This window comes from Haemaphysalis longicornis, unplaced genomic scaffold (assembly GCF_048455015.1).
Source record: "Haemaphysalis longicornis isolate Haplotype H1 unplaced genomic scaffold, Haemaphysalis longicornis Haplotype H1 scaffold_12, whole genome shotgun sequence".
Lineage (NCBI taxonomy): Eukaryota > Metazoa > Arthropoda > Arachnida > Ixodida > Ixodidae > Haemaphysalis > Haemaphysalis longicornis.
In genome coordinates, this window is record NW_027526225.1 from 11342599 (window position 1) to 11414687 (window position 72089).

General features: G+C 48.8%; 5 non-coding genes across 5 annotated transcripts; 3 read left to right on the top strand and 2 right to left on the bottom strand.

Annotated features, from left to right (window-relative positions):
* Positions 1–36381: 36381 nt before the first annotated feature.
* Positions 36382–36454, bottom strand: Trnat-ggu (transfer RNA threonine (anticodon GGU)). The gene has a single exon. It is a non-coding gene; the product is annotated as a tRNA-Thr (tRNA).
* Positions 36455–36849: 395 nt separating this feature from the next.
* Positions 36850–36922, bottom strand: Trnat-ggu (transfer RNA threonine (anticodon GGU)). Its single transcript has one exon. It is a non-coding gene; the product is annotated as a tRNA-Thr (tRNA).
* Positions 36923–37015: 93 nt separating this feature from the next.
* On the top strand, positions 37016–37088 carry Trnat-ggu (transfer RNA threonine (anticodon GGU)). The gene has a single exon. It is a non-coding gene; the product is annotated as a tRNA-Thr (tRNA).
* Positions 37089–37483: 395 nt separating this feature from the next.
* Positions 37484–37556, top strand: Trnat-ggu (transfer RNA threonine (anticodon GGU)). The gene has a single exon. It is a non-coding gene; the product is annotated as a tRNA-Thr (tRNA).
* A 395-nt stretch (positions 37557–37951) lies between these two features.
* Positions 37952–38024, top strand: Trnat-ggu (transfer RNA threonine (anticodon GGU)). The gene has a single exon. It is a non-coding gene; the product is annotated as a tRNA-Thr (tRNA).
* The last annotated feature ends 34065 nt before the right edge of the window (positions 38025–72089 follow it).

Genomic DNA, 72089 nt, shown 5'->3' on the forward strand with positions numbered 1-72089 from the left:
CCATGGGACCTCTGGGGCAATGCAAAGGCGCCCGCGTCCCGATGTTGTCCCTGTGGTTTTCCTGAAGCCTTACTTCACAAGGTGAAATACTTTTTATTGTTTGGGTGGCCTTTATTACGGGGTCGATGTTTGGTCTGCATTCTAGCATAGTGACGATACCCTCTTAGAGCGGGCGGGGTAAGGACGCAAACCACGCCTTGTGTTGAGTTTACTTCTGTGTTGTCGCACGTGTCTCTCTGTGATAAGCCATGTTATCTAAGATAAAAGTGAAACCCGTTTTCATCGTTCTTGGGTATGCAGCGCCTGTGATACCTGATTTGTTAGGGAGAGTGTATCACCCTGTCATCACTTGGGCAGAATGTTCGTCTTTGATCGCAGATGATCCGGCACTGGATTGTTCTCGAAGCATGAAAGCCTCGATGTTTGTTTTTTTACGTTTATTGAGGAGCACAAATTCGCTGCAATAAACTTTATTTATCCAACAACCTGTTTCTACCTCGGATTTTTGGCAATATCGTTAACCCAGGCCTGCGGCCAAATTTATATTTTGGAAGACTTGTTCGATTCCCCGACGTGAAACTATGTTAGACCACTTCGATCGTTGCCTCATCACGTTCAGCGATTTTGATGCGGCGGAATTATGGGACAAATTGAGGAACATTTGCTCCTACTGCCCTGACGTAGTATCCCTAACCAATAAAACATGAACGAAAAACAGATTCCTGGATAACGCGTAAAATTTTGCATATCAAAAGAAAAATGAAATGACTTAAACGAAGAGTGGCCATTTGCTCACACTGCCCTGAGGTATTATCCCTAACAAAATTAAACATGGACGGAAAACAGCTCCCTGGATAACGCGTGAAATGTGGCATATCAAAACAAAAATGAAATGACTTAAACGAAGAGCGGCAGAGCGTGGCACCGTTTATGCCATCCCCAACCTTCTAACCCTGCTGTTGCAAGATCAAAGCGTTGGTTCTTTAAAAAAATTTGCTAAACGTTATTTAACATGTGCCACAGAAGTATTGGCCTTTTTTGTCAAGTAAGAAAAGTAATAAAACAACTTGTAGGCGGCCGATGAGGCGCAGCGGCCGAGCCCTGGTTTATTACGGTTGCGTTGTCTGCGCCATGGACATGACGAGGCGCGTAGAACGAGGGTGCCGTTCCCGAGGTGTGCCGGGTGCCGAGTCTCTTCCGAGCCCGCTCGCCAATCTGTTGATGATGATGGTGGCGCTTAAGAAGATGATGATGGTGGCGCTACAAACTTATTCAAGGTGGCATGCTCCTTGCCGATTCTCTTCATATTGCTGACCATTATTAGTGCTGACAATTTTAAAGTATTTTTAAAATCGAATGATTGCAAGCCTACCTACAGCCGATGTTTCTTCGGCTCCTGATGACGACTTCATATTGGCAGCTGGTGTTGTTTGCTTGCTGCTCAATCTAAAATCAAGATCATGCCGAGGTCACGATAATTTTTCCAGTGACGTTTCTACGTCTTTATGCCGAGAGGCTATCGCAATTTCTGGTTCTACGGCTCAGTGCATTACTTTCTTGGGGATATGCGTTTTACGACTGGTACCTAGAACGCTTAGCACCTCTCTAAATAGGTGATCCTGCATTCCCTAATAATTACCGACCACGTTCAGTGACACCATCGTGTGGCAAACGTTTTCAGCACCATGCGCGAGCCGTGCATTATGTTTGTTTACGTCTCGACTTTTTTTGTACCATGGAGCCGCATTTGCCTGGGTTATTTGTGTTTCACGCGAAGTCGGCACATTCTTTTGTGCTCTGTATGCCGCTTGGACTATCTTCTTTGATAGGGAGAGTGTTTCGCACTGACTGCGCTGGTTGAGAAAAATCTTTGACCTCCAGTGTTCTCAATATACTTCGTGGGTTCGAGAAACAATCCCGCCGAAAGATAAAGGCTCTCAGGGCAGACGCCACGGCATTTGATTCGCCGACACTCTCCTGCGCAGGTGGTTTTGCTAACTACTACTTTGCCGTTTGTGTAATATCTGTGTTCGTATTGGAGCACAAGTTTGCTCCAATAAAATTTGTTCCTGGAAGATACGTGCGTCGCCTTTGCTTACGTGACGATATTATGTCTAACCGTAATTTGCTCTCTTCCTTTCAACGCGGCTTCAAAAAGATTTTTCTGCAATAACGCGAAGAACGTCGGTTTTTCACTGTTTTGCCACTATTTCTGGCAAGAGGTGTCGAGTAGATGCAGATTTTCTGAAATTCACTCTAATTATAAAGCTCACTCTAAAGCTCATTATAAATTCTAAAGCTCCTCACCACTGGTCTTCCTGCGTTTGCAATTACCTGGATATATTTGTACCGGAGTAACCGCACGCAATTTGTTCCTACCAATAGTGACTCCTCACAGTCCCTCCCTGTGTCATCTGGCATTCCGCAAGGAGCGTCTTAGTACTCTTGTTGTTTCATATATATGTTAATAATATTGTGGATGCATTTGCTGGCTCAGTAAAAATTACACCCGAATATGCTTTATTTAATGAAATATCATGCAGCGACGAAGATGCAGTATTGAATTCTACTATATGTATTATTAACGAAAGGTGCGTTAACCTAAATTCCAACAAATTCATTTTTATGAGAATCAGCAACATACAAAATTGTTGTTTTTCTTTGCAACCTTCCAGGAGAACCTCTGAAGGAAGTTTTTGAATACAAGAACGTTGGTGTTACAATAACAAACAGTTTAGGTTGAAACAAACAAATTTTAAACATCTGTTCTTCATCTTTGTGTAAAATCTGTCCATGCGGCTCCAACTGTAAAAATGCTTGCGTAAACATTTATCGTAACAACAAGATTGGAGTTTGGGCTCTTCACGTCCTTATACAAAAACTAACATTAGTGCACTCGAGATGATTAAGGGTAAAGCTCTTTGGTTCATTTTTTTCAATAGTCTTCCAGCGAATCACCAACCCTGCGTATGAGAGAGCATAATCTCCCAGCATTTCAATTGAGATTAAAAATGTAACAAAAAATGTCTTTATCTTCTCAAAAATAGAAAATTCTCAGTCAGTCCAGAGCAATACATCCAACCACTCGCCGCTTGCAGAACATGAAATCAGCATGCAGAGTCCTTAACGCCATTCAATGGTATCACTAACGTTCTGAAATTCTCCTTTTTCCCGCTGACCTCAACTGAATTGAAATAGCTACCAGCACCATTCATCAATAGGATCGACTGAATTGAGTACATTTTATTTTGATCTGTATTGTTAATGTGTAAAATGTTTTGTGTGATTGTTTGTTCATGTTATGCCCTCGATATCTGAACTTTTCCGGTTGTGGAACTTCCTTTGTATATATCGTATTTTTTCTAATTGCGTCTCTGCTGCTTGGACCGATCAATGGGCCTGGATTATTGTGTATATTCCCGCGAACCATGTAGCGTTTGTTTGTTTATTTATTGTTTGTTTTTACTGCCCGGCCACGCCCGGCCCTGTTATCTGTGGGAAGCGAAGCGCGTCTTGCATTCTTCATTTTTGATGCCGCACGGGCTATCTCATTCGGATAAGCAGACTGTTTCGTCTTAACGTCACTAGCCTAGAATATTCTTCTCTGATATACAATGTTCTGCATGTAAATCGGCGGTTCCAGAAACACGCGCGCGGAAAGAAAAAAAGCCTGCAGAGCCGACGCCACGGCATTCTGATCATCGACGCTCGCTCGCAAACGTCACTTTGTTGACTGCTGCTTCACCGCCTGTCTATTCTTTGAGTTGTTAGGGGAGCACAAGTTCGCTCCAATAAACGTGTTTTCCCTCAAGACAACTGCGTCGTCTCTGGCTTCGTGACATCTGGTCGAGGTGCTGGGTACGCACCCTTCATGCTCTCTACGACATCTGGAAGCCGCCAAGCCAGTCCAACCAGGGAAAGCCTCCGACTGCCAGGATTACTACCCAAGTTCGCCCTTCTGCCAGCAGGGCCCAAGAGAACGAACGCCTAAACCAACACCATGGTGCAAGAAGCAACATCACCAATCGTCCTGCAGCATTCCGAGGAGCCCCCGCAGAAGACCCAGAAGAATGGTTGGAGAAACTGGAGCGCGTCCGGAAATTCAACAGGTTGGACGACGCAGAAACGTTCTGGCATGTTTTCTTTTACTTGGAAGGTTCAGCTCGCACTTGGTTCGAGAACCACGAGAGCTCCTTGAGCAACTGGGCTCACTTCAAAAGCGAGTTCATTAAGATCTTCACTACCGTGGTCAGAAAAGAACACGCTGCGCTTTTTCTTGAAACTCGAACGCAGCACCCCAACGAAGGAGTCATAATGTTCTTCAAAGAGATGAAGCGACTTTTTCTCTGTGTGGACCCAGAAATGACGGAGGAAAAGAAACTAAGGTTTCTGATGAGATGAGTAAAGCAAGAACTCTTTGCTTGCCTTGTTCGCAACCCCCTAAAACAGAGGCCGAATTCGCGTCTGAAGCTGCCGTGCTGGAGAACACGCTAGAAACTCGAAGGAGGCACTACGACCACCCTGTCAACGCGTTGTTTTCGGAGACCATCGGTGCCGCAACTGGAATCTCCATTACATTGCGCGAGAACATCCGACCAGTGGTCAGGGAGGAGCTTCGAAAGCTTTCTCCAACGACGCCGCAACCTCAAGTGACTTCCCTGACCGACGTAATCAGGGAAGTCCAAAACGCACTGGGAACTTCTACGCCGTCGGAAGCACCCGCGGACCACAAGCCATGACCTACTCCGCGGCTGCTCCTTGACCCCGCCACGATCAAACCCGTCGTCAAGAAGCCCCGCCGTACCACCGTCCACGGTCGCCCGCACGACCCCCTGCCGCCCAAAACCAGAACCCGAGGAAAACAGGACGTCTGGTGAACCCCCGATAATCGTCCGCTGTGCTACCACTGCGGGTAGGCCGACCACATCTACTGTCACTGCCCCTACTGTCACTGCCCGGGTCGGGGTTTGCGGAGGTTCTCCATCGACGCACTCCGCCCCCGACCCGGCCAGCGCCCATCGAATATCGAAGAATACCTGTCCAACACCAGCCGTGGAGCAGCCCGTTTCAACCGATCGCCGTCACCCTACCCATACAGTCGCCCAACCACCGTAGCAATGCTGATTTCGCACGTGGAAGGTTCCCCAGCCCACGCGGGGGAAACTAAAAGCAGCAACTTTTGGATGTGAAGTTGCTCTACAGCGAAAAACCGGAAGGGCTCAAACGACGCGAGGACGCGCCGAAGACAGTGATTCACGACATGCCCTCATCCCGACGACCCGACCTAACGCTGACGAGACTCCTGCACACGACGACAGCTAAACGGCGCGACGCGTACCAGACATGACCGACACTGCCCCTGAGCAGACGAGAACAACGACGACGCACAGTGCACGACCGTCAACACGCACAAGCCGAGATGCGACGCCCCGACGCATCCGAAAGTCTAGGAAGGCGGACCGACGTCAAGGTGTCCATCGACGGCTTTGACGTAGTCGCCCTCGTAGACACGGGAGCCGACCACTCAGTAATGAGCGTGCCATTTGCGTCTAAGCTGAAGAAAGTTATGACCAGCTAGGACGGTCCGCACATACGCACAGCAGGAGGCCACCTCGTGACGCCAAGTGGAACGTACACATCCCGCGTCACCATAGACGGCACCAAGTACCGTGCCGCGTTCGTTATCTTGCCTACCTGCTCCCGCGACGTGATTCTCGGAAATTTTTGATGGACAACGGTGCAATAATTGATCTGCAGACCAAGTCGATAAATTTTTCCTCCGATCACTCCATGACGCCGGAAAAGAACCCCGAACACCGTGCAGCTGTAAGGATCGCCGATGATCATGTCACCCTGCCACCCCGAGCCAGCTTGATGATCATAGTGCACTGTGAAGGTGTTGCTCCCGACGTCGACGCTATCGTGGAGAGCCACCAAAGGCTTCTTCTCGACCGCAGTGTGTCTGTCGCAAGAGGCATTGCGCGGTTTAACCAAAGTAAATCCCACGTTTTGGACACCAATTTCACCGAGGAGTGGTAGCATTTAAACAAGGGCTCTGCAATTGCGTTCCTCGAAGAAACGCAAGACGGTAGTGACGTGATCGCCGTCCCCGACTTTGAACGCGCACCCGAAGATACCTTCAGGCTTCTGCATCCCTTCGACGTGAATCCGGCGCTACCGCAAGAAGAAAGGAACAAGCTATTGCTTTGCTGTGTCGCTACGGCGATACGGCGAGTGTTTTTCGTCGAACTCAAAGTTACGTCAGACACCTCTGGCGAAGCACCAGATAATAACCGAGGATTGAGCCCGACCTACGCGACAGTCACCGTACCCCGTCTCTTCACGCGACCGCGCAGCCATCCGGAGTCAAGTCGACGACATGCTCAGTGACGACAATAAACAGCCATCGAAATGTCCGTAGGCTGCGCCGGTCGTACTCGTAAAGAAAACAACACACTAAGGTTCTGCGTTGACTAGCGGCGTTTGAACAAGATCACCAAAAAGGACGTGCACCCCCTGCCACGAATCGACGAGGCCCTCGACCACCTCTGCCACGCCAAGTACTTCTCATCGATGGATCTGAAGACAGGCTGCTGGCAAATTGAAGTGGACGAGAGATATCGAGAAAAGACTGCATTCATAACCCCCGACGGCCTATACCAGTTCAACGTAATGCCGTTTGGGCTATGCACGGCGCCAGCAACGTTTCAGAGTCATGGACACTGTGCTAGCTGGCCTGAAGTGGCACACCTTCCTGGTAAACCTCGACGACGTTGTGGTATTCTCCCGGAATTTCGACGAACACCTTGCAGGGTTGCAGTCTGTACTCGAGGCCATTCGTGCGTCGGGGTTAACGCAGAAGCCCGAAAATTGCCGTTTCGCATAGGAGGAACTCACGTTTTTGTGCCATGTCGTCGATGCCGCGGGAGTCCTGCCTGACCCGGTGAAAACATCAGCCATGGCGAGCTTCCCAAGACCGAAAGATAAAAAGAGCGTGCGAAGATTTCTCGGACTGAGCGCATACCACCGGCGCTTCGTCGCAAGCGTCGCACGCATTGCAGAGCCACTCACACGCCTGACAAAAGATAGCATCCCTTTTGCCTGGAAAACGCCCAAGAAAAAGCATTCTGCAAGCAACAACAACAACGCCTGCCAAACCAACCCGTGCTCGCTCATTTCGACGAAAACGCCGAAACGGAAATGCACACGGACGCCAGCGACATAGGTTTGGGTGCTGTCCTCGTCCAAAAGAAAAGCGATTACGAAAAGGTAATCGCCTATGCAAGCCATGGTCTGTCGAAGGAGGAGAAAAGCTACTCTGCCTCCGAAAAAGAGTGCCCCTCTATCATATGGGCCATTTCAAAATTTAGCCCATACGCGTATGGTAGACTGTTTAAGGTTGTGACAGACCACCATGCGGTGTGTTGGATCGCAAATTTGAAGGACCCCTCTGGCCGTCTTGGGCGATGGAGTTTGCGCCTGCAAGAGTTCGACGTTTGAATCGTCTACAAATCCGGCAGGAAACACTCTGACGCCGACTGCCTGTCCCGCGCCCCCGTCGACCTACCGCCACAAGATTCCGATGAAGACAGCGCGTTCTTCGGAGTCGTGACTGAGAGTGACCTGGCCGCCCAGCAGCGTGCCGACCCCGATCTACACGTCATGATCAACTACCCCCAAGGATGTAACGTCACCGTGCCCAGCGCCTTCAAGTGCAACTTACCTGCATTTAGCCTGAAAACCTCCGTCTTCGTGAAGAAGAAGTTCAGCCCCGGAACGAGAACGACTTATGTACTTGCCATCCCGCAGACCTTCGTGACGAAATTTTGGAAGCGTGCTACGACGACCCGTCTTCTGGAAATCTCGGCACAGCTCGCACTATTGAAAAAATTAAGTACTTCTGACCTCGCCTTACAGCCGACTTCACCCACTACTTTCGTAGTTGCCGTGACTGCCACAAACGAAAAACGCCGTCGACAAGACCCGCGGGACTTCCGCAACCAATCGCCGTCCCATCGAGGCCCTTTCAACAAATTGGAATGGACCTTCTAGGCTTTATCCCTACGTCATGATCAGAGAACAAGTGGATTGTCGTAGCGACAGACTACATGACGCGCTACACATTGACCGCCGCTCTTCCGATGGGGACTGCACAAGACGTTGTCATGTTCTTTATAAACTACGTTGAGCTGCGACATGGAGCCCCTGAAGTCCTAATCACGGACCGCAGAACGGCCTTCACTGCGGAACTTGTGCAAGGGATCTTACGCTACAGCAACACGGATCACCGAAGAACGACGGCGTACCACCCCCCCACGAACGGACTAACGGAACGTCTGAACAAGACGATTGCGGATATGCTGTCCATGTACGTCGACGTTGAGCATAAGACTTGGGACGAAGTCCTCCCTTATGTCACGTTTGTGTACGATACAGCGACGGACGAAACTACGCAGATTACACCGTTCGAGCTTGTCTACGGAAGACGGCCGACTACCATGCTCGACGCCATGCATCCGCACGTAGAAGACGACGACCTCAACGCCGACGTCCAAGGATACCTTCAACGTGCGGAGGAGGCCCGCTAGCTCGTTCGAGTTCGTATAACAGACCAGCAGCTGGTGGATGCCGAACGCTCTAATCCTCGACGCCGACACGCCGAGTACCACCCTGGGGATCGTGTGTAGGTTTGGACTCCCATCCGAAGATGCGGACTCAGTGAGAAGCTTCTGCGACGGAATTTCCGACCCTACCAGATTCTACGACGTGTCGGCCAACTTACCTACTAGCTGATCCCCGATGGTGATTCCGGAACATCACGACGACGCACGCGGCGCGAAGTCGTCCACGTGGTTCGCTTGAAACCTTACTATGCTAGATGACGGACTTCTTCGTTGTTTGTTCGGACTGTATTTGGTTTCAGCATCGGGTCGATGCACTCTTAGAGGGGGGGGGGTAATGCCGCGAACCATGTATGCGTTTGTTTATTTATTTATTGTTTGTTTTTACTACCCGGCCACGCCCGGCCCTGTTATTTGTGTCAAGCGAAGCGCGTCTATCATTCTTTATTTTTTATGCCGCACGGGCTATCTCATTCAAATAAGCAGACTGTTTCGTCTTAACGTAACTAGTCCAGAATAATCTTCTCTCATCTACAATGTTCTGGATGTAAATCGATGGTTCCAGAAACACTCGCACCAAAAGATAAAGGCCTGCAGAGCAGACGCCACAGCATTCCGATCGTCGACGGTCGCTCACAGACGTCACTTTGTTGTCTGCTGCTTTGCCGCCTGTGTATTCTTTGAGTTGTTAGGGGAGCACAAGTTCGCTCCAATAAACGTGTTTTCCTTCAAGACAACTGCGTCGTCTCTGGCTTCGTGACAATATGAATCAAATAATTTAATAGTTATATGCTGTGCGTTATACGAGAAAAAGAGAGAACATATGCTTCGTTTCGAGCACAGCCGGGCACGGCAAGGTGAATACCAAATACACCAATAAACAAAACAGAAGCCATCGCCCGTGGCACTGTAAGAGCATGTACCAGATACTGTTTTCGTCCTGTTCGAGCTCAGCGGAAGGGAAAGGTTGCGATACGGTAAATGGAATGTTCTCTCGTTTTGATTGCACAAGCCATGCCCTAACGTTCTTCGTTGGCTAAATTTCGCCTGTACCGCTGTTTCCGGTAACTAAAGGGATCGTAACTTTTTACGCTTAGTCTATTTAACACTATTCATTATTAATTCTGTCGAAAGTCTGCAAAAAACCTCATTTTTGTACATGGCGGAGACTATTGCCGACTTTTTAACCACACCTTCACATTCTATGCGAAGGGCACAAAGATTTCTTAATTGCACAAACAATTTGCGGATCTCTGCATAGATAGCTTTTTCGCTTACGCCACACAAATCGCATATTGAGACGAGAAAACTCTTTTACCACTAACGCCACTGCGCACATTGAGCGCAGGGTTAGGAGCGGTGGTGAAACGACGCTACTACATCTAGGCATCTGGTTTTCTGTGCGAGCATTGATATGTGGGTGGGATCTTACTGGTGTCTTGCTGGGGTTCAGACTTGAATTCCAAGAAACCCTTATCGGTGAGTAAGTGGGCCATAAGTGCCATTAGGACGATGGGCAGCCCGACTCCTATGGCCAGGGACAACCAGCTGCGAGCGAAGCACGTCATCCTTTTTGCGGATATCGCGTACAGGCGGCGGCTGAGGCTGGGTTCACGTTTCACCGCGCGGCCGGCAACTGCCACGGCGTCCTCTACGAAGGGGAAACAAATAATTCGCAGTAACGAAAAAGCAGTAAACATTGAAATTCCTGACACAAATAGGTAGGCGCGACAACCACTTCCCACCGGAGTGGCAATGGCGATGCAATGACATCACAGTAAAACCTTGTTTATCCATAGTTGGCTTTCCTTCTGGCGCCTTATTTCCTTTCAGCAAAGTGTATTATAGTTTGATGCTTGCTCGTACCTCAGTGCAGGCTTCCCTCAATAAGGTCTTGCGACTAACTAGGTTACCATTCAGATATACGCGACATCGTAGTCACCCTGTTGCTCGAATAGGGTAGCACCGCGTACACACCATGCCACCATGCAAAAATAACATTGTTCGTTGAATACATTCCATAAACCTATATACAAAACACTAGGAGAATCCGTATTGTAATATTGCGTCGCAATATATGCTTCAGCTTCCCCCGTAAGCTAAGCATATTGAACCAAATATTGTCCAGGATACCAAAAGCAGCAGGTGGTACAACAAAATTCTGACACAAGGAAGATTATGACACCACACTGGGCTTTGAACGTGCCACAGCAATTATTGTCTGTAGCACTAAAAACCTTTTCTCCAATGACTTTAAAATAAAGAACGTGAAAATTTCAAATCTTCGCAATACTGAATGATATAATACTCCCAATGTTTACACCAACTATTGCAACAGGACTTAAGCATTTTATTAGCCACTGTATATCAATAAGTTGCCATACATCGCTCAAACAGTATGTGAAAGATGCTCAAGCAGTAATCCTTGTCTGGAGTTGCAAAAATAACTGCTAAATCAATGCCTTTCTGGAAGAAATATAAGGTCTATTTCACATGTTCTCTTATTTTGAGGCTGACTGTAGGCTCAGCTACGGACATAATGTAATATTTGGATTAGTTTCGTACTGATCATGTTTTGCAGATATGCGTGTACCTGAGATATACGCGCAGATTTAGCTGTCACCCACTGAATTCATGGGCTACTTGCGCTTCTCTCAATTATATTTAAGACTTGTGTAATTATGCATTTTGTGCTTTTGTTTATTTGAATTTTTGAACCCTCAAGAATATATGACGCGATAGTGTTCGTTTGGTGAACCCGTGTTACTTTCTCGTTTTCTATATATATATATATATATATATATATATATATATATATATATATATATATATATATATATATTGCAAAGGGGTATATTGGAAGGAAGACAGAGTCCGCTAGACAGGGATCAAGAGGCAAAACCGTCCAAGGTGAACCAGCCAGAGGATTCGACTCGAGCCTCGCGTTCAGGCACAGGTGATGACATCCGTTGATCCGTGGTACATGCTCATTCGGGGATTGACCGGTGGGTGAAGAGGGATTGGACGGCGAGAGCACTTCAAGCAATCTCCATTACAATTGCCCCCGGTGAAGCAGGAGCCACCCTGGCGACTTACGGCGATAAAACGACTGCGGGGTCGTAGTAGGGCTTCAAGCGACTGACGTGGACGGTTTCGCTGCCACGACAGCGAAGGTCTGTAGAGGGCGTCAGTGGTTCTACTGTGTAGTTCACGGGAGAAGTACACTTGAGGACACGGTAGGGGCCGTGATATTTCGAAAGCAGTTTGGAGGATAGACCCGGTGTTGTAGCGGGGACCCACAGCCACACAACGTCGCCAGCACGAAAGGAAGATGAGGCGTGGTCGTTGTCGTGAAGATGCTTCTGGCGACCCTGGTCATTTGTTGTCAGTGAGCGGGCGAGCTGGCGGCACTCTTCGGCTTGTCGAGTTAAGTCCGAAATAGGGTGGCACTCAGACGAATCGGGGCTGTACGGTAGTATTGTATCCATCGTGCAAGACGGCTCGCGCCCATAGAGGAGAAAAAGTGGTGAAAAGCTAGTAGTGGTCTGTGCGGCGGTGTTGTAAGCAAACGTTACAAAAGGTAGCACCACATCCCAATTTGAATGATCACGAGCGGCGTACATGGTGAGCATGTCTCCGAGTGTGCGGTTGAATCTCTAGGTCAGGCCGTTCGTCTGTGGGTGGTATGCGGACGTAGTGCGATGAACAATTCTGCACTGAGCGAGGAGGGATTCAACAATCTCAGAGAGGAATACGCGCCCTCTGTCGCTGAGTAATTCGCGGGGTGCACCATGTCGCAAGACAAGGGACCGCAAGACGAACCCAGCAACATCACGCGCCGTAGTGGCTGGAAGTGCTGCGGTTTCGGCGTAGCGGGTTAGGTAGTCGACCGCAACAATAATCCATCGGTTGCCGGGAGGAGTGCATGGCAAGGGGCCGTACAGGTCGATGCCGACACGATCGTAAGGACGAAGGGGACATGACAAAGGCTGCAGAGGGCCGGTTGGTTGCGGTGCAGGCGTCTTGCGGCGCTGACAGTCACTGCAAGCACGAATGTATTTGCGCCCGAAGCTGTACATTCCACGCCAATAGTATCATTGGCGGAGGCGGGTGTACGTTTTAAGAAGGCCAGCGTGAGCGGTTTGGGGATCAGCATGGTAAGCAGCGCATACATCCGCACGTAAACTGCGCAGAATCACAAGAAGCCACTTCCGACCATCGGGCATATAATTGCGGCGATAGAGAAGGTGGTCATCCCGTATGGCGAAGTGGGCGGCTTGGCGTCGAAGAGCCATGGGCCGCGTAGGAGTCGGTATAGTGGAGAGAAACTCGATGATCTTCGCAATCCATGGATCACTGCGCTGCCGGGAAGCTATGTCGGTGAAGGTCAATGACGCTACGAGCGTATCGGTTCCCGCAAGACGTTCCGGGTTACCAGGAAGCGGAGAGCGAGACAGTGCATCCGCATCAGAGTGCTTGCGGCCGGATCTATAAACAACTCGAATATCATACTCCTGCAGGCGGAGCGCCCAACGAGCTAGACGTCCCATAGGGTCTTTGAGGGACGACAGCCAGCACAGCGAGTGATGGTCGGTTACCACGTCAAAAGGGTGGCCGTAGACATAGGGTCGAAATTTGGAAAGAGCCCAGACGATGGCAAGGCATTCTTTCTCGGTAACCGAATAGTTTTGTTCAGCTTTTGTAAGAGTCCGGCTAGCGTACGCGACGACGTACTCTTCGTAGTTAGGCTTGCGTTGAGCGAGCACCGCACCGAGTCCTGCGCCGCTGGCATCAGTATGGACTTCAGTAGGGGCGTTCGGATCGTAGTGCCGCAGTATGGGCGGCGAAATCAACAGACGCCGCAAGGTTGTAAACGCTTGATCGCACTCCTTGGACCACGAGGACAGGCCATTGTCACCACCGAGGAGCTTGGTCAGTGGCGCAATGATAGCCGCAAAATTTCGCACAAAGCGCCGAAAGGACGAGCACAGCCCAATGAAGCTGCGGAGGGCTTTCATTGACGTCGGTTTGGGAAAGTCGGCGACAGCACGGAGCTTTTCGGGATCTGGTAGGATGCCATCCTTTGACACGACATGGCCGAGAATAGTCAATGTGCGAGCACCAAAGCGACACTTTTTAAGGTTCAGTTGGAGCCCTGCAGCAGTTAGGCATGTCAATATTTGGTGCAGACGGGTCAGGTGAGTCTGGAAATCCGAAGAAAACGCGACGACATCGTCTAGGTAACACAGACATGTCCGCCATTTGAGACCACGCAAGATGTTATCCATCATTCTTTCGAACGTGGCGGGCGCGTTGCACAGGCAAAACGGCATTGCAGTAAACTCATATAGGCCGTCTGGCGTGACAAAAGCTGTTTTTGGTCGATCAGACTCAGCAACCGGGACCTGCCAATAACCGGAGCGCAAATCAAGGCTGGAGAAGTATTCAGCACCGTGCAAACAATCAAGGGCATCATCTATTCGACGCAGGGGATAAACGTCTTTCCGGGTGATCTTGTTAAGGCGGCGATAGTCAACACAGAATCGGAGGGACCCATCTTTTTTCGTTACTAGGACCACAGGCGACGACCAGGGGCTTTGAGAAGGTCGGATGACGCCACGTCGGAGCATATCATCAACATGCTCACTAATCACGCCACGTTCCGATGCCGACACCCTATATGGTCGCTGTCGCAACGGCATGTGGGTACCTGTGTCAATGTGATGGGCGACCGTGGATGTTCTGCCCAAAGGAGCTTGCTTGCAGTCAAAGGAAGACTGAAACTTCCTAAGAAGAGCCAGAAGGTCTTTGCGTTGCGGGGGGTCTAAATCGGAAGCGATGGACTTCTGGAAGATGTCGTCAGAGGTGGGCGTATCGGTGGGACCAATCGCGTTCAGCGAATGTAGCTGCTGTGAAGGTGCGTTGTCGGAAACGTCGAGGCTGAAGACGGATTCGACAGATTCAATATTGCCGACAGTTTCCCCACGAAGCAAGCTGAAAGGGCGGGTCGTCTGGTTGCAAACAAACATCGCTGTGCGGCCAGATAGGAGTGTCAGCACAGCAAACGGAAGCGGCAAACCCTTGCGAGGAACGAAAACGTTCGATGGCGTAAATAAAACAGGTCCATCCGCCAGAGTACTGCCGGAAAGGGCGACGAGAACTGAGCTTTGCGGCGGGATATCCACGTCTTCGTCTACGGCCAGCTTTTCTCCGTTAGTAGAGGAATCGTTCGGGGTCGGAGCGTCATTTTGCGAACAGAATTCCACTTCGGCGCGAGCGCAGTCAATTACGGCGTTCTGGTTCGACAAAAAGTCCCACCCAAGGATAACGTCGTGTGAGCACATGGGCAAGACGGCGAACGCAATCGTGTAGAGATTATTTTTAATGGCTACCCGAGCAGTACACGCAGCCAAAGGTGCAACATGTTCTGAGCTTGCAGTTTGGAGAGAAAGTCCCAGAAGTGGCGTCGTAACTTTCTTCAGCGACCGACACAGTTTAGCACTTATGACCGACACGGCTGCTCCGGTATCAACAAGCGCCAGCGCAGGTACTCCATCTATTAACAAGTCAATTACATTTTGCGGAGGTAGGTGAGGGCTTCGGTATTTCGACGGGTACGCAGTTCGTGCCTCAGGAACAGCGCGAATCAGTTTCACTCTGGAGTGGGGGCGGAGTGGCGGCGCATGGGGGATAGGGAGCGGCGACGGGGTGACGGCGATCGGCGGCCTTCGAAGATCTGACGGTCGGAGGAAAACGAGGTTGGAGGTGGTCCTGAGGACACGTTATGATGTGGTGGTCGTACGGCGTAGGCGGACGTCTGGGGCACACGAGGAGATGAAGCGACACGGCGGCAGTAACGGGCAACGTGACCGGGGCAGCAGCAAGAAAAACATATAGGCCGGTTGTCGGGAGTGCGCCAGGGATTACCGTACGCCACAGCTGGTAATCTGGTCGGTGGAAACTGGGGAGCGGGCTGCAAAGTGGGAGGTGCCACTGCTGGTATCGCTGGCCGGAACGACCGGAAAGATGGGTGCACTGGCTGCGCGAGACAGTCGGCGTACGTCATTGGCATGACTGCTGGAGCTGCAGCGACTGTAGCTGTGAGCGGCGCCGCGACCGTAGCTGCCACCTGCGGAACGGCCAGGGGTGCGACCGCTGCGGTAGCGACGTTAGCAGGCGGGAGTGCCTCGGCAACTTGTTCGCGGATGGTCGCCTGCAGAGCAGAAGGCAGGCTGGACGAAGCCTGCTCAGTAAACGGCACCAGGGATAGCTGACGCGCTACCTCCTCGCGGACAAATTCTTTGATTTTCGCCTCGAGCTGCAATTGGTTCGAAGAGAACGTGAGGCTCGAGAGAGATTCCGTGGTCGGCAATGAATGGCGAACCAAGGCTCTTTGCCGGCGCAGTTCCTTAAAACTCTGACACAGGCCAATCACTTCAGTCACGGATCGAGGGTTCTTGGACACAAGCATGTGGAACGTGTCGTCGTCCACTCCTTTCATGATGTGTTTCATTTTGTCATCATCGGACATGGACGAGTTGACGCGCCGACAAAGATCCACAACGTCTTCAATGTAACTGGTGAAGTTCTCACCCGGTAGTTGCGCCCGTGTACGCAGGCGTTGTTCAGCGTGCAGTTTCCGTACGGCGGGTCGATCAAAGTCACGAGTTAAGTTGTTCTTGAAGTCAGCCCAGGTCTTCATGGTCGCTGCGTTGTTGTTATACCACAAGATCGCGGGTTTTTCGAGGGAAAATGGGACGTTGTGCAGCTTGGTAGCGTCGTCCCATTTGTTGTAAGCGCTAACTCGCTCGTAAGAAGACAACCAATCTTCAACGTCATAGTCACCTTTACCGCTGAAAAACGGCGGGTCGCGCTGACGGAGCGCCCCAGCGCAGATGACCGATGGCACCTGTGGAGGCGGTTGGTCGGCAGCGGCCATGGGTGTGACGGGCATTGGTAGCTTCCGGCTGCGGAGTTCCAGGCTGTACGACGGTTGCTCCTCCACCAATTGCAAAGGGGTTTATTGGAAGGAAGACAGAGTCCGCTAGACAGGGATCAAGAGGCAAAACCGTCCAAGGTGAACCAGCCAGAGGATTCGACTCGAGCCGCGCGTTCAGGCACCGGTGATGACAGCCGTTGATCCGTGGTACATGCTCATTCGGGGATTGACCGGTGGGTGAAGAGGGATTGGACGGCGAGAGCACTTCAAGCAATCTCCATTACAATATATATATATATATATATATATATATATATATATATATATATCGTTCGGGGGCAACTCCCCAAACATAAACAAAATCTTGAAAAAGCACTTCAACATGCTACAACAGAGTGAACGGCTTTCGAAAATCTTCCCCACCCCTCCTCGGGTCGTATACAGGCGCCCCAAAAATATTAAAGATTACCTTGTACACGCCAAAACTGAGAGGGCACCCAAGGGTGGGTGTCAACCATGCGGAAAGGCCCGGTGCCGCGTATGTAAACACATGCAGACAACCACGGTGGCAGAAAGCACCAACTCAAATTTCAAGCATCTAATTCACGCGACACTCGACTGCGACTCTTCTAATGTGGTGTACCTCCTGGAGTGCGGTGTTTGTGGCATCCAATACATTGGCCAGACGGACACGGCATTCCGCATGCGCTTCAACAACCATCGCGCACATGTTCGTTCACTCCCGGATCTACCCTTATCACGACATATTAACTCCGAAAACCACCCGTTCGACTCCATCAGGGTCACACTTTTACAAAGTGGATTTTCTACTACAAGAGAACGCGAACAACGTGAATCTTACATTATTTACAAATTCAACACCGTAAAGGCAGGAATGAATGTTAGCCCGGGCATTATGTCGTCTATACATGCTGTCGATAATCTGGCTGCAGAATAATCCCCTATCTAAATTGTAAGTTTCTGTGTTGTTTAAACAAGTAATCAAGCTATTCTTATTTTATTTTATTTATTCCCTTCCTGGGGTGTCCTCACAGGCGACATATGCCACAAACAACATCGAGGCGCCCGCCGCCGTTTACTCCAACAAAGGACCCGCGCGACTCCCGCGTGCGGTTAGGGGATTAGTTAAGCCCCTTCTCCTTGGTTCATGGTCAGGGACGACCCTGTCGGCTGCCCGGGCAGGGCAGAAGAATAGAGCTAAGAATGATGAATGGCGCTCGCCCGTCCTGCCGGTAGGCAGAATCGTGCATGCTTTGAGCCACAGTGCGGAGATCGTACCTACACTCTTAACGAGCCTGCCTGTTTGTTTTGTAGGGTTGGCGGCACTGAGATATGTGTGCGGCTGCGACCGCTTCCTGTAAACTCTTCCCGTAAGGTCAGTGACCATTAGAATTCTGTGCCTCCCAGTGATGGTGTGAGAGCGTCCCTGTTACTGCTTTGCGCTTTCGTTTCTTAAGCAGAGCGGCCCCCCTCTGAAGCGGGCGCTACCTGTCACTCGTTCTACAAGCTGACGAACGATGGAGGACATGTTTTTTGAAAGAGTTGTGTGCTCCTCTCTCTTTTCTGCATGTTTAGGTTTGTTTGTGTTTTGCGTTTTCTTTCTTGTCTTTTTTTTTTCTCTTTTTTGCAAACCTTCACCTCACCTCGCCGAGAGCGTGTTTGTTGCTACCTCTCTCCCCAAATCCCCCCTCTCTCTTTTTTTCGGCGTCGTTGGACGACGAGCTTATAAATACGTGCACAGAAATACGAAATGTTGTCTTGAGAAAGATCGGCATCCGATCGAAACGTCGACCAATAAACAGTTTTGTTAGAAGCTATACCTATTTTTTACTATATATATATATATATTTATAGAGAGAGAGAGAGAGAGAGTTATCGATGAGTTTTGCAATGGGCCAGAAGAAACGGTCAGGTAAAAGATAAGAACAACTTTGCGGTTAACTTGTTTATTATAAATAAGCCCGACAGTTTTGGAAGTGGAACTTCCTCCCTCAGGGACAATCCCACAATGAACACAGAACCCCTATGCACACTGCATGCGAGGGAGTCTCTCTTCCGCTCCTCCCTCAAGGAGGGGAATATGCTAGAGAACGTAAAAAATCCGGCAACAACACGGCACTTGCTGAGTGGGAGAGGACAAAAAAAATTGGGCCCGTCTCCCCGCGAGGGGGACTCGAGTAAATGCGTCGCATAGGGGGTGGGTGTATTGAGTTAACGTTTAGTGTTTGGGGAGTTGGTGGTAGTGAATGCGTTGTATCAGCAGCTTCTTGACGTAGTTTGAATGAGTCAAGGATATAAGGCGCGTTCGTAGCCTCCCATTCTGTGTCGGCTTTGTGGCGCAGTGGGTAGAGCACCATGTACATTGCGTTCCGCCCGCAGGGTCTAGGGATCGAAACCGGGCGACGGATAGTATTTCTTTTATATAGTGTAGGGGGAGGGGTGCGGACAACGACAGTGCGGGCTACGACTAGGGAAGTCAACGCGGGTGACATCGTGAGTTACTGAAATGCTCTGCATTTAAAAGAGGAGGAAAGGCGGTGGCTTTAGTAAGAAAACGGCACGGGTGGGGGAAGGGAGCGGGACCTAAGTTTTCTATCGGCCCGCTGCGGCTGGGATGAACTGACAAAGAAAATACAGACAACGCATGAGCACAGATGGGAAGAGCGGGGCGGTGGTGTAGTAACTAAGGACGCGGTCTTGGCCCGGCATTTGTTTCGTGGGTTCACCCAGAACAGACCGTTAAACGAAGAGGCATTGCTTTTACCAAGAAACCGGTGATAAGTCTACTTTGTTTGCCCTTTGAAGGGCCGCAACATGGCGAGAGAGAAAGGCACTAGCGGCAGCCAGCGGCGAGCGGCACAGCGATGGGACCGCGCGGAAGACAGGGATCAAGTTTCACAGGGGCGCGGCGAGTTCGGAGAAGACGACGAGTGCCCCGTCCGTCCTTGGCCGCAGCGTAGAGCAATGTAAAGGCACACATACGACGCGACAAGCGTGAAGTTCAATGGAGGAAAGACACAGAAAGCCACAGAATTACGCCACCGCTATGTCTCATCAGAACACGACAATTTCAAGGTAAGGCCACACTGGCACTGCCGTTGAACGTCACCCCCCTCTCTCTTCTTACTCTTCCTAGTTGTCCCAACCTGGACAGCATTTATCGCGCAGCACGTCCAGTGCGGGGCTTAGGCGGCTTTTTTCGGCGGCGCTCCCTCTCGGTATGCGCCCGTTGTCTGAGCTAATGGTGGGTCGTCCTGAATAATTTAAAATAAAAAAAACAACTTTTATGCTGGGGGAAAGGGGGTTGAACAATGTGCATCCACTTTCTGTTGTCAATCAACGTCCGTGGTCCTCCGGAGGCACGACATGCTGCCAGCGCTCTCGTTGATACCATGCGTCAGTGTTTTGAACTTATAAATAAGATATTATTCCTTCTGTTCGCGCTCCCGTTTAGTGTGAAAACCGGTCTCTAGCAGAGTGACTTTAATTTGGTCGAATGAATGTCCTGGGAGGCTGACATGTCTTGAAATGGGCAAGTTCGGTTGTGTTTTAGCGTGAGAACAGTGGTTGTTAAAGCGTTTACGGAAGGGGTTTCTGTTTGTCCGATGTACTGCATGTCACAGATGTCACAGTGAAGCATGTAGACGACATTTTGGCTGTCACAGTTGAGATGCGCGTTTAGTTTGAATACCTAATCTGAGGAGCTGGCTTTAGCAATAGTGGTGGTTGTCATGTGTGAACACACCTTACAATGTGTTTTCTTGCATGGCTGGCATTCCCGTTGAGTGCCCTCAATGGTAGTCGTCTTGGCTCTGACTAACAGATCTTTCAGGTTTTTTCCGCGGTGATAAACAACTCGGGGGGGGGGGGGGGGCTTTTGTAAAATTGAAGATAGCCGGCTACTTTGTTGCAGTATATTAAAATGTCTCGAAAGAATGTTATTAAGTTTCGGCAACGCAGATGAGTGGGTGAGGACAAGATTTGTCTGGCTTCCCTAATTCATGGGATTCCCTAAATGTAGAATTTCCTTCCGATTTAGGTTACGAGCTCTGTTGATGGAGTCATCGACCACTGCTGCTGGGTACTTTTGACGAAGTTTGAGGACGTCACCGGATGAAGTTTGAGGACGTCACCGCCGCCCTGGAATATCTACCCCCAACCGTGGAGACACTGGTGCTTCACGTCGGAACTGCTGATATAGCAGAAAGTGGATCATCGTCATCACTGGAGAAGTTAAGAGGAATGCTTGCCAGGGTTCGCCTCCACCGTCCGGCCCTGAGAAGTATATGCTTGAGCCTGCCCCTTCCCTGCACCCTGAACCGGCGCCGACGAGGTGGAGACTGGCGGTTTGTCAGATCCTTCAACTGCGAGGCCTCCCATTTTGTGCGCGAGGTCCGCCGCCTGTGCCAGCGGAAGGAGTTGGGGGCAGACGTGCGCTACATCGATCACGCCTTCCACGAACTACCGGCACGGAGCGTCTTTGCTGCTGACGGGCTCCACACGAGTTTTGAGAGCGTTGCGCTGCTGGCGGTGCACTTCGGCAACGCTCTCTCGTTCAGGGCGCTCGGCTGGCAGCGGAGACCCTTTAAACCACGGGCACCGAACAACCCAACACCAGGTGCAACGCCGGAACAGCGCGAACGTCAGCGGGCTCCCCCTTCTCCGGAGGTCTCTCCCACCACAGCTGTGACCCCGAAGACTGCGCCACGCCGGCCCAACGGGACACGCCAGACCACCCCTGAGACGACTGACGCGGGTGTTCGCAACGACTGACTGCGCCCAAGTAAAGGTACGGCCCGAGCGACACTACCCTGCTAGCGCGCCTTCCTGTCTCTTCGCAAAAGCATAGATAAGCGCGTGCGCTACACCTTGCACAGTGCTACTGTAAAACCATATGCAACAGCACTTAAAATACCTAAAGGACTGCGGCTAAGGCTGACACCGGCAATGACCGATCTTAATGCAGATAAAATGGCGCGGTGGAACAACATTCTTGAGGACGCATCCTTGCAGCTAATGCAGGTAATAATAGGACACGGAGAAAGAAAGACATTAGAATTAGAGAAGTTGGAAACTTCCCTTCGGAGCAGCCCGGAGATATCGGAAACAGAAAGAGTGGAACTCAAGAGATACGAATCCCCAAAAGAAGGAGGTGTAATGAACGAAAAATTTAAAAAGATGCGGAGAGACAATATCCCCATTCCAGATCACTCCTTTAAGGAGCAGGGAGTTGGATGCTCGGGAAGCCAAACCAGAACTGAGAATTCTTCCATTCCGGATAATCCAACTGCTGTACCCTTGGGGGAGGAGAAAAGCGGATATCCTGTTGGTCAAACCCCATCTGAAAGTTCGGCGCATCCAGAATCCAACGTTGTCAACCTATCGGACGTACGCTCATAGAATCGGAACTTAAACTGCTATCAAAAGGTCTCACATTCTGCCCATCTACGGGTACATTTAATGAATTTGAGCTGTACCAGGACTTAGACAATTTTGCGAGGAACTTGCGCCTTCGTGAGTACTTCTACGACCAGGAAACGAACCCAGACGAAAAAATTCCGGGAGCATCAGACAAATGTTGGACACCGAGCGATGGTCGGGACAAATATCTTGATATGTACATTTCGGCCGTTCAAAAAGACCTATTGAATGCATTAATGAAAACAAACCCTGTCCGCAACAACCTATCAACTAATGAGTGGAAGGCCGTTTTCTCCCTCCGCCATCGGGATGACATTGTTATAAAGCCGGCGGACAAGGGCGGAGCAATAGTCGTAATTAACAAAACTGACTATATTAGAGAAGGACTCCGACAACTGAGCGATGATAATTTTGATGAGGAACTTCCTGTGGACCCAACACAACAGTTCGTATCGAAAATCACCCTTGAACTCACAAGGCTTCTTGAAAATGGCGATATAACTAAGGACATGTTTAAAGCAATGACGCCAACCCAATCAGCACCGGGACGCCTTTACCTGCTCCCCAAAATTCACAAAACTGGCAATCCAGGCCGCCCTATTGTCTCTTGCAATGGTACTCCAACAGAATCAATTTCCAGCTTTCTTGATTTTATTTTGAAAAACGCAGTTCCCATAATTCCGGCCTATATCAAGGACACAAACCATTTTTTGAGAGAGATGTCTGGACTGGTAATCCCCCCTGGCAGCTTCCTGGTTACAATAGATGTCTCATCGCTTTACACCAATATCCCCCATTCAGACGGCATCAGGTATACCGTGGAGGCATGTCAAAACGCTGATATGGCACTAGAGATTAATGAGCACGCCCTTACTACCCTACTTGACCTGGTGCTTCGTTACAATTATTTCCAATTCGAAAACAAACATTACCTTCAAATTAGCGGCACAGCTATGGGCACAAAAATGGCACCAAATTACGCGGACTTGTTCATGGCGGCACTCGAGGGACCCTTCTTGGAAGCTCAACCCGTTCGCCCGCTCATATACAAGCTATTCCTGGATGACATCTTTTTTGTCTGGCCGCATAACGAGGCAAGCTTGCATAAGTTCATTTCGGATTTCAACACGGTTCACCCCTCTATATCTTTTACGCATAATATCTCAAGGACATCGGTAAACTTTACAGACGTCACAATTCAGGTAGAGGGCACGATCACGATCACAGCTCTATATAGAAAACCCACAGATCGCCAGCAGTATCTGCACTTTGAAAGTGACCATCCACGGCATTGAAAGATGAGCATTCCCTATTCCCACGCCCACAGATACCGCAGAATTTGCTCGGACAACGCCGACTTTGACCACAATTCCCAACAACTAAAAAATGCCCTCATTCGTCAAAAGTACCCAGCAGCAGTGGTCGATGACTCCATCAACAGAGCTGGCAACCTAAATCGTGAGGAAATTCTACATGGAGGGAATTCCAGGAATGAGGGAAGCCAGACAAATCTTGTCCACACCCACTCATCTGCGTTGCCTAAACTTAACATTCTTTCGAGACATTTTAATATACTGCAGCAAAGTAGCCGGCTATCTTCAATTTTCCAAAAGCCCCCCCGAGTTGTTTATCGCCGCGGAAAAAACCTGAAAGATATGTTAGTCAGAGCCAAGACGACTACCATTGAGGGCACTCAACGGGGATGCCAGCCATGCAAGAAAACACGTTGTAAGGTCTGTTCACACATGACAACCACCACTATTGCTAAAGCCAGCTCCTCAGATTAGGTATTCAAAATAAATGCGCATCTAAACTGTGACAGCCAAAATGTCGTCTACGTGCTTCACTGTGACATCTGTGGCATACAGTACATCGGGCAAACAGAAACCGCCTTCCGTAAACGTTTTAACAACCACCGTTCTCACGCTAAAACACACCCGAACTTGCCCATTTCAAGACATGTCAGACTCCCAGGACATTCATTCGACCAAATTAAAGTCACTCTGCTAGAGACCGGTTTTCACACTAAACGGGAGCGCGAACAGAAGGAATCGTATCTTATTTATAAGTTCAAAACACTGACTCATGGTATCAACGAGAGCGCTGGCAGCATGTCGTGCCTCCGGAGGACCACGGAAGTTGATTGACAAGAGGAAGTGGATGCACATTGTTCCACCCCCTTTCCCCCAGCATAAAAGTTTTTTTTTATTTTTTTTAATTATTCAGGACGACCCACCATTAGCTCAGACAACGGGCGCATACCGAGAGGGAGCGCCGCCCAAAAAGCCGCCTAAGCCCCGCACTGGACGTGCTGCGCGATAAATGCTGTCCAGGTTGGGACAACTAGGAAGAGTAAGAAGAGAGAGGGGGGTGACGTTGAACGGCAGTGCCAGTGTGGCCGTACCTTGAAATTGTTGTGTTCTGATGAGACATAGCGGTAGCATAATTCAGTGGCTTTCTGTGTCGGCCCTCCATTGAACTTCACGCTTGTCGCGTCGTATGTGTGCCTTTACATTGCTCTACGCCGCGGCCAAGGACGGACGGGGCACTCGTCGTCTTCTCCGAACTCGCCGCGCCCCTGTGTAACTTGATCCCTGTCTTCCGCGCGGTCCGACCGCTGTGCCGCTCGCCGCTGGCCGCCGCTAGTGCCTTTCTCTGTCGCCATGTCGCGGCCTTTTAAAGGGCAGAAAAAGTAGACTTATCACCGGTTTCTTGGTAAAAGCAATGCCTCTTCGTTTAACGGTCTGTTCTGGGTGAACCCACGAAACAAATGCCGGGCCAAGACCGCGTCCTTAGTTACTACACCACCGCCCCGCTCTTCCCATCTGCCCTCATGCGTTGTCTGTATTTTCTTTGTCAGTTCATCCCAGCCGCAACGGGCCGATAGAAAACTTTGGTCCCGCTCCTTCCCCCCCCCCCCCGTGACGTTTTCTCACTAAAAGCACCGCCTTTCCTCCTGTTTTTTTTTTGTCCTCTCCCACCCAGCAAGTGCCGTGTTGTTACCGGATTTTTTACGTTCTCTGGCATATTCCCCTCTTTGAGGAGGGAGAGGAAGAGAGACTCCCTCGCATGCAGTGTGCATAGGGGTTCTGTGTTCATTGTGGGATTGTCCCTGAGGAAGGAAGTTCCACTTCCGAAACTGTCGGACTAATTTATAATAAACAAGTTAACCGCAAAGTTGTTCTTATCTTTTACCTGACTATATATATATATGTATATATATATATATATATATATACATATATAGTATAAGTAAAGAGTCGGATACACAGCAAGAACAATAACAAACATGGTTTACTTACGTAGCGGCAACGGGACTCGCCTTCATCAGAGTAAAGTTACATGATTTTGCTGTCGCAAACATTTGGAACACATTTCTTATATAGGTTTGCATAAACTGTGAGAAGGAGCGGAAAATGTTTCGGAAATGGAGAGTGTGCATACAGTCAGGCTACGCCTATGTTACAACAAAAAAAACAAAAGGGGGGGGGAGCGAGAGAGAGATAAAGGGGTCGTGTTAACAATGCAGCGTTCAAGGTTGCACCATGACGGGTCAACGTATGCCGCGCGGGCTGCAAGTTCAGACAATGGGGGAAAACTGGACAACCGCGGTTTGAAAAGAAAGGGAAGAGTATACAGTAAGGTATTCAGTGGCTGGGGAGACTGGTTGGGGCGGAAGCGAAGATGGGTGTGCCCCCCGCGGATGAAGAGAATAGACAGGGGGCACAAAAGAGCATTTCACAGAAGCTAGCAATTGAACAGGAAATAGGTAGGGTCACAAAAGGTTAAACATGAATAGATCACAAAGAGTTAAACATTCTTAAGTGGTGGTGGGAACGAGGCCTCCTTCCCCAGGACAAATGGCATTGTTGAGCCGCATTAGGCTAATAAAGCTGCTGTATTAGGAGAGTTTCTGCGAATTCTGATAGGAAACTCGAGGGTAGGAATAATGAACATAGTTATAAAAATTATAAAATTTATGGAACCGCTAATTTTAATCGAGGGATTAGCAGGTTAGTTTTCCGTAACTTTCATAATTCCAAGTGTGGCTGACCCAAACTTATAAATGAGATAAGATTCCCGAACCTCGCGGTCGTGGTGCGTTTTGAAGGCGGATTCTAAAATCGTTGCTTTAAGATGTTCAAATGCATGCCCGGGACTGTTCACATGTCTTGACAGGGGCAAATAAGGGCAGCTTTTTGCATGAGAGCGGCGATTATTGAACCGTATTTGGAAGGGCGTTTCAGTTTGGCCGATATATTGTTGCCTACAAACAGTGCACTCTAGAAGTTATACGACATTAGCGGAGTCACAGTTAAAGCCGGCCACATTCGTGCACTCTGCTTCATGCAAGAGCGCTGCAATCCTCTGGGCTGGCGCGACCCAGCCGCCGACCCAGTTGCGGCCCCGGCTATATTGCCAAATGACAGCGACTTTCCACCACTGCCTCCAATTCTGTCTAGTGTAAGGACCCCGGAGCAGTGTCGTGCCAGCAGCCCACCGCCACCGCCCCCCAGATCCACCGCAACCACGGCGCCCCGCGCGAGCGCCAGCGCCCCAACCCCGAAGTCCACGGACGAGCGTCGCGCCAGCGACATGCCAACCCCTACTGGCAAACCTGCAGCGGCCGCAACGCCCCGAGGGAACGCTCGCGGCGACACTAAGAAGCTCCCTGACCGGCGCCGCACCAACAGCATGCCACGCCCAACCTCCGCATCTTCAGCGACCGCCGAGCCCACGAAAACCAACAGTAGCGCGTCCGCCGGACCTTCCGGGGTCCAAAATCCAGCCCTCCGTGCCACATGCCCTTACAACCTTCGAAAGAATCGGCATAGCAGCAACTGACTACAACACAAAAAAACAGGTAACGCTGCCTCCTTCCCCGTTTCAAGACAGTTTTTAAAGCTAAGAAAAATCACCGAAAAGCGCATACGGTCCGAATTGCACGTTTCCGCTCTTGCACAGTACTTGACTGCCGCGGTCGCTCCCTGGGGCCTTAGGATTAGAATAAAACCTGCTACTACCGAACTGTCCCCGTCCAACATGAATAAGTGGAAACAGGTACTCGATAAATCATCTTTACAATTAACTGAAATAATCCTCAATCACTACGAAACTACGGCCCATTCTCTCCGAACGAAAGAGGAACTACTTAGTCAGGAACTAAGCAAGACGGAGTTGAACCTTTTAAGCAACAACGAACTAAGACGGCCTCCGCCATATCCCGAACAAAAGACCGAAAGTTTAACCGAGATAAGATTTCTAACACTGGCCACATGCGTAAGAACCTAACAAGCTCCGGCACTAGTAACTGCTTCAACTCTGACAATACGGCCGATAATGTCACTACGACTGCAATAAATGCTTCGACTACTGCACCCCAAACAGTTCAGTTAAACCCCTGTACTAATATTTTTCCCTCGCCTGCCGTCACAAAAGAAAACCTTACCGGGAATGTAATGAACCTTTCAAGTATAACCCTCTCCCCAGCTCAGATGAACGTCTTGTCAAAGGGCCTAAACTTTTGCCCGGCTACTGGTGGTTTTGATGAATTTCAACTTTTTAAGGACTTAGATAACTTCGCCAGAAACATGAGGCTACGAGAATACTTCTACGATCACCCCGCGACGGAAGAAGCCCGCAGAACCCTACCTAGCTATAAGCACTGGACCCCTCCCACACAGCGTGATAGTTGCCTCGACATGCACATCAAAGCTGTCCAACGCGATGTGCGAAAAGCATACCAAACACAAATTTCTTTCCACCACAACATGACTACCAACGAAAAGAAAGCCCTAGAGGAACTCGCAAGCTGTCCCGACATAATTATTAAACCTGCCGACAAGGGAGGCGCAATCGTAATCCTTGACAAAACCGACTATGTCAACGAGGCCAATAAGCAACTATCAGTATCGACGTTCTATAAAGCACTACCCAATGATCCCACTCAAGATTATAAGCAAATTGTCAAAGATAAACTTGCTGAGCTTGTTAAAAATAAAACAATAAATGAAACCACGGCTCGTTCCCTGATCCCCTTAAGCCCAGTAGCCGGTAAATTCTATCTTCTCCCAAAGATTCACAAGGTGAACAACCCAGGGCGCCGCATTGTTTCTGGCATTGGCACTGTTACCGAAAACCTCTCGCGCTATGTGGATAATCTCATTTGCGACATTCCGCCCAGCTTTCCCACCTTCATTAAGGATACCAATGACTTTCTCTCAGACATCTCAAAAATTGAAATTCCTGATAACTGCCTTCTAGTCACCCTTGATGTTGCGTCACTGTATACTAACATCCCCCATGAAGATGGCATCGCCGCGGTATGCCTTGCGTATGAGCAGTCATCGTGCGACAAACCTATCGACTCTTCTGCTCTCCAAACATTCCTTAGGCTCATTCTTGAACTTAACAATTTTGAGTTCGACGGAGTTCATTACGTGCAAGTTAGCGGAACGTCAATGGGAACTCGAATCGGACCTAACTGCGCTAATATCTTTATGGCTCACCTCGAATCAAACTTTCTTGACACCCAAAATTTAAAGCCAATATAGTATAAAAGGTATATTGATGACATATTCATGATCTGGCAACACGGTGAGGGGGAGCTCCTCACCTTCATTGAGGTATTTAACCTAGCCCATCCTAGTATTTCCCTTGCTCATTCCTATCGAAGACTCGCTCCAGTGCGCGGTGAAAGCGGTCGAAGACCAGCTCGAGGGAACGGGGCTGCAATGCTCCCCCGCCAAGTCGGAACTACTAATCCTGAAGGCCCCGCGAAGCCCCAAGAACGGGAAGGCGGCAAACATCCAAGTGCACACGGGCGACGGGTCGGCCATACCCGAGGTAGAGACCATCAGAGTCCTCGGACTACACATCCACGAACACCGACGCAACGCTCACACCGTCAAGTTACTGCAAATCAAAGCAAGCCGAGCACTCGGCCTCGTCAAGAAGATTGCCAACAGGCACGCCGGCATGAAGGAACGCAGCACGCTGAGGCTGGTCCAGTCGTTCGTCATAAGCCACCTGGCGTACGTGGCCGCCTTTCACAACTGGACCACGGCCGAACGCAATAAGCTCGACGCTCTCATACGCCGGGCATACAAAGCTGCGCTGGGCTTATACACCCACACAAATACACAGAACATGCTCGACTTAGGCTTGCACAACACGCTGAGCGAGATCATAGAGGCGCAAGCAACGGCGCAGATAGCCAGACTGGAAACGACGCGCACGGGCAGGGCCATCCTTGTCGCGGTAGGACACGAAACGAGGCTGCGGGAGAGCAAGAGGCGGCTGCCGCTGGCGCGCGAGGCCCGCGACAGCATCCGCGTCGCACCGATCCCACGGCACATGGATCCAACAGAGAACCATGAGCGTCGCCTGGCCAGGGCTCGCACCCTGGCAGAGACGTACGATAACGACGCCGGCGCCATGTACGTCAACGTGGCCCGATACCCCGACAACCGCCGACATGCCTACACGGCGGCGGTCGTGCAAGCAACCACCGGCAGAGTCGTCGCGGCGTGCAGCGTGCGTGTCGAGACGGCCACGGAGGCGGAGGAAACGGCCATAGCGCTGGCGGCAACCGCCAGAGGATGCACGACGGTGCTAAGTGACTCGAGGGAGGCAATCGCCAATTTCGCAAGGAACCAAGTGTGTGTTAACGCAGTGAGGGTGTGCGGAGCCCTGGACTCGCGGATGCCGATAACCTTGCGATGGTTCCCGGCCCACATGGGCAGCGTGGGACCCGTTCGCAACCGCAACGAGGACGCGGACAGGGCGGCGAGGGCGCTAACCGGACGCCCCGTCGGCCGGCGCGCCGCGTCACCTCGTGCGGCCAAAGAAAACAACGACGCCAGAGACGACAACGACAACGCAGAAGACGAGGGGGTGGAAGAACAGGAGCCCGCCCCGATTACAACGTATGGAGGGGTCCTGGAATGGCACAGGGAGCAACGTAAACGCTACCCTGCGCCGCACCCGGACCTCACCCGGCAGGAGGCGGCGCTCCTCCGACAACTCCAAGTGGGAGCGACGTGGACCCCGGTGTGGGCCGTGCATGTCACGCCCGAACGATACATCACGGACCAGTGTGCGGTGTGCGGGGCCGCGAGGGCGACCATGACCCACATGATGTGGGATTGCAACGACGCGGAAGCGGGAACGAATATACTACCGCCCCATCTCGCGCGTGCGGTGCGAGAGACGGACAAGGACACACAGAAAGCCGCCGCGCAGTTTGCGCTGGCGGCGATCACACGCCAGCAGTCGCGGCCGGCACCCCCCTCCTAGCGAGGGAGTGAGAGCCACCGTGACCTTTTAGCCGGCGAGTAAAGATGTTGTTTCCCCCCCCCCCTCCCTTGCTCATTCCTATTCGGAGCACAGTGTAAACTTTCTGGACGTCACCGTTACTACCTTCCAAGGTCGGCTTCAAACTAAACTGTATAGAAAACCGACAGACACGCGGCAGTATTTGCACTTCCGGAGTAGCCATGTCAGACACTGCAAGACAGCAACACCTTACAGCCAAGCCCACCGATTTAGGAGAATTTGCTCAAACCAAGCCGACTTTGACTCAAACTGTCGAGAACTCAAGACCGCCCTCCTGAATAAAAAATACCCTGAAAAAGTTATCGATGGCGCTATTGTAAGAGCCAACCAATTAGACCGTAACGAAATCTGTAAGAAAAAAGCCCCGAACGGGAACCCGCAAACTAACTTAGTTTTAACCCACTCATCCTCCGCTCCAAGAGTGTCAACCGTGCTAAAAAAAACATCACAATATCCTAATGCAAAGTGACCGCTTAAAAAGCATATTCCCCGAACCACCAGGCGTTGTCTACCGGCGTAATAAGAATTTAGGTGACTTTCTTACTAACTCTCGTATCAACCGACCGGCAACTACTGGCTGCATGCCCTGCAATAAACCCCGATGTAAAGTATGCCCACACATGAGCACTACACAGCGCGCCACCAGCACGGCTTCAGACTACTACGTAAATATAAAAGGCAACTTTAAAGGGGCCCTGAAAGGCATTTTGAGCACACTAAATGAACTAGCGCAATCGCTAGATTGGGTCGCCAACGTCACCTGTGCCAAGTATTACTCTTTTACGCGCAGCGGAAAGCTCACACTTTTGTTGCAAAGTTTGTCGCTTTTTTCTCACCCTTTCCTTCGTGTTTTTGGACGCCGCCATCTTCACATGTCTACATCATTGATTCCCAGATGTTCGTCATGAGCTAGACATCCTGCTATTGGGCGGCTTTTTCACGCACTTCCGGCAAAGAGATGAGTCGTCTGCTCAGCGTCGGCTCGCCGGCTGATCTGCCAGCGGAGTGCCGGAGTGCTTTGACATTTTACGACAAACGAAACAAGCGTAAACAAACGCTTAACCGTTTGTATTGAATGCAACACGGCCATAACACGACGTGGATTTTATCTTACGTGAGTACGTACCATAAAGAAAGTCCCGTGGCATTTCTTTGGTGCAATCGCAGAGAACGCCCTGAGCCGAATGCCCGGGTTTGACGCGTACATTTTATTCAACTTCAAAACAATCCAGAGATGCGTTTCGAACGAACGCAACGTCACAACACGCGTTGCAAGTCTGAACCGCGATTGACAGACGATGAGTTGCCTCCTCCTGCCCGTCGTAAATACGGCACTCACCTCACACCCGGTTTGCGGGGACGAGCAGCAAGTCACAACTCTGGCGCGCAAGCGAGAAGGCTTTTAGCCAGGCACACTGCACATACCCCATGCGAGGTTGAGTGGTACGTCGTTCGAGAAAGATAATCCAGACCATGGGAAGCACTATCCACCCGCAGAAGTACAATGTCGCATTTCATCGCGAAACGAACGCGTCCACAACACACAGGAGGCGATGCACACACACACACACAGCTTCGGTCGCTGCATTGGCTTAGCTGCAAGCTTCGTTCGGACAATCAGCGATGCTACGACGATACAGAGCTGCGTGAGGACGACGTGCTAACCACTTCACGTATTTAAAAACACAGGGGCAAAGAACTAGGTTCATCGGAAGCAAAAAATTTTTCCTCCATTATAGTGCCTGAAATATACTGGCTAGTGTGCCGAGGGCGGGCTCCAGGCGGGCGCCGGGAGAGATGTACGCGGCCGTCTGCCGCTTGGGGCACTGCCGTGCGGGAGTGTGCGCGTTCATCCGGCCCGAGCAGATCGCGCGGTTACCTCCGAGCTGCGTAGCAGACGGCAACGGCAGAACTTTCCATTCCCGCTTGCGACGAAAGCGAGCGAAAGCGACGGGAATTCTGTCGCGAAACCAAAATTTGTCCCGACCATTCGACAAAAACGATCGTCGCGCGACAAAGCGACGGAATTCCTGCCGCTCTCACTCGCTTTCGTCGCAAGTGCGAACGGGCCTTGATGCGCAATCTCAGCCCCACATAAAACAAGCTCTTGCTTGTCGCCTGAGCATACGGTTGATATCTGACTACGTTACACTGTGCTTGCCAGTGTATTTAAACAATGTCACTAGGTTTGAAACGTACGCGCTCGGCGTGCAGCTTTGTAAACGCAAGCGGTTTCACATACGCACGCTATTTTGCTGCTAATAGAGTTTTAGTACAGCGTTTGTGGCCTTTGCATACGCTAAACGCTAAATTTTTGCGTCCCGCTACGTGACACCGTGATGGTAGTTTTAGTAGAGCGTCTCATCAGTTTTGCGTAGCGACACACTAATGCATACGGCGCCATCTGTCAAATGTTTTCCGAAATGTCTCGCCGGCTGATCTGCTAGCGGAGTGCCGGAGTGTTTGGACATTTTACGACTATCCAAACAAGTGCAAAAAAACGCTTCCCCGTCAGTGTTGAATGCAACAAATGGGTGCAGCTTGTCAGAACACGGGTTCTCGCTGATCGAGTGCGGCGTTGGTTTGCTCTGCGCCTTCCCGTTCATCGCCGCTGATAAAGAGATCCGATCCGGCGCGTTTTGTGCACGGGTTCTGTGTCGGTTGAAAATGTCTTTTTTCACATGCCGCCGGTAGTAGGAATTACAACCACCGCAAAATAACAACCGGCACCAGCGGGGCCACATCTGAGACCGCGCTTTCTGGATAAACAGTGCGCGGTGCACCAAAGGGAACGAGCGCACGATTCTCCCCACGCGGCTGCGAGTTCGCCGCCGATACCAACTGCAGCCCTGCAGCTACCTACACCGCGAAAGGGCAAGGCCAGGCCGCACATAAGCGGCCAGGTCATTCGTTCGCTTTTCCAGCCTGTGTCCGTGGTGTCTACAGAGATGAAAAAGCCGAAAGAGCTGGCCCGTAGCAGACGGCAGTCTGTGGGAGCGCAATAGCGGAAGTACGTCACCGCTGGGGAGCGGAGCATCATGGGAGGGGAGGCCAACAGCGAAGAAACAGTTGAAAGGAGGAGGAAATACGGCGCGACGATAATTCGCGGTTTTTGATTTACGATTTCTCAGCTAATACTCATCGCTTTAACAAAATTCTTGCAGGAGGAGATTGCTAATACATTGCTTTATTTGGTTACATGTACATCCATGCATCGGCGGAAGGCATTTCAGGACCCCTTTTAACTGTGACTCCGCTAATGTCGTATATCTACTAGAGTGCACTGTTTGTAGGCAACAAAATAACGGCCAAACTGAAACGCCCTTCCGAATACGGTTCAATAATCACCGCTCTCATGCAAACAGCTGCTCTTATTTGCCCCTGTCAAGACATGTGAACAGTCCCGGGCATGGATTTGAACATCTTAAAGCAACGATTTTAGAATCCGCCTTCAAAACGCACCACGACCGCGAGGTTCGGGAATCTTATCTCATTTAAAAGTTTGGGTCAGCCACACTTGGAATTAATGAAAGTTACGGAAAACTAACCTGCTAATCCCTCGATTAAAATTAGCGGTTCCATAAATTTTATAATTTTTACAACTATGTTCATTATTCCTACCCTCGAGTTTCCCATCAGAATTCGCAGAACCTCTCCTAATACAGCAGCTTTATTAGCCTAATGCGGCTCAACAATGCCATTTGTCCTGGGGAAGGAGGCCTCGTTCCCACCACCACTTAGGAATGTTTAACTCTTTGTGATCTATTCATGTTTAACCTTTTGTGACCCTACCTATTTCCTGTTCAATTGCTAGCTTCTGTGAAATGCTCTTTTGTGCCCCCTGTCTATTCTCTTCATCCGCGGGGGGCACACCCATCTTCGCTTCCGCCCCAACCAGTCTCCCCAGCCACTGAATACCTTACTGTATACTCTTCCCTTTCTTTTCAAACCGCGGTTGTCCAGTTTTCCCCCATTGTCTGAACTTGCAGCCCGCGCGGCATACGTTGACCCGTCATGGTGCAACCTTGAACGCTGCATTGTTAACACGACCCCTTTTTCTCTCTCTCGCTCCCCCCCCCCTTTTGTTTTTTTGTTGTTGTAACATAGGCGTAGCCTGACTGTATGCACACTCTCCATTTCCGAAACATTTTCCGCTCCTTCTCACAGTTTTATGCAAACCTATATAAGAAATGTGTTCGAAATGTTTGCGACAGCAAAATCATGTAACTTTACTCTGATGAAGGCAAGTCCCGTGCCGCTACGTAAGTAAACATTGTTTGTTATTGTTCTTGCTGTGTATCCGACTCTTTACTTATACTATTTCTGCGCGCTTTGTGAGTTTATCTTTCTCTAGATTTCTATACATATATATATATATATATATATATATATATATATATATATATATATATATATATATATATAGACTGAAAAGATAAAAACTCACACAGAGCGCGAAAAAAATAAGGTTAGTAGAGACAGAGACAAACGAGAAAGACTTAGAAAATAAAAATAAGTTTACTGACGTTTCAGGGAGAGGACTCCCTTTCTTCAGAGTGCTCTCCCTGAGTCCTCTCCCTGAAACGTCACTAAACTTATTTTTTTTCGCGCTCTGTGTGAGTTTTAATTTTTTCAGACTATATATATATATATATATATATATAAATACATACATACATATAATAAATCGTTAGGCTAATGAAGGTTTTTAGTAAAAGGGGGCGCAATCAAAAAACAAAAGTTTACTTCGAAAACATAACTTTACATCCACATTTGGGACGTAAACTCTTGATAAAGGACGGTCCCCGTCTGAAACGTCGATGTAAAATCATGGCTTCGGAGTAAACTTCGTAAGGTTTTTATTGCTCCCCTTTTTACTATATATATATATATATATATATATATATATATATATATATATATATATATATATATTTATATATAATATATGTAGCGAATCAGAATAGGAAATGAGGGGCTCGTTGAAAATAACACAGAAATAAGGGTTGGCAGTCGAGAAAACCTCGGAAAGCAAAGGGGAGGATGTGGTAGATCATTGAAACAGATTAAGAATTTGGAAAGAAAGAAAGAAAGTGAAGAAAAAATGCCCGCCAGGCATTTTTTCTTCACTTTCTTTCTTTCTTTCCAAATTCTTAATCTGTTTCAATGATCTACCACATCCTCCCCTTTGCTTTCCGAGGTTTTCTCGACTGCCAACCCTTATTTCTGTGTTATATATAATATATGTATATATATTTTGGGGACGGCTATTGTTTCCTGGAAATTATCTCTGCCTCTTTTGCTACAACCGTGGACACAAGATTAAAAGTACAATCAATTATATATGCATTATTGTTCAGTATAGGTACAAGTTTGAATACGTGTGTGCATAGTAGTTTGGCAATATTTCATTTCGATAGCAGAACGGTGCTTTTATTATCTTTAATTTCTTAATCCGGCTATGCTGTCCCGCATAAAAGCAGAGTTTGCTTATGCGGGCTGGCAGTTGCATCTGTCTTAAAGATGAAATAAAATGTATGTATGTACGTTGGTTGATTGATTGATTGATTGAAGGGTTTCAAGGGTTTAACGCGCGGACGTAACTCCGGGGAAGAAGCGCGCCGTAGTGGAAGGCTCCGGATTAATTTTGACCACCTGAGGATCTTTAACATGCGCCGAAATCTCGTACACACGGGCGTGTTTGCTTTTCGCCTCCATCAGAAAAGCAGCTGGCGCGGCCAGGAATCGCACCCGCGACCTCGTACCCAGCACCGCAACGCCTTGGCCTCTGAGCCACCGCGACGGGTTGTATGTATGTATGTATGTATGTATGTATGTATGTATGTATGTATGTATGTATGTATGTATGTATGTATGTATGTAGCGAATCAGAAAATGGGAAATGAGGGGCTCCGTGAAAATAAGACAGAAAATAAGGGTTGGCAGTCAATAAAACCTCGGAAAGCAAAGGGGAGGTTGTGGTGGGTCATAGAAAGAGATGAAGAATTTTTTTTTAGTCGAAAAGAAAGTGGTGAAAAAATGCCCGCCGGGTGGGATCCGAACCCACGACCTCCAGAATACCGGTCTGGTGCGATAACCACTACGCTACCGGCGGGGCTGTTTCCCCAGCACTTTCTCGGGTATTTATGTTAAAGGTATTTTTGTTTCCTGTACTTGGGGGTGGTAGCCAGCGCCACTCGGACTACTCGGGGTGAAGGGGACCTTCTTTTCAACCCCCGGGCCGTGACTCGAGCGTCTACGACATGTCAAGAGTGGTCGACCAGCGTTGAACCCTCTTAAGCTTCCTTTGGCACCAAGACTGCCAGAACAGAGGCCCTCGCTAAGCATGTAGCGAATCAGAAAATGGGAAATGAGGGGCTCCGTGAAAATAGGACAGAAAATAAGGGTTGGCAGTCAATAAAACCTCGGAAAGCAAAGGGGAGGTTGTGGTGGGTCATAGAAAGAGATGAAGAATTTTTTTTGAGTCGAAAAGAAAGTGGTGAAAAAATGCCCGCCGGGTGGGATCCGAACCCACGACCTCCAGAATACCGGTCTGGTGCGATAACCACTACGCTACCGGCGGGGCTGTTTCCCCAGCACTTTCTCGGGTATTTATGTTAAAGTTAACATAAATACCTTTAACATAAATACCCGAGAAAGTGCTGGGGAAACAGCCCCGCCGGTAGCGTAGTGGTTATCGCACCAGACCGGTATTCTGGAGGTCGTGGGTTCGGATCCCACCCGGCGGGCATTTTTTCACCACTTTCTTTTCGACTAAAAAAAAATTCTTCATCTCTTTCTATGACCCACCACAACCTCCCCTTTGCTTTCCGAGGTTTTATTGACTGCCAACCCTTATTTTCTGTCCTATTTTCACGGAGCCCCTCATTTCCCATTTTCTGATTCGCTACATGCTTAGCGAGGGCCTGTGTTCTGGCAGTCTTGGTGCCAAAGGAAGCTTAAGAGGGTTCAACGCTGGTCGACCACTCTTGACATGTCGTAGACGCTCGAGTCACGGCCCGGGGGTTGAAAAGAAGGTCCCCTTCACCCCGAGTAGTCCGAGTGGCGCTGGCTACCACCCCCAAGTACAGGAAACAAAAATACCTTTAACATAAATACCCGAGAAAGTGCTGGGGAAACAGCCCCGCCGGTAGCGTAGTGGTTATCGCACCAGACCGGTATTCTGGAGGTCGTGGGTTCGGATCCCACCCGGCGGGCATTTTTTCACCACTTTCTTTTCGACTAAAAAAAAATTCTTCATCTCTTTCTATGACCCACCACAACCTCCCCTTTGCTTTCCGAGGTTTTATTGACTGCCAACCCTTATTTTCTGTCCTATTTTCACGGAGCCCCTCATTTCCCATTTTCTGATTCGCTACATGCTTAGCGAGGGCCTCTGTTCTGGCAGTCTTGGTGCCAAAGGAAGCTTAAGAGGGTTCAACGCTGGTCGACCACTCTTGACATGTCGTAGACGCTCGAGTCACGGCCCGGGGGTTGAAAAGAAGGTCCCCTTCACCCCGAGTAGTCCGAGTGGCGCTGGCTACCACCCCCAAGTACAGGAAACAAAAATACCTTTAACATAAATACCCGAGAAAGTGCTGGGGAAACAGCCCCGCCGGTAGCGTAGTGGTTATCGCACCAGACCGGTATTCTGGAGGTCGTGGGTTCGGATCCCACCCGGCGGGCATTTTTTCACCACTTTCTTTTCGACTAAAAAAAAATTCTTCATCTCTTTCTATGACCCACCACAACCTCCCCTTTGCTTTCCGAGGTTTTATTGACTGCCAACCCTTATTTTCTGTATGTATGTATGTATGTATGTATGTATGTATGTATGTATGTATGTATGTATGTATGTATGTATGTATGAATGTATGTTTGGATGGATGGATGGATCAATGGATGTATGTGTGGATGGATGGATGGATGGATGGATGGATGGATGGATGGATGGATGGATGGATGGATGGATGGATGTATGTATGCACGCACGTGCGATGAAAGAGGACGCGCCAAACGGTTTCCTTCCCTCAAGCTGTTAACGACCTGGGTGACTTAACGAAAGAATATGCCGCACATGAATTCTAAGGTTCTATCCTGCTGACAAAGTTTAGAATGTAAAATTTTCTCCCGGATTTGCAAAAGCATTGTACCGATGGCATTGTAACAATAACACATAAAAAAAGACGGCATTTTAAACGGAAACGAATGAGCTTTGAAAAACACTCATGTTCTAAGCGAAATCAGCGATTTGTGACGTCTCTGAAAGAACCACATCGTGAGCCAGAAGTCTGGTAACAAGCTCTTTTCCTTCAAACAAAAGATTCATTAATCGAATAACCAAGTGGAGGCACCCGTTCCCGTTTCTCGCTCCCATGACTGTAACACCAAAGATGCAGTTTTCTGATTTCCGGCAAGAAAAATGAGGATCCATCAGATCAATAAAAAAGCTGTGTGCGAACCTGTGCTTTAAAGGGTCCATGAAGACAAATTTCAACTTCGTTTATCTCTAAAGAGCTAGGCTTCAGTAGCTCACTCAGTTCCATTCCGACCACGAAAGACGTTTTTTAACCAATAAAAACCCAAGAAATACTTAAGAAATTTCAGATTTCGCGCCATTGACGTGTTATGGGAGCGCGTGACGTCTTATGGGCCAGCACTAAAAACATAATTTTCAGTGCGTTATCTGCACGTTAGCATTCAAGTGTTGCGATCAAACGGCGCTGGAGGCCCAATTACAATCGTCCAGTCATGTGTCCTGGCGTTTGATCAGCTCGGTCGCCGTCGATTGCCCAAATAAGCTTCTGTGACGTCAGAGAAAAGTTGCCGGAAACTGGCTAGCGAGTCGCCCCTGCTTTGCACGTTTTCTTCAATATCTTCGTTATCTTTTCGAAGTTTGCGATAAAATCGGTATCGTTGTTATCAGGACAAAGCACTATTTCTAACGTACCAAACTTGTATTTGGTCTTCATGATCCTTTACGGGAATAAAACAGCATCAGTGTGTAACAAATGACCAAACGAAGGCCCACAAAATATCCACATGTTAACGAAGAAGCCCAGCAGAATTGTCAAAACCAGAAAACAAACTCTGCCTCACGCGTAGAGATGCCTGATAGATGCCATCAGAGCAGCATGGCTTCAGAGGAGATTGTGCTGGTCAAGCCAAAACGTGGAAAAACTCTGAAAAGCCCGCCGTCGAAACAAGTAAGCGCAAACAGCGAACCCGATTGGCTCAACGACGCGCCAGCACGAGTACTTTAAAAAACTCTACGGAAGGACCTAATCAACTGCCGATTGGTCAGAACAATGACCAAGAAAAGAAAATCCCAACAGAGAAAGATGGATATTCGCATGAAGAAACTCAGCCAGTACATACGGTTTCTAAGACGCGACAAGCAATCCGACATGCATTCCACGTCATGCTTTCGCGAAAACTGTGAGATCATCAACACACAGGGCATCGATATGTGTCATCATCGTCATCGGCGTCTCATCAGCCTGTATATACCCGTTGGAGAGCGAAGGCCTCTATCATACATATCCAATTGTCATGGTCGTGTGCTAACTGCGACAAACTTTATCCCCGCAAACTTCTACATCCAATCTGCACAGCTGACTTTGTGCAGCCACCGCCCAAAATTGCCATTTCTAGGGATCCACTCTGTTACCCTTAAGGACCAACGGTTATGTTGCCATCGAATTACATGCCCTGCCCACGCCAATTTTCTCTGCCTAACTTCTACTAATAGGTCTGTCCCCTCACCCAATCCACTCTTTTCTTTTCCCATAAGTTACAACAATCATCTTTTGTTCTATTTCTCGCTGAGACGTGCTGTATTCAAAGTGGCCACACAGACAAAGTGCAAGTTTTGTTGCTCAAAAGAGTTTGTGCGTTGTGGTGCCCCCAGCGCTTTTCCGGAAGCAAATGATGGTTTATTCACTGACAAATTAATCCTCTTAGATGACAATTTTTATTCTTGCGCCAAATCGTGCGTTTTTGTGACGTCTGGAATGATTTTATATGTGCTAAGGAGCCTTGTTTACCGTTAGTTAATCTAGATGGCTCCACCATACCGTGGCAAGCCGTTTTATGCCTTCGTTTTTGACCGTATTTGCACCTGACTTATGTTTGTGAAGGTAAAAATAATCTTTTCGTGTAACATGGTGTTCGCTCGCAAACATGGCCACTTAAGATACCGTCGCTTACGCTATTCGGCCAGCGTCATCTGAGACAACCCTAAAGTGCCGCATTGCTGTGCAGCTAAGCAGCATAGCGCGCGCAGTACCAACAGGTGTACGGATCGGTACTTCTAAGCAGTAACTACCACTGTTCCTCGGCAGCATTCCTACTGCTATAAAAAGAATGTGCCCTAAATGTAAGATCAAAATGCTCTTTCGGCAAGCCTGTAGCCCTCCTATTTTGCGTTTGCTTTGTCGTGATCAGCCAAGCGCCGAACTGTCACATATGATATCATAGGTTCTGTTGCAGAACACGAGCTAGTGGGTCGGGTGGTCATTCTATTTTTTGAAATTATGTAGCTTATTTGAGCGACATTTACGTTAAAAGAGGTATCAGTATGATTTTATTGGGACAATCTTTTGAATGGACCAAATTTGTCTTTTTTCTGCATGGCCCCCTCAAGTTGAACCCTTTTTTTGTGCCTCCAATTTTTTCCCCCAAGGTGAGCACTGGTAAGATGCAGCTGTTATGCACTTTCCTCTTCAGGTACAATTGTAGGCTGCTATTTATTATCTGAGAATGCCTGCCCAATGCCATACACGCCATTGTGATCCTTCTAATTATGTCTGCCTCTTAGTTGGGATGCGGGGTCACTACAAGGCCTAAGATGATATAATCGCTTACTACGTCCAGGGCCTCGCCGCCTATCTCACCGCTGTGCTCTCCGGAGGCTACCGAGCGTTAATTTATTTTCTGCATGTTAATTTTTAGCCCCGCGATTCTAGTGTGCTTGTCCAGTGCGGCAATCATGTTTTGCAATCGGTCCCCCAGTTTACTTAGTAAGCCCACGTACTCAGCAAATCTGAGGTTACTGACGCACTCTCTGTTAACCCTTACGTCCACCTGGTTTTTATCCAATGTTCTGAATATCTCTTGTGAACATGCTGTGAGCAACATTGGAGAGATGGTGTCTCCTTGTCTGACGCCCGTCCTTGTAGTATTTTTCTGCTCTCCTTATGGAGGACTATGCTAGCTGTCGACCCATTGCAGATATCCCCTGTTGCTTTTATGTAATACTTCTCTACGCCCCGATTCCGGAATTCGGGCATTCCTGCTGAGGATTCCATTGAGTCAACTGCTTTGTCATAATGTATGAAGGCTATATATAGGAGTTGAGCATACTTCGCGCATTTCCTTATGCCCTGATTAATCGTGTGAACATGGTCTAATATCTAATAGCCTGTACAAAACAGTGCTTGTTCATTAGTTTGACAGAAATCAATGCTGGCAGAAATGCTGTTAGCGATTACCTTCGTAAGTACCTTGTAAACGGCTGACTGTAAGCTCATGGGCCTGTAATATTTGAAGTACTTGACGTCACCTCTTTATGTGATAGGCTTATTTTCCTGTTGTTCCATGATTCCAGCACACTCGCGGTCATTAGGCATTGCGTATACATGTTTACCAGGTTTCATATTACAATTTTCTTGCCATGCTTCAATAGTTCTAGTGTTATCTGATCCTCACCAGGTGGTTGCCCTCTTTCATTACTTTCAAAGCCTTCTTCACTTCTTTTGCTACTATTGGGATGTCTACCTCCTCTGACTTACTTCCTCGTCCAGTAATATCCTCGTTGTCACGGATACTGTAGATGTCTATATAAATGTGATGAGGCGCTCGTGAAAGAGAAAGAAGAGGGCCGAGGAGCGCGCAGAGCGGGCAGAAGAATCGAATCAGGCAGCGTTCAGCGGACGCGTTTGACGTGCTGGGCGAGTGAGCGCGGCCCTGTTATCGCTTGAAGCTAAAAGCCAGTGTCCCAACCGCTGCTATCGCCTGAGAGCTGTCGGCCGCTCAGTGCGGTCGGACGTCCAGGACCATGCACAGTGGTTGACGGCTCGATGGCCCAGCGGCGGTTGTAAGCCGGCATTTCCCCGAACCGCGCCCTCTGGCCCAGCGTGTCACCAGATCCAGGCACGGGCCAGCAGACAGACGTCGGTAGCCGGGCTCAGCGGCCGACGACTCTCAGGCGACAGCAGCGGTTGAGACCCTGGCTTTTAGCTCCAAGCGATCACAGGGCCGCGCTCGCTCGCCCAGCGCGTCAAACGCGTCCCCTGAACGCTTTCCGATTCGAATCTTCTGCCCGCTCAGCGCGCTCCTCGGCCCTCTTCTTTCTCCTTCACGGGCGCCTCATCACAATAGAACTCTCTCGCTACTGTAAATATTTTATACTGTATTTGTGATGAAATTGCCTTGATTTTCTTTAAGTGCATACATCAGATTTTCCCGGTGCCAAGACGCCTCTTCACTGCTTTCAGGCTGTCTCCTTTTTTTACAGCTTGCTCAGTCTTCTCCCTATTATATTCCTGTAGGTCAGCTGTCGCACGCTTACTAACTTCGAAAGCTCCGCTAGTTCAGTTCTGTCACCTGCGGTAGAGACTGTCACTCCTTGCCGTCTCCTAATGAAATCTTTTGTTTCATGAGAAAGTGTATCGGTATCCTGTCTAGCGATCGTACCTCCGATGTTTACTGCACGCTCCGGGATAATCCATGTAAGGTTGTCGCGCACTTCCTGTCTCGTAATGCCTGTTTTTTCGGTTAGAGCTGAATATCGGTTCTGCAGCGCAATCATGAATTTTTCAACTTTCCCAATTAGTGTTAGCTCATTGACCGGTTTCATTCGTATTAGCTCGTTACGGTTCCTCCTCAGATCTAGGCTAATTAGACATCTTGCCTCCTGTTGTCACTACACCTCACACTTCCGAGCACTTGGACATCCTGCACGACGTCAGGGTCATCGCATAGAATGCGTTCGTGTAGTAGTAGAGTTGGCAGAACGGAATAATCTGCGCATCGTGGATACCTTCTTCCTGAAATGGTAGAGCCGGAAGTGGACGTGCAGGAGTCCAATGGGGACAAGACAATGAAATATGCTTCATACTGTGCGATTTCTATCATGGACTGCTTAACGAACTTGAAATTTTCTTCTTGGATGCGAGGAAGGCAGAAAGGCGTAAAGAACGCTGAAAACTTTCAATTCAGAATATTCGTATGCTAATCGCGCGGCATGAAATATGTACAAAATATTCGAGAAACAAGAGATGGTTATTGGCAGGACAACCATCATTGTGCTGTTCCATCCGCTAATAAAGATTCTTTTGAGGGTAAGTTGCGCTTATTAAGAACACTGAGACAGACACGGGAAAAAAACGTAGACTTTCACGAAAAGACGGCGCACTAGCAACTACTAGTGACTAGCATCTGACTAGCAGTGACTAGTTAGTGACTAGCAGTGACTAGCCACTGACTAGCAACTAGCACTAGAGTTGCTAGTGCGCCGTCTTTTCGTGAAAGTCTACGTTTTTTCCCGTGTCCGTCTCAGTGTTCTTAACAAGCGCAACTTACCCTCAAAAGAATGCTACACCAACTAGCCCGACATCAAGCTTTACTGAGCTAATAAAGATTCACAAACGTCCCGTGATCCCCGCCTGTGTATCTTCAATAGTCTTTTTGAAGTTGCCGCTTGCGACGATTGTGGTGGGCACTCCAGGCCTTGCCCCAAACACATTTTCGTTGAAGTCTGGTTGCCTCTGTTTAAAACTAAGTCATCGTTTGGCCCATCAGCGGCAGTGGTAGTACACTTCGCCGGCAGTGCAATAAAACAGTGACCATGGCGCATGAGGTGAAAACAGCGAGCGGGGTATTAAGCCAAGCACGATTCTTGGATATTACCGGAGGGGCGCCCCGTTATTGGTCAACTTCACCAGTAACCGTGGTGAAAAGAGCCCTCAATTCTACTTTTCTGTTCTTCGCTAGAAGCACTAATCTTGGAGGAGAATATATCTCGCTTTTATTTGCTGCCTTCAGGTCCCTAAGCGCACATGAAAGTATCCGCCAATAATAAGCACTGCTCTTGCTCATCTTCCGAAGAAGGTTTTTTATCATCCCATTTACACACAACTCCTTAGTTCTGATGAGTTATTTTGGAAATTGCCATGATGACCACTAAATATCTCCAATGGTATAAAACTGGGGTGTAAAGTCATAAAGAGAAGTCGAGGTGTGGGACTTGATCACTCTTAATCGTTCCCGAAAAACTTGAAACCCTGACGAAGCCCTTGCAGGTAGTACGCGGCGCTACCCACGTGCCCTATTTTTAATCAAAGCGGCAAAGCAGCATGCGGACGCCCTCGTACATTCTTTGGGGTTGTTATTATATATATTTTTGTAAGTACTCTGTAATGGTTTCATCGCCGGTATCACGGTGACTGTGCCTCCGGAAGGCTATACTGCTTTTGGGTTAGCACTGGTGTTGCTGGTGTCGCTAACATCGGGGTCGTTTTGTGAAATTCAAGATTTCCGGTACGTACAGTTTCGTTGGCATCGCGGTGTTGCCAGAAATGTTGCTTGCTGCCTGCATGCGATAGCGCTGTGAATTGTAAAGCCCAACAGACAGGAGGGCAAATACTTTTATTGTGGATGGCTCGAGGCCGCAGGGTGCAAGGAAAGGGTTAATAATGGCCGGTCATAGCGTTCTCACATACGAAGTTCCAATGTATCTAGTGCGGACGAAGTGTTCTTATTCAGGCCTCATATGAGAGGACCCGTCCGGACGGTCTTTTGAGGGAAGCCGGTCTAGTAGGCCGCCGTCCCAAAACGATACCGCGGATTGTTTTTGTCACGCCGGTTTGCAGGCGAAGCATCGGAGTGCTCTGTGTAGTGCGGTGGCGGAACCGCATTGGGGAGGCTGCGACTGTATAAGATGCCGGCTGGGGAGGGTAATTGTGGCATCGAGCAACCACGTTGACGGTATAAGCGTACCTCCACCGCGCCCGGTCAAGGAACACCTTAGCACCTCGGGTAGACCGAGGGGTGTGGGGTTGTCGCATAGTAGAATGGTAGTAGATATGTCCTCACCCTCGTCGATTGCGTCGACAGTGACGCTCCAGCTTTAGATCAGTAGTGAACGTAAATGGTCTATCATTTCAGTCGATCCCGAATTGGGGGCGGTGTAATAAAGCCTCGCTCGCAAGTCTACGATCCTCGTTGCCTTGGTGCCCTTATGTCCGGGAATCCATAGTAGTGTTACCAGTACCCCAGAGTCCACCTTAAGTGTTTCACATGTCCACTTGATAGCGTGAGAGGTGCTATGGGGCCTTTCTGGACAAGAGGCTCTTCAGTGCTTCACCAAAGTGAGTAAGTACGTACAATTGGTGGTAGACCGGTTCAGGATGATTGGTGACAACCTGGCGTTCAAGGTGAATACTTTCCTTTGTAGCAGCCGGGAATGTCGGCTGCCGAAGAAAGCAAGAAAGCAGACGTGGAGCTGGTTTGCAGTTTCAAGACACACTGTTTATTTTCCAAAGATGTGAGTGTCGAGAGTTTCCCCCGACGAGGGAAAGAAGGGGAACCCCAGCGTCCTTCTAAAAGAGAGGGAAAAAAGGCCCCCCGAGCGAGCAGACCGCGATGCCGCCAGGACTAATCCCAGGAGTCGGCCGGACAACATGTTGTTCCCCGAAGAGGGTCGGGAGCAGGCGCGGGCGTCGCGAATACCAGTATTTCACAAACGCGCGCTGTCTACAGGCCAGCTGCAGACGGGAGAGAAAGGAATGCGGCGGTGCTAAGCAGCTTCTGCTACAGAGGCTCCCCCCCCCTAGATTGCGGAGCTTTTAAAGAAAGGCAGCAGTTACCGGCTGAATGGCGAAACGTCAGAGTCCACTGGTTATCACTGAAAACGTACGTGAGAGGCTGCATGGACAGAAACCTCAATATGAGCAGGCTTGGCGCGGTCAACGGCGACGACTTCTCGTTGGCCTCGCACGTGGATTGTGGTGGTTTTGTTATTACGTCCCGAAACTTTGAAGGGGCCATTGTACGGCGGAAGGAGGGGCGGCTTCGTTGCGTCGCGTCGCGCGAACACATGTGTAGCTGAGTCCATGTAACGAACAGTGAAAACCTTCTGGTTGCGGGCGATGCGAGGTGCTGTTGGCCTGAGTTGCGCAAGCCATGCGCGCAGCTTCTCAATGTGGTCGGAGGCTGCTTGGGCGGAAGGTGTCTGGTCGGAGAAGAATTCTCCCGGGGAGCGCACTGTTGAGCCGTACACCGTTTCCGCTGCGCTGAAGCAGATGTCCTCCTTCACCGTTGACCGTAGGCCAAGAAGAACGAGCGGGAGCTTCTCCACCCAGTGCTGGCGATCGATTTTCGCTGCAAGTGCAGCTTTGATTTGCCTGTGCAAGCGCTCAACCATTTCGTTGCTGGCGGGGTGGAAGGCGGTTGTATGCTGCAGCCTCGTGCCGAGGAGGGTTGAAAGTGCGGAAAAAAGGTTGCTCTGAAATTGCCGTCCCCGGTCAGTTGTTATGCGGGCGGGGCAGCCAAAGCGTGACATCCATGTTTGAATAAAGGCCTGCGCGACGGTCTCAGCTGATATGTCCGCAATTGGTATACCTTCGGGCCACCAGCTGTGCCTGTCGATGCATGTGAGCAGGTACCTGAAACCTTGACATGGCTGTAGCGGTCCCACCAGGTAGAGGTGAACTGTGTCAAACTGCCACTCAGAAGTCCGAAATTCCTGGAGAGCAGCACGAGTGTGGCGAGTCACCTTCACTTGCTGACACGTTTCACATGACCGAGCCCAACGTCGCACGTCCGCGTTGACTCCGGGCCAAACGAAGCGTTCTGTGATCAGCCGCTGGGTGGCGCGTACGCATGGGTGGCAGATGGAGTGGAAAGTGTTGAATACCAGTGGGCGAAAATTCAGTTGGATGAAAGGTCGTGGGGTTGCGTGGGAGGTATCGCAGGTTATCATGCCCTGGACGCAGGGAAGTGCAACCTCCGAGACCACCAGTGAAGATCCCCCACCTTTCACTCTTGTCAACTCCGTGTCCTGCCGATGAGCCACGGCCATCGCCTCGAAGTCCATGACTTTTGTGCCGGACGCGTTGACGCGAGACAAGGCGTCGGCTGTTTTGTTTTCGACACCGGGAACGTGGCGGATGTCTGTAGAAAACTCAGAGATGTATGAGACCTGAAGAATTTCTCGTTCTGAGTAGGAGGAACTGTTGCTGAATACGTAGGTGAGGGGCTTGTGGTCTGTCAAGATGTAGAACTCACGCCTTCCAGGAAGAAGCGGAAATGCCTAATGGAACAATAGATTGCGAGCATCTCCCTTCCAAAAGTGCTCTACCGTACTTATGCAGGCTTCTGACGTTTCGAAAAGAAGCCCAGTGGCTTCCACTGTGCACCCTCCTGTTGCTGCAGCACTGCTCTGACCGATGTGGAGGAGGCGGCCAACATGAGGCATGTAGGAACTTCAGGCAGTGGATGAATGAGAAGGGTAGCCGCGGCCAGCTCGTCCTTAGCTTTCTGGAAAGCGTTCTGGTGTTCGTCAGACCAACAAAATTCTGGTGTCTTTTGGTCGTCTCGGCGCAGCAGGTCGGTCAATGGCTGGACTACTCGAGCACAGGGCGGAATGAACCGCCGGTAAAAGTTTAAGAGCCCGAGGAACTCTCTCAGCCTGCAGAAAGATGTCGGACCTGGAAACTTCTTGACGGATTCCACCCTCTATTTCAATGGCATAATGCGTTCAGCAGTGATGTGATGGCCGAGGAAGTTGAGCGCCTCGACCCCAAATACGCACTTTTGAGGTTTCAACACCAAACCGTACTCATCCAGACGCTGAAAGAGCTGGCGGAGGTGCTCTTCGAGCTCCGTAGTCGTTCTGCTGGCCACCAAAATGTCATCCAGGTAGACAAAGACGAAAGGAAGACCCCGGGTGACCTCATTCATGAACCTTTGAAAGGTCTGTGAGGCATTTTTCAAGCCGTAGGGCATGCGGACAAACTCAAACAGGCCGAACGGAGTTTTTATGGCTGTTTTTGATATGTTCTCCGGTTCGACAGGGATTTGGTGGTATGTCGCTACGAGGTCGATCTTGCTGTATATTTTGGTACCTGCCAGCCGCACACTAAAATCGTGAATGTGTGGCAGAGGATACTGGTCCGGCGTTGTCGATGCGTTCAAGGCTCTGTAATCACCGTGCTGCCGCCAGTCACCCCTGTCGTCTTTACGCAACCTGTGTAGCGGCGATCAATGGTTGCTAGACGAAAGGCGAACAATTCCGAGCTACAGCTTATGCTAGAACGCACTCCGTGCAGCTTCACGCCTGTTGCTAGACAGCCGTCGTGGATGGGTGGTGACTGGCGGCCCGGTGGTGACAATGTGGTGAGTCACGTTATGTTTCACCGGCTCTTCCGTGTTGCGGAGCTTGGTGAGAGAAGGGAATTCGGCCAGGACGTGGTGGTAGGCAGATACTGGCTGCAAGGCGCAGATGCCAGATGAGCAGATGTTTGACTCCAAACCACGTACTTTGAAGGATGTGTTGTTATCCTTGAGGCAACGGTCACGTACACTCACATCCAGATTGAAGTGGCTGAGAATGTCTGCTCCCAGTATGGCGAAATTAACGTCCACCACAACGAAGACCCAGTGAAACAGGCGCCTGAGCGCGACGCCTATTGTTAGCGAGCGGAAGCAGTACGTAGCGATGACAGTGTTGTTTGTTGTGTTGTTGCTACGATGTGTTGTTGCTACGTCGGCGATCCTCGGGGGTTGTCGGGACAATAGAGATTTCGGCTTTTGTGTCGACTAGCAGGCGCGAGTTGCTTACGCGGTCGACTACGAAGAACTAGCGGCTGGGTGAAGGGCCGATGTCGTAAGCCGCCGTTAACGACTGGCCGGAGCGTTTCCCGGAAACGAGCAAGGTTGAGTGCAGCGGCGAGCACCCATGCGGAAACGACGGTGGTACCAGCAAACTCCGTCCTGTCGATACATTGACTGGCTTCTCTGAGAAGAGCTTGGCTGTCTTGAAGGGGATCGGTTGCGTCGTTGCTCGTCCTGCTGGGGAGCGCCAGATAGCAAACGTTGCTGCATGGTCTCGGTAAGTTGTTGCACTTTCTCCTCAAGGTGCGACAGTCCATCTGGTTGCTCGTGTGTTGTTGTAGCAGCTATGGGCGCGAAGATTGGTGTAGAGTATTGCGTGAGGCGATCGGCAAGTTGCGCGAGTCGATCAAGGGACGTCTCATTTGAACCCGCGAGAACGACGCGCACCGACTGGGGCAGCCGTTGCAGAAAGAGTTCACGAAGAAGTGGGAGCAAGCCGTCCTGGCGCGCGTGCACACCGAGTAGTTGCCGCTTACGGTGTAGCAGTTGGGAAGGCCGTTGGTCGCCCAGCTGTTCACGACACAAGAGCTGCTGAACTCTGCTTTCTTCGGGTGCCTTGAGGCGGTTCAGGTGCAGGTTATTCAGAGGCGGTTACTCGGCGCAGCTTCGGGTCTCTTCCTTGCCACCGGCGACCACTCTTTCACAACGGTGATCCCAAAGGTGTTTCCCTCGCAAACTACCTATGCCTCTGCCACAAGTTGCGCAGCCGTCAGACAATGGCCATAGCGGCGTAATCGGATGGTGGCGGGGAATCAGCAGCAGCACGAACGGGTGTAAAAACGTCCGAAGCCACCGCCACCGCCTAGAATGTAGCCGGGGATGTTGCCGCGATAGAGTTGTGACCACATAAACAGAGAGGAATCTCGCGCTAACGTCTACGTGGCTGAGATCAAGGCCGCATGTGTCGTCATGGGCCGTCATTATACGGCGGGCTCGCCTTAGTTTCATCATTAGATTGGATTAAAACACTTTCCTGGACGTATATTCGAACACTCTGCCAAACAAAAAAATGCTCTGGTATTATACAAGCGGAAAATAAACACTCTGTTGGAAAGCTAACGCAAAAAGAAGTAAAGCGTATTTTTGTCGGAGCGGTTGTGCCTACTATTCAGCAGACCAAGCTGGTAGCTAACAACAATGTTACTATATTGTGGGAAACTCATAAACCTTTTTGCCAACTTTACCTTCATTTTAAATACGTTGCTTGACGAGCTTGGAAATGTTTTGAGCATGCCTATGACAACGTCGCCTTCGATGCGAACCGGTACGCGACCATCAGCTACAGTTTAACAAAAAATGTTGCCAAATGAGTTGGTTCGTACCTAAAAAAAGGAAAACTGGCGTTCAACAGTCGTGGGCGAAGATATATGGACGGCAGCAGGCGCCCTTGCCTTGTGTATCTGGCCTTCGTCGAAGTACATTTGTTTCCTTTTTTTCGTCAGCTACAACTTTCGCGGTGACAAATTACCAGCTGAGTGTTACCTGCCTGCAACTCTGGTATGAGCAACTTTAGATACAATTCCGCACTGCCTGCTCTTTCACCAAGGTTGCAGATGCCACGGCTCACGGCCACCACAGAACACGTCTATTTCGGCTACCGTGTAGCTCGTAGAAGTGTTATTTCATAGTGAAGAAAGCAAGCAAAAAAATGAGTGCCCTTCAGCTCTGGGAAAACGAATGACCTGCAAAACTGCGCGCCCTCCACGGTATCCGCGAAACAAAGCACGTTTGTTTTTTATTTACGATTAACCGGTCTTCCTAGACAATGACCTGAAAAAAATTTGGAAAGGCTACAGCTTTATCCTGCTGGACAAAGCTAGAGGTGTCTCTTTCCCTCCCACGTCGTAGACATCTTACTGCTTGTGTAACACGCCAACACAATCCACTCCATTACTGAGGACATCGGACCGGTCGCATTGGGCTGTTTGACGGCCATGTTCAAACCTCACGCCACCACAACGAACATGTCATCAGTAAGGGTATGGAACCTTTAGCTGCGCGTGCCCCCTACCTCCACTCCCAACCCGTGCACGCATAAACCACAACCGGCAATGAGCAGGTACTTAGAAGGGAAAGACACTTTCGAACATATCCCTCTCAAACCCCTTTAAGCTGAACAACCGGTATTGGTCCACGTCGGCATACCAAGCGGGCCAGTTCCTTTTCATTCGGGATGGATTCGCAGCTACTCGACCAGCTGGGACTTGAGGCGGCAACGGCGGCGGCGGTTTTACGTTGCTTTTACGCACATTCACGCTTCTGTTCGGGTTGCCGCTTCTTTGGTTTCCGTTCTTCTTCCAAGCGTACGACATGCGTCCGTCTAATAGGGAAGGCCGCTACCTTTATTCTAGCACCCACACACGGGGGCGTCCCTTCCGCTGCCAGTAATAGGCATCTCATTTTTGGTGCAAGACACTGACCCAGACCCAAGCCGTTCGATTGCGGAGGCCAGCTGACATTGCGCATTGAGCAGTGACACTTCCACGTTTATGTCTTCCATAACCACAACGCGTAGGTCATCGGAAGCGGGATTAAGCTCGACTGTATGTGCGCGGCCCCCTTTCCTCGCCCAAATCGTGTACACGTAAAGCGGCAACCGGCGATGGGCGCATATAGGCGCGAAATTCATCGGTGCAGTGAGAAAGAATTTATTTGCGGACAGACTAAGATCTATTATTATTCTTCCGGCAGAGGAACTATGACCAGCTGATCAAAGACAGCCGCCGACGCGACGATGTAGCTCGGAATGGCTTTCAAGCTAAAAAAGAATTACGTGCTCCTGCCGGTGTTCCAACGGTGCAAGTTGCTTTCAAGCGGCAGGGACTTGCAGCTAGTGTGCGAGGGGAAATGTTAGGCGGGAACAATAGTTTACTTAAAGGTGGATTTTACGGCCCAACTAGTGCGAACCTAGACTTCTGTGATAAGCTCAATGAAATTTTGGTACGTTCAAGGGCGATTCTAAGAACTTGATACTTGCTGGTGATTCTAATATCCCTTCAATTTACTGGTGCGACGAATCGCCCGAACCTCTTACTGTAGATGCCGAGGGTTTTGGTGACATGTTTCTTTTTCACTACTTTACTCAACTGGCCAAAGAACCCACATGCTTTCATGGCGATATTACGTCAATCTTAAAGGAGCCATGAAGAGAAAATGCAAGTTGGTTTTATTCGAAAGATTTCGTGTTTTATAGTGCCCCCAGCGCTTGTCCGGATACAAACGGTGCTTTATTCACTGAGAAATTAAACAATTTAGGTTAAAATTTTCCTTTTCCCGCTCAATCGTGCGTTTTCGTGGTCCCAAGTGACATCACGGGAACCGACCGCTCTGCAGCCTAGAGTACCTTCATTCACGCATCCGCCGTACAAGGTAGAGACACGTAACGCTGGCGCCGCCATGTTCGGTTGCTCGCTCACCGCCGAAGCAAGTCATTGTGTCAAAACCGCGCTAAAATTATCGCCGCAACGCGGTTTACTGAAGAAGTTTGAATCACATTGTCTGCTTCGCGTTGCTAGGTCTCGTGGGAAACGAAAAGAATAACGCGTTGAGCCCGTTGGCCCAATTGCGGCGGCACGGGACCGTTCAAAGGTTGTCTCCACCCTGTACAGCGGTGTTGGTTTGTTCCCGCGTTTCTTTACGCTCCGTAACCTAGATCGCGCCACCATACCGTGGCAAGCGTTTGGTTTGTTTTTGCCAGCATTTAAACCTGGCTTGTTTTTGTTCTGGGAGAAAATATTCGTTCCCTGAAACAGTGCTCGCTCGACAAATGGGGTCACGTAAGACACCGTTGCTTGCGTCAATCGGCCAGTGTCGTCTGAGACAACCCCAAGCCCCGTAGTGCTGTGCAGCTAAACCAAAGCATGCTGTGCGCAGTACGAACAGCAGAACGCATCAGTACTTCTATGTTTACATGTGCTTTCGTAACTTCCACTGTTGTCCCATCATTCTTATTGCTTTGTAAAGAATGTGCCCTAAATTTAAGCGCAAATCACTCGTTCGTCTAGTTTGTAAGCTCTACCTAATTTGCGTCTGCTTCTGCCAGCCTCCGCCAATCGCAGAGCTTAGCCCATGTGACATCACAGGTTCTGTTGCGGGAAATGAGCTGGTGGGTCGCATGACCATTCCCGTTTTTCCTAATTATGTAGCTTATTTGAGCGAAGTTTACGTTAAAAGTGGTGCCAGTATGATTCTAACGAGACAATCTTTTGAATGAACCAAACTTGTGTTTTCTCTTCATGGCTCCTTTAAATTTGTTCCTTGCGAGAAATGGTGTTCGTATTGGCGATCCTCAGCTGCACGTTCTTGACGGCATATCCGACCAACATATATCTTTTGTCATACCATTACATCAAAGAACAAAAAAAAACCATGTCTGGTTCCCTTGTTCACAGAAGCTAACGACCATAACATACATGATGTTAGATTTTTGCAGTCTATTTTGATGTTGCTTACCATTCAAATGTTCTTGTTGGGAATGAACTCCGGGTACCCAATCAAGGTTAATTATGTGGAGGAACATAAAAAATTAGTTTTACTTAATCTTCCTGCATATAAGGTATTGTATGTATGCTACACTTCAATCGGTAGTGTTAATGAACCGATTTGGAGGCTTCTGGGTAAAAGTATCCAAGCCACCAAGACAAGTTAAAAAGACGCTGAAAGCTTGTTTTGAGCTTGTTCTATGTTTGTGTTTGTAATAAAATGAGTCATATACTCAAAAAATTACAAGGGTATTTCATTAGAACTCCAAAACAAAAAAAACATCAAATGAAAACTATTGTTCACTTCAAAAAAGTGTTTAGGCAGAGGACACTGCAGGAAAGCCATCATGGGCTTGAACAGGAATGTGCCGCGTGTACAGTTCAAACCTGCAAACAGTATGCATTAACGTAATTTAAAAAGAACAAAAGAGGCACGCTTTCTATATACGTACAGTGTGGTGTCTTGTTAACCACAATAAAATATGGTAATACTCAGACATAGATTCGCACAAAATAACCAGTGTGAAGTAACAACGGGCACAGCATTAGCATTACAAAAACTTCTTGCGCAGATTGAAAACGACCAAGATAGTGTTTCCTACAAGCTGCTTATTAGTATATATTGTCCAAATGGGCATGCATTTATTGCACTCGGTAAGAAAGACGGCAAAGAAAGAGTTTGTCGAATCTAATACGTACATATGTCGTAGGAACAGAAACATTTTGGCCATGCAAGGTGGTAGCGTATTATTTATGGCATTGCGCCAGAGTGGTGAGATATATAAATTATTCACACGAGATAATTGAAGCGGCTCAAAAATAGTCCCGCTCTGCATTCATAACACCCAGCACCTGTAGTTGTGCCCCAGCGGTTTCTTCCTGGAGCATACCGGATCGATGTAGCTTTATAGTAGTTGTGTACCGTATAACAAGGATAAGAACTAATGCCATAGGGTCACAAAAGAAAGGAAATTATATATTGGTAGGTTTTTATTTTGGGCAACACAAAATTGAAGTGGCATATATGTAACACTGCGAGAGCGTATGGAATTGGTGGCGCCAACAGGGTCATTCCAGGGCAAGAGTTGATGAAAGACAACCACAAGCTTCATCTCCGTTGCAAGTAGTTCGCCATTACGCGGCCCACTAATTAGGTGAATATCCGAGACTAGTACTGTATTTGTGGGGCGCAATAGTACCTAAGGAATTTTGAAAACGTGAATGGTGGAGGAATTGCTTTAGCTTGATGTATTTCAAAATCCTGAAGTGTGGTACGTTTTATTCCCAGTTCGCGTAAAGTAGATTCCGAGAAATGCATCCTAATGCGAATGGCACATACACCAAGGTGACATCATTTTTTTGCCGTTGACAGTGTCAGAGTGACCGAAGTATAATGTCCGAGATTTCTAAAAAAACCAAATGCATTACTCGAACAAAACCCTGTACATGATTTCAGTTGCGTAAAATAGCGGCCAGAGATTGTTTTGTAAATGAGTGTTATTAGGTAATGCTAATTAGTTATGCAGCTCGGGAAGTAGTGTTCCAATAAATAAAGTATCAATGAGGCACTTGTACGTACCCACGAGGGACACTAACGGCGCTCTTTTAAATGACGTACTAATTGCGTACTCAAGTTTTAGGACTTAAAAAGGAATCCGGGAAATATTAAAAATAGCACGCTACTAATGTCCCGCCCGTATCATCAAGTGGCAGCATCGAAGAGGCTCCGCTGTGCTAGCTGGAAAGCATGAAAGAAGAAATCGCGAACGAGTATTGCGTTGCCTGCCAGAATCGCCGCGAAACGGGAGGTTGTTGCTTCTTCCATGTGATTATGAAGGGGATGCGTTGCCTCGTAAGGCCCCTTAGGGCGCCCGACAGGCAAAGCCATTGCTATCAATCAGAGTATCGGGGGGCGCCGCTTTAGAAAGCTGGCAACAGCGCCGTCACGTGGTATTTTTCATATTTCGCTTGATTTGTTTTCCGTCAATAACAATCACCAAACACCTTGTACGTTGCCGAATATACCGCAGTTAGATTTGCGTCGTGGGTACCTACAAAAATCTCAGTTACGCTCTTATGATTACGACAGTACTTGTCGAGTTAGCTAATTAGAGCAACCTCATTAGGTCCATATAACGAGAAAATTAAATCCTGCTAATGACCCCTGCGCATTTGGGCTATTTCACACACCCGTGCATACGAGAGATACGAAATACCATTGGCCAGCGGCCGTTAAACCGAAGTAGTTGACCGACACCACCAACCACAGCTTTTAACGTGGGAAATCTTTTTGCATTTTCTCAAGTCCCAGTTGCACAGGGAAACTATTTGACCACCTTCCAAAGTTCTCACCACGCCGGCTGGGAGCGAAGCCGAAGGGCGAGGTCTAGTTCCTCGTCTCTAACAAACTAGAGCATAGAGAGAGAAAAGAGAGATCAAACTTCATTCTTCAGCTCAATTTCGAGTTGTGGTCGAAACGCCTGTACTGTCAATACATCAAAAGCGAAACAAAAAACGAACAAAGTTTCTTAGGTCGCTACGGTCGCAAGACTTCCAAATGTACTACTGTGGTAGAAAAAAAATTCACGCATCTCCACGAAATGAATCATGAAGAGTGGGCGAAGCACTGGGGATCGTTCGTACCGTAAATCACCCGTAACATTTAAGATTTTGAGATTTCAAAGATTTTATTTCCTCAGAAGTACGAGGAGGCAGGCTGGGACTAAAGGCTACAAAGCCTGACAGAGGCCCCAGCCCCCTTTGGTACAGTACAATGATGAGGCAAAATCAAACAAGCTAGAAATTCTAATGTGAGGTACAAAAATACAAGAAACATGTAGAGCACAAGACATTACAGAACAATATGGGAAGGGTACAGTAACGTACATAAGAGTACAAAGGAGTAAATTAAAACAAAATACAAGTGGACAATCAGAGTACAACTATGATTGAGGTTTAAAGATAGACACAATTACAAAACCTGCGCATTTAACAGGTCTAGACGACATCCACAGTTCTAGCCATTGAAGCAGATATTCTGATTTAGGAGGTGTTCTTTCGCCTGTGTTTTAAATATGTTTCTACTGTATTTGAAATCAATGTGGTCTCCAACTTTGTTGAGTATGTCGGTGAGTTGAAACAGAGAAGACTGCTGCCGTAGTTTGTTCGCAATTTCGGTGTATGTATTTTGGCACACCTAAGAGGGTATACACTGCTGTTGTCGCTATGTTTGCCATGTAGATTTTCTTTGTGTATAGCTTGTAAAAGGTTCATATAATAAATTTGGTCAGCCTTAAGCATACTATACTTAACAAATAGTGGACCCGTTCTGAAGTCGGCATAGCACCCGTGAAAATTGGCAAATTGATGGAGAACTCTTTTCTGTAAGACGATCAGCCGTTTCTACTTTGTTTTGTTTGTTGTTCCCCACGCTAATATCCCGTAGAAAAGCCTAGAATAGACAAGAGTGTTATAAAGCTGTGTTTTTAACCAAAGCGGCATTAAGCCTCTCAATCTGTAGAGAACGCCAATATTTTTTTGAAATTTCGTTGCCTAGGTGTTCTATATAAGGATGCCAAGATAATTCTTCATGAAACCATACTCCTAAGAACTTCTGTTCTTTGACTTGGTTGATCATAATGCCCCGATATTCAATATGGATGCCTTGATCTATCTTCTTAGTAATTGGTCTAAAAATGATAAAAGTAGTCTCCGATGCGTTTAGCTGTAAGTTATTTTCGTGCAACCACTTTGATAACATCGCTAAATATCTATCTAGTTCATACTGGAGTTCTCTTATACTGCTACCGGAGAAAAATACGTTCGTGTCATCTTCATACCTGGCTATCTTGGGTGTAGAAGGTATGTTTCGAATATAATTCACATATATCAAGAATAACAACGGTTCCAGCTTTGACCCTTGCGGAACACCCTGTTCCATTGCCAATATCGCCGATGAAATACCGTTAAATTCAACAAATTGCTCCCTATTACTTAAATAGCTCCTAAATAGGTCAGCCGCTATTCCGCGTATTCCAAATTTTTTAGTTTTCTTAGCAATATTTCATGATTGATAGAGTCAAATGCTTTTTGTAGGTCCACGAATAACCCGAGTGTAAATTTCTTTCCCTCTATATTTTCTATTATACTGTCCTGTATATTAAGAAGAGCTTCCTGCGTTGACTTGCTTTTTGAAAGCCGTACTGATACGGTGAAATGACCTCGTGTGTGTTGAAGAAGTTAGTTTATAATGTATTACATCTTCACATATTTTTGAAAAGACAGTCATCACAAAGATTGGCCTGTAATTGGACAACTGGGCATCGCCACGACCTTTGTGAATTGGCTTAACTCGTGCTACTTTCACTTTTTGAGGAAAAATTCCAGTAGATAACTTCAAATTAATAATAAAAACAAAACTTCACTAATTTCAGAAGCGATGTGTTTAAGAGGAAGTGGTGCAATACCATCGATGCCAGATGCAATGTTGTTTTTATTTTAAGAATAAAAGTTTGCACCTTACACGCGTTTGTCGGACTTAAAAAGATAGAGTTTGAAAGTTGTGACTGCTACAGTATAGCGCTACTTTTATCTTCATCGGCCTCCGGAATGTAAGCTCCTGCTTTGACGAAATGCCTATTCATTGCGATTGCCATTTGGGCTGATTCTACCCGTCTACCGTTCAAGCGAGCAACATGCGACTGCGTGCTCTTCTTGCGGCCCGTTATCACATTCACTGTTTCCCAAATCTTTTTTGAATCGTTACGTATATCCTCGAAGAGGCGTTCATAGTATCTGAACTTGGCACTGTTCAGGTCGCTCTGCAGTTTGTTTCTATATTTTTTGAATTCTAGAAGCAGGTTAGGGTCACGGGTTTGCACACAAGAGTGATATATTGTGTTTTTTCTTTTTAATTCGTTTAAGAAGTTGTTGATCGATCCCGGGTTTTCACACCTTTGGGAAATTTCTTTGTTGTGCCACTGGTTGAAACGCTAAGTCGGAGCACGCCAGTATACCTCAAAAATACGCCATAAGCTTTGAGTCGTTTTGAGCGAAAACTTCCTTCAAGTCGAAAACTCTGACAATGTCTCTAAACTGCTCCAGTTCCGAACTAGTTATTCTACACCAAAAATTTCTGTCACAAGTATTGCCGCTTACAGAAACCTTCGCCTTGGCAAAACAAAACAGTGGTAAATGATCACTAAGATCAGCGGAAAGCACGCCAGCCTGAATCTAATCGATGTTGATATTAAAAAGACAGATATCTAGTAGGGTAGCACTACTAGAAGATACCATAGTCGGTAGTTCTACGAGATTTGTGCATGCATGGCATTCCAGTACGTTTTTTTATTTCCAGAGACCACTTATCCGCTGAACTCATGTCTATATTCATATCCCCCATAATAAAACAAGAGTTGTTATTACTGCTACCAAACTGAAGGAGTCGTTCAACAAAAATGCTAAAGCTTTGCCTGTCACCATTTGGTTGTCTATAGACCACAGACACTGTGGTCTTTCCCAAACGAATTGTTAAGCACTCAACATCGTTATTACTCCTAGAAAAGTCGTCAATGACCGTATACGGTATGGATTCTTTAAGGTAAATTGCACCCCCCCCCCCTTCTGGTCTGTCTGAAAAGGTGTTTAGATCGGTATCCATTAAAGAATGGAGTCGCATCATTTTTAGTCAACCAAGTTTCCGAAAAGCACACCAGATCAAGTTCAGGTTTAATTGTTTCAAAAGAGATATTAATGTCATCTAGCTTGTTTCTGATGCTCCTGGCATTTATATGCATCAACGCTAGTTTACGACAACCGGTAAACGCTTTGGAAATACTGTCAATGTCATAATAAGATTTACCGCTTTCCATAAGTGTCGTAATGAGAGGGAATTTGTCAAGGTGCCTCTAACACTGCATTCAGTACATTCCCGACCAGAGCCCCAAATGCCACTTTCCCAACATATTTCGCGTTTTGTGCTTCTTTCGCTCTGTCCTTTTTTGTCTTTCGAAGTTCGAAGCTATAGTCACTGCAGCAATAGCACGTACAGTCTTTGTCAAAATTTTGTGGACCACGGCGATCGTGGCCGGAGCAGGCGCGCGGCCGAGCAGGGGCGCTGCGCTTGCAGCTGTCGGCTGGCTGCGCGGCTAAAGAGAGCGAGGGGAACTTTTGCTCTTGCTTTTGTAGTGTGTCCGGCGCGACAAGTGCTGCGCAAAGTGCCTGCGCTGAAGTGAAGTGCGCCTGCTCTGAGAAACCGGCCCCGTTGCACTTATAGCGCCAGCCATAATACGCAAGGAAGCGCGAAGGCTCCCCTCACTCTCTTTAGCCGCGTAACCAGCCGACAGCGGCAAGCGCAGCGCCCCTGCTCGGCCGCGCGCCTGCTCCGACCACGGTGGCCGTGGCCCACAAAATTTTGACAAAGACTGTACATACATGCAAAGATGGAAGCTCTTCTATAGATGTTCGAAAATTCCCTACTATGAGCCTACTCACACATCGACAAGAAGATTCGTTCAGCCTCCTCTGCGACGCGCTGGAGGTAAGTCGGGCAGTCGCGGGAGGAGAATGCATGGCGCGTGTCAATGTCCCTGCTGCTGTCATAGTTGTGCTTAACAGAGAACCAGAATTTGCTCCAGAGCTGCTTTCTTCCTCATCTGGAACTGCGGACAATTCGGCGACATGAACGAATGCTCGGTGCCGTCCACTGGTGCGTATGGTTCTTCCACACAAGCGATGCAGCGCTCTTCCTCAAGGCAACCCTTGTAGTAGTGTATTTTGGCACACCTCACACACCTCACATCCCTGTTGATGGCTTGGCAGAAGGTCAGGGTGTGTCCAAACTGGGCGCAGTTCATACACCGTGGCACAAATGTGTTGTCAAAGGTAGGGCACCTGGTTCACCCGATGCTCAAATGCTTCCTTCCGTCTATGAGTTCATGTGCTCGTTTTCTGACCCGGATGACAGCTGTATTTTCTGCTTTCCCTTTCCATGTTTTCACGATTTCAATGTCTTCTTCCTCAAGGTTGAGTTCGTTCTGAGTGATGATTTTTCTTGTAATTTCTTCTTCTTGGAAGTGGGCTTCTATGCCTACAATCTTAAATTCCGGGTGTTTCTTCTTTGGTTCGTAACTGCTAGTTCTGACTTCTTACTGCTGCTAAAACGATTTACAATCCAATCCAATTCAATTCAATCCAATGCAATCCATATCTAATCAAATCACATCCAATGCTCCCCGCGCATGCGCAGCACGGCTCTTCAGAAGCACTCTCTCCCTCTGTCTGTCTCTAACCTTTCGTGAAGCTTTGATTTTGTTCTTGTTAACCTTTTGTGAACCTTTTGTTCACAGATATTTCTATTTACACAGTGCTGTGCGTCTCCCTCTCTGTCTCTAACCTTTTGTGAACCTTTTATTTTGTTCTTGTTAAGCTTTTGTGAACTTCTTGTTCAAAGATGTTTCAATCTGCACTGTGCTGTGCCGTGAGCACGGATGCTGGACGCCGGAAGGACAATCCTCGGACTTATGGTGCTCCGCCCCTAAAAGGTGCAGTTTTGCATTCCCAGGTGCTATTTTGCAAGCAACCCGGTCAACTTCTTCCCAAGCGTTATAGTCCCGCAGAGGGGCCGAGCGCCAGGCCGCGGCGTGGCTTGTACAGTGGTGAGCACGCTTGGAGTGATCCCTGGACTGCATGAACGCCGGTACTATCGAACAGCCTACCTTGACCTATTAGAAATGTCATGCATGAGCAGGGCCTGTTGAGCGATGAAATCTTTTCAGTGCGCATCGCGTCATTGGTACGACCGCTCGCCATCTGCTACGTTCCGCTTCGTCTCCTCAACGTCTCGCGCTTCGCACGTCGAAAGTCAGACCTTTGTATGAACTTGCCGGAATACAAAAGGTAAAATATGAAGGTGCTTTCCAATCGTAAGTGAAATCGCAATCATACAGCCTGACCTCACTCGGATACTGCATTGAGTTGTGACAAACAGTGCGCGGAATTGTTCGGATTCAGCAGGAACTGCTGAGGCGATTTCACAGGTACAACAACTGAGCGTCTGACACACGCGACGTGTCCTCTAGTCCTCTCTACCACGTCGTGCATGCTCTATTACATCGGTGCAGTATACTTCAATAACATACTTCAACAAAGACAAAATACTTCAACAAAGACTTTCCGCCAAGTCAACATTTCGTGATGGCGACTTCCTGTTCAAACAGGGCCAATTGTCGCGTGTTGATGGGTGGGTGGGGTTGTGTTGGGGGCGTGTTGATCGCAATATCTGCAGAATTCCACGCACGTGAAATTCCAATCAACAGCTGTTTGAATATTGTTTGCTCATGTGTACGATGTACCTATAAAGGAACCATCATATGCGCTTTCTATCGCACACCGACTTCGCCGTCAACATACTGCGATAATATTTATGACGCCTTTCACTGCATTCTCACACGCTTTCGGTCATCTCCTATTTTCGATTTAAGCGACTTTAATTTTTCTGACATCATCTGGGGCGATGACAGTACAAAACCGTTGGTCCGCTTCTCTGAGAGTTTAATATTTCTTGACTTGTGCAAAGACTTTAGCTTAATCCGGAGCCCTCCACTACGGCGAGCCTCATCGCCTGCGTTGCGTCGGCGCGTTAAACCCCACAATCAATCAATCAATCAATCAAACTTTAGCTTAACGTAGTTGGTAACACAACCCACGCGCGCCACCCCTTTTTCGTCGAATTCGTTAGACCTGGTACTTACGACTAACTGTTTTATATCATCCATGGCTAATCTATTAGGGCTAACCGATAATTCTTTTCGAAACTTTTTTTACAATGTGAAACCTTCCCGTCATGCAGGAAACACAAAAAAACTAATTAGAGACTACAAAAACGCCGATTTCAATTCTCGTAACTCGAAGCTTGGACTATTTTTCGAGACCTATTTGAACTCTTTCTCACTCAGAACGGTAGAAGAAAATTGGGAAATATTCAGAAATGAGGTGCAAGAGCTAACCGACAGATTTATTCAACTTAGAACAGTTCGTTGTAGTTTCAGATCCGTCTTGGCAGCAGTAATAGGCTTCGAAATAAGAAAAAAACTTAACCCCCTCCCACCCTGTTGAGAAGGATGGCCTGCAAAGCTGGACACAGTCCAAGGAGTGCACGAAAGAAACCACGTTTATCGTAATTTGCGATGGAGCATATTTCCCAGCCAATTAGCTGAAGGAACCTATGACGAATTCAAACTTTGGTCTTGTAGATAAACATGGAACTAGCTGTGTCCCTCCCGCGTCGTAAGCATCCTACTGTTTGCGTAAGGCCGGGTTTGGTCTGTTGCCGCAATGGTCGTATTAACTTTAAAGAATGACTTCATTTCCCCTCTCAGAAAACTGAACTGCATGTTATGGCATTTTTTACGTGTATAGATTACGATACGGGTTTTGCGTCAGTAATCTTAACATAGCCTAACACACAAACCCAATCGCTCTACCACTAAGGACTGCGGGCAGGCCCCATTCGGCCGTTGAACGTCCGTGTTTAGATCCCGCACCAGCACAACGGACATGTCATCCTTCAGTACGGGCATGGAACCTATAGCTGCGCGTGCACGCCTCCCCTCTTCCCTCCCACTATTCTCCTCTACGAACCTGCGCACGCACAAACCAGTAAACGGTCATGTGCGCGGGCTTAGAAGTAACAGACACCGTCAGAAATATCCCCTGAAAGCCCTCTGTTGAAGTGAAGTTTGCTCACGCCGGCGTTGCAAGCGGGCAATCTGCTGTTCATCCGGAAGGGATTCGCCGCTACCCCAAGAGCTGAACATCAGGCATTAATGGCGGTGCCAGCAGCTTTCCGTTGTTTTTGCACCCATTCGCGCTTGTGTTTTGGCCAACGCTTCGATTCTGGCTCTTCTTCGTCCACACGAACGGCATGTATGCGTCCCATAACAATCTAAAACGTGGAGCCCCTTGAGCTCTAGTCTCGCATACAAACTAATGGCTGTCCGTTTTCCTTCCCCTTGTATGCATCTTACTGTGTTTAATATGTCTATGTAACACATGAACCTACACCCGAACCACTCCATTGGGGAAGACGGCCGACTAACCGCAATGCGCAATGTAATTTCGACATCTAAATACCAGCACAGCCGGCATATCATCGCTAGCGAAAAGAAGCCCAGCTGTGTGTGCACGCCCCCTTTTTCTACCCGCAAAACGTGCATGAATAAATCGGCAACCGGTGATCGCGCATACTTAGACGTGAAAGACACCGGCGAAAATGTCGCTCGGAAGGCCTTCCAAGCTGAAAAGGAAATATGGGCTCAAGCCGGCGTTCCAACTGGGGAAGTTTCTCTTCTACCGGGAGGGATACGCAGCTACTTGGCAAAGTGAAGGTGAGTGGAAACGGTGACGGCGGCTTTGGGTCGTTTTGGGGGCAGCCCTTTGGCAGCCATTACCTGGGCTTCGCGGAGTCGTGCGTCTGTGTATGTCAGCGTAACCGAGTGAGCGAATGCAGCCGCGACGAAAGAAAGAAAACAGAAAGGAGCGTCTAGCGAAGTGCGGAGTACGGTACGTGCGGCTACGGCGTCACCTCTCTCACTGCCTTTCCCTCACGCATGTTTTATTTGTCGCCATCAAGGAACGCCCTCCTCCTAACACTTTCCCTAGACGCTGTTCCATTCTCAGTTAATCCGAACCACGTGACGTTTGCGCGTGAGGTTGAAACACGATATGCAACAACGTGCGGGCTGCTCCCTTGTGCGGGGCTGATCCGAACCACGTGACACTTGCGCAAGAGGTCCACACACGATTTGCAACATGCTGGCCAGCGTCGGCGGCGCCCTGCGAGGTAGCAGGAGAGTAGCGCCCGCCGCCGTATGTTCGCTGCTCACGCGAACACTTCCTGAGACGCAGCAGAAATGCGCCGTGAAGGAGAACACTGTAGCGCCCGGTGCGCACGAATTTTATATTAGGAAGTGCATAATCGTCAGTGTATTTTTTTACGCCCATCCGTGCTTCTGTTTATTCTTCGCAATCATCTGATAACCGCATACCACCGTAAGCTGCCGACCGCGTGACTTGCCAATGGGACATCGGTGGAGGAGAGGGGGATAATAGTTCTGAAAGAGGTGTCAAGGTGGTGAGGAGGCGGCCCGGAGCGGCCACGATGACATCGTTGTCAAAACTGGTAGGTTAGACTTATACAGCTTTGCGGTAAAAGATTATAGCGTACTGCCCTACTATAAGACAACAGCATAAGGTGGCCAGCTTATCAAACATCACTTCTTCAGTACAAGCATGCACTCACTTAAGTAAGCAAAGCAAGCGTTCTTGTCTAACACCTTTCCTTCATTGTTACGGACTAACCCTCGCAAAATTTGGAAAACTGTGAACGGACCCACAACCCAAACGATCAGCTACTTGATGAACAGGGTGGTGAGTGCAAGAAAATGACTGTTGTGTTGCACTGCAAGATCACTTCGCTCTTTCATTTTCTAAGGACATTTTATCAGCGCAACCAAACACCAGTGATAGCTCGTTGCCCTCCACGTTCCAGATAACCATCGATTGGGTTGGCATTTGCAAATTAATTGAGAATCTTATACCCACTTCGCCTGGTATCGATGGAATTGCATGTCAAAATTTAAAATGGTCTCAACGCACGTGTTACTAATCTTTCCTTCGATGCCTTTCTCTGTCTCTGGAATGCTCTGTATTGGCACCTGGTTGAAGGCGGGGAGGGTGGTACTAGTGCCCAAGGAGAGCAAGCTAAGACAGCCACCCCACTACAGACGCACAACCCTTACAATTATTTCACGCAAACTGCTCGAACAATTACATTGAGTTGAATTTAACAACCTTTTTGACAAACATCAGCATGGTTAAAGAAAAAACAACTGTTGCGAAACACAACTTTTGCAGTTTACTACCGACCTATTTTCTGCCGTCGATCGGTGATCCTATATTGACTGCGTTTTTCCATGTTTCAAAAAAACTATTTGACACAGTCTCTTATCGCTTACTGCCCTTAAAACTTAGAGACATTAACATTGATCCCAAAATTCTTAACAGGATTGAGTGTTTTCTAACCAACCCTACCCGATACGTTAGATCTAATGAGTGCGACTCCCCCACTTCCCTAGTAACTTATGATCTACCGCAAGGGTCCGTGCTGGGCCCACTAGATTTTATATATATTAACGACTTTCCTAATCATATTTGTTCCTCAATTCGTCTTCTTGCAGACGACTGCGTCATCTTCCGCGAACTCTCTAGTACTAACGATTGTTTGCCACTTCAAACTGATCTGGACAACGGTTCAGCATGCTGTTTTGACAGGTCCAAGCAACTTAACCATTCGAAGTGAAAACTAGTGAAACTTTACCTAAGTGGCTACCCGTCTTGTCTTTATCACTATTTAATTAGCAATAATCCACTCACAACAGTTGACCCGTACAAATAAATACCTTGTCATTCACATCAGTAGAAACCTTTCTTGCCAAACGCACGTAGAATAAGTAACTAACAATGCTAATCGCATGCTTGGCTGCTTACGTCGTACGTTTCCCTTAGATCGTGTTTTGTTGAAATTACCGCTTTATAAAACACTTGTTAGGTCTAAACTGGAACGCTCTCTCCCGCTATCTGGGATCCGCATTTATTATCGCTTTCCTCGTCACTTCAATTAATTCAGAACCGTGCCTCGCGGTTCATGGCTTCTAAATACCCTCGGACAGCTAGCGTATCATTAACCAAAGCATACCTTAATATCTCCACTTTAACAACTCGCATGAAAACTGCACGTTTAGGCCTTTTTCATAAAATCCGCTACACTAACCCGGACATTCAAACTGACATTGTTTCACCTACAACTTATATTTCCCCACGCTTTGACCATAGATTAAAAGTTGCAGTCCCCAGCTGCCGGACGAATTTACGCTTCAATACTTTTTTGCCGACGACAGAATCGGGCTGGAACAGCATCCATTCCCAGCAACCCCGATCCTGTTTCATTTAAAAGAGCCATAACTTGCAGTGTATAAACTTCAAACTCCTTTCTTTACCTCTCTAGACAACGAACCCCGCTGATAACATTGCCCAACAGTAATGCGAGCCCGTCCGATGTAACTGTAAGGAAAGCACTCGCAGAACAGAGGCGCCGACATAAACTCCGGCGCCTTCGCGAGGATAGGGAAGACCGCACCGAACCGCATGGGCGCCCTGTTCCTCCCATGCCGGAGGGGTTGCCGCGGGCCACACAGACATTGGTTCGCCGCCTGGCCACCAACACCGCATTCTCCCCCGCGCTTCGCCAGAAATTCTGCAGAAATGACCCCGCCGAAGGACTCTGACTGCAGTGTCGTGTGCCTGCAACGGCCGCACATTTGGTCAAAGTCTGTCAGTATTACGCTCTATTCCTTGCTCGGACGATCCATACGCTCCCCGAGGGCATTCGCCCGACGTCGTACTTCGACTGGGTGCTACCTTTAACGCGGCACATCACCACGCTCACTTTGTTATTGACCTCTCTTGCCGCGTTCGTCTATGCCGATGAGGGTCCAAGGGGCATATTGGGTAACTACCGCAGACACTCCCACCATCCCACCCGCCGTCCGTGACGACCCAACCACCCTCACAGGCCAGCGCAGATGCAGACAGCAAGTAGGCTCTCATACAGGTCTCAGACAAAGCACGTATTTCTCTCTCTTTAACGCCTTTCGGAGCGTTGATAGTATTGACATAAATAAATAAATAAATAACAAAAATTGAACGAGAAATTAATAAAATATGAATAATAAATAAATAAATAAATAAAAAATAAATAATCACCGGTTCTCACATCCAGGACAGTAGAAGGCAAGCTGTCGCAGCAACAGACACCACTCTTATCATTGTTTCTTGAGCATTACTGAAACTGCATAAAGCTGCGTGAACGGTGCCATTCGAAGTAGGCCGATTTATTAGGTTACTGTAGGCCAAGTGAGTTGGAGGCAGTGAAGGAAAAAAAATGCCCCCACCTCCCCGAAGGGAATCGTGAGGAAGTGCGAATGCATTTCTTGCGCCGAGAGTACACGGCGTAGTAATTCTGCCATCGCCTTGAGAGGCGCAGTACCGGCGAGGGGGAGCTGTCAGGCGAGGGGAGAGGCGCGCGCCGAGGGTGAGTGCAAACCTAACGGGGGGAGAGGCGCGCCAGCTGCAGAGCATGTGACGTCACGGCGCGAGGAGAGGGGGAGCAGACGCAAAGGCGCCAGCGCGCGGTCACGTGGGAGTGTGACGTCACGGCGCGAGGAGCGGTGCGGGAGCCGGCGCGGGCGCGCGCAGCCACGGCGCGGGAGGCGGAGCGCGCGCGGGTCACGTGGGGTGTGACGTCGCTGCGCCGTTGCTACAGACGCTCCTCTCCGCTCCTCGCGCAAGGGGAGAGGAGAGGAGAGAGGAGGAGGAGCAATGCAGACGGCGGATTGAGGGTCGCTTATAAAGTGCATCGCACTTAAAAAACAAATCCGCGGAGGTATCGAGGCATTTGTTTCGGCTTTCTGAGTCGCTGGAATTCTGTGTGTAAACAGTCATTGCTGTGAACCGGGTAAATGACACGTTGCTATTTACAATTTTTGTAATACGTTCCCTAGACGCAAGCATTGCAAACATGGAATTAGGTGAACGCTTGGCTTTGGGTGTATTCCAAATCGCTTTACTTCGCGTTTGCAAAACAAAGGTGCTCCTGAATTTTGTGGTATCTTTTTTTTAAAGTCTACTCGAAGCCGCCCACGCGATTTGACAAACCCCTTGATTTTTATTGCAGCAAATGAAAGAATTAACGCTCACTCCAATACTTTTTGACCGTTTTTGCCAACGAGCCGATGTTGCGATGACGTGCTGCGCACGCTTAAAGTACAGTCTCGCTTGACAGGCACAGTTATTGCGTAATGCTTTGTAGAGCGCACGGTTGTCTGCCCTGATAGCGCCGGCGGCCACGCTCTTCCGTGTTCACCCTAAGCGAGCTCACCGAATTACCTGTTTTACACGTAGGTACCATTCGCTATCAAGGCAAAAGAACGCTCATGGTGACTTCCACAGCCACGGTGGACGCTGAAGTCGTAACCGCCAGTTGGAGGACATGCCGCCAGATAGTTTCTCCCCCCTCCCTCCCCCCCCCCCCCCCGCAATGCGGCGTTGTAGAAGGTCGGGTGTCCCTCCTGATGGGCAAAGGTCAAGCGCCCATTTCAAGGGTAAAAGAAGCTTTCCAGGCGTGAATTTCTCTTTCCAGGGTCCGCACTGGACCAGGTTCGCCTGTACCCATTTGAAAAACCGGTGGGTGCCCGGCCGTACGCGTATTCGAACCCGGTGGCTCCCGCATATATGGCGACTGCTGTACATGTGAGCAATCGCTGCGATAAAAGTGACGACGCCTTCCACTGGGGCATTTCCCGAGAATGTCCGGTAACTGTCCAAGCATCCATCATTATTGAACACTTACGCCGTCTAGACGAAGTACTCAGTTGTCTTTCAGATGCGGGACTGCAGATAAACACAAAGAAATGCACTTTTGCCAGCATATCCATTAAAGTATTAGGACACGTCCTAAGCAAAAAAGGAATTAAACCTGACGCAGTGAAGGTTTCGGCAGTTTTAAATTTTCCCCATCCACAATATCAGAAAGAACACCGCAGCTTCATTGGACTCGGACCATACTTCAGCAGATTTATACAAACTTTCGCAACAGTTGTTTTCTCACTACACCACCTTCTACACCCTGGCATCCCTTTCGTTTGTACAAACGATTGCGACCGGGCTTTTCAAACCCCGAAAGGCGTCCTCACATCGAGCCCCGTCCTTTGCCATTTTAACGAGAGTGCCCCAACCATCCTGCACAGGTATGTCAGGGGGCGAGGCATTGGTGTCGTTTTGCTGCTACTAGATGCTCAACGCAAGGAGCCAGTGACTGCTTATGCCAGTCGTTCGCTTATGGCGCCAGACCAAAACTACAGCATAAATGAAAAGGAGTGCCTCGCCATTGTTTGGGCATCTAAATGTTTCGCCCTAATTTATACGGCGGGCATTTCACGTCGTTACCGATCACCATGCGTTGTGCTGCCTGTCCACACTCAAGAACCTTTCCGGACACCTTGGCCGTTGGGCTCTTCGTCTGCAGCAGTACAGTTTTACTGTTCATTAAAAGTCCTGCAAAAAAATTCCCCCGCATTTCCCCGAGGGGGAGAATGTGAAAGTGCGAATGCACGGTTGTCGGCCCGCTTGCGGCGCTTGCGCTCGGCCCCCGCAGCCCACCGCCTCGCCGCCTTCTCTTCCATCTCTTCCATCGGGTTTGTAGTATCACGTGTACACCACGCAGTTATCAAGCCGCTATAACGCCGCTGAGTCGCCAACGCACGCCGCTGACGACGTAGTTTGAATGCGTTAAAGATATAAGGCGCGTCACTAACACTGATATCAGCGTCGCGTCCGTGGCTTGGTCGGTAGAGCGTCGCGCTGCGGCCGCAAAGTCCTCCGATCGAAACCTGGCGCCGGATGCTGTTTCTTTTTTAAATATAGAGGAGCACTGCGGACGCCGCCGCCGCCGCCGGCGGTGGATGGTTTGGGGTCGCTTATAAAGTGCATTCGCACTTAAAAGCGTTTGGATCCGGACACCCTTTCACGTTGTCCGTTGTCGAATCGCCAGCCCCTGCCTCCGCACCCACGCAGCCTGGCCAATGCATCGCACCAATTCCTTACGCGATGGTTAAAGACGCACTCAACCGGTCCTGCAACGTGGCGATAATTATCGTCGCCGCATCATAGAAAGAATTGAAGGCACTGCACGACCACCCAACAACCGCTTACGCCGGCAGCTGAAGAACTTTCAGCTTGCAAGCGCGGTTCTGTGTCGTTACAGCCATCATCCTGCGGGGAGTCGATGAGTCACTGTTTTGCCCCGGATGCTCAGGCCTGTCATTTAAGAGGCGTTCCACGATGACGCGTCCGCTGGACACCTTGGTTGTGAGAAAACACGTACGACCGAATACGTAGTCGTTTGTTTTCTGGCCTGGGATGTCCACAAGTGTGGCAAAATAATTTAATCGTGCGCCAAAAGCCAACACAGGAAACGCACTGCGCCTTCCACAGCTGGTTCGCTACAACGAGTGCCCTGCCCGCCTTCTCCTTTTGATACAATGGGGATTGATCTGTACGGACCGCTGCCACGCACACCCACCGGCTACCGCTGGGTGCTCGACCATTTGACCAGGTACGCGGAAACACCACCTCTGCGATCTGGATGCGCTCAAGAAATTTCAGATTTTGTATTTCAGAATATCATCTAGCGCCCCGCTACACCTCGCATCTTTTTGAGCGACCGCGGCAAGGTGTTCCTATCCCAAATTCTGGCTGAACTGCTTCCAGCAGCATATACTGTGCATAAAACTACCACTAGCTACCATCCTCAAACCAACGGCATCAGCGAACGATTGCATCGTACTCTCTCCGACAAGCTATCCATGTATATTAGGCCGGACCACACTAACTGGGATGAAATTCTTTCTTTTGTTACATTTTCCTACAATTAGGCTGTCGAGCGTACCAAAGGCTACTCACCTTTCTTCCTGGTTTTTGGACGCTCCCCCTCTTTCATGATTGATACCGCTACCGCTTTCTTTTCTGGCCCGGACTCCCTTGCCGCCCCGCTTTCTGACGTGTTCGTCACTCCGCTTAACCACTATGGTCACCTAACCCGTATTCACACTGAAGTCACGCAGCAAGAAGGCAAATGCCAGTACGATGCCACTCACCGCTCCGTTCACTTGCGTCCTCGGACGAAGTATTACTTTGGACACCACTACGCTCCCCCACCCCCCCCGGTCTATGGGAGACGTTTTTGCATAGGCACATTGGTCCGTACATCGTAGTTGAGCAGACATCTCCTGTAACCTATCGGGTGTCTCTTGCAGCTGCCCCTACTGACCGCCGATGGCGAGGAACTGAAATCGTGCACTTCTCCCGCATTACACGTTACAACCAGCGTACATCGTGACTCCCTGCGACCAGGCAGCCACTTTAAGTCGAGGGGGGAGAGTGTGAGCGTGTGTAAGCGCAGTCAACATTACAGGGCAATTATTGAGCTGTAGGACACTTATGTGCTGTGGCCAATCGCCGTCAGTCGGTAGGACCAATCTCTCATGTGTGCATACCCATTATGTTCAACTGTATATAATCCTCGTCACGACTGCCGGATTCCGTTGAGTCTCCCACGGTCTGATTAAACCAACATCACTGGAACTGGTGCCAACTTGTACAGCGTCTTCCGCCTCCTTACATTATATATATATATATATATATATATATATATATATATATATATATATATATATATATATATATATATATATATAT